Genomic DNA, 72089 nt, shown 5'->3' with positions numbered 1-72089 from the left:
TTTATAACAATATTAAATAAATTTGATATCCTATACTTGGATCTTGATTGTAAATCTGTTCCTATCTTCTCTTCCCAACCCATCTTTCTTCATAAATAGATTGTGTGCCTGAGCTGGAAAGTAATGTTGAGCTTTAAATATATACCCGCAGGTACTGAATGGAAACAAATGCAATAAACTTTGGGTTATTTCTTATCTATCTTTGTGTTCCCAATTTGTCCAGGACAACTGAGATATTGCTATTATATTCTTACTCTTTTGAGAAATGTGCCCTTTCTAACAAGTAGATGGGTCTATTCACATAATCGGTGACTTTCCCCTTTGTTCTGCGGTGAGGTTGCTGCGTCTGGATGAAAATTCAGTCCTGAGAAGTTGGCCTCTGGAACGTTATTACTTTGTGCTTGAGGATGGACATGAGCTTAATCTCTAACTAGGAGGAAGGATATTGGTTGCAGTTTGAGAAACATGTCCCCATTTTATCCCGAGGGAGATCTGGGGCTGAACAGCCTACTTCAAGATCAGATCAGGGGCACCCAAGCTCTAGCTGCAGTGACCTCAGATTTACCCTCTTTATCAGAAGAAAATGTGAGGATTGGAATCCACTGTGCCTTGCTATTTTGATCAGTTCACTCTTAGGAGGAAAAGAACGTATAGGAGATTGTAATGTAAACATTCTAAGAAAAAGCTGGAAAGCTTTCTTGTAGCACCTGCAGAACTGGTAAATGCACTTTGTCTTTCTACCTGCATCCTTGCCCACCCCCCAAGTGAGGACTTGATAACCTGGGGAATTTCTCTTGAGAGCATACCAGACATAGTATCTCTCCACCCTCCCAGCTTTGCTCTTTAATGGGATGCTAACAAATGTGGCTATAAAGGGGGGTGGGGCACTTGCTTTAACCCTAAACTTATATGGCCTAAATCTTAAAATGGGAGTTGGTTACGTAAGAAAATTTAATGCAAAATACAAAACCTGCTCAAAAATACTGAGGCTTTTTTTTCCTTTGTTGCTTTTGTTTTCTTTTCGTCTTGTTTGTTCATTTATCTGTCTTTGGGAAGGTAAGAGTGGTACAGAAATGGAAGGACAAAGGCAGAATAAATGCAGCAGTGGTACTCACTAGAAACTATGTAAAAAATGAACTATACAGCGTGTGGGTGCGGAAGGGAGGGAAAAGCTGGGAGAGAGCAAAGAAAGGGGTGACAGCATCCAAAGAGAAATGGACTCCCTTATGAAACTGTAACCCTCTGTACATTCACCTTTATAATAACTATATATACATTTTATTTTTTTAAGTGACAAGGTTTAGTGGGGGCTGGGCTTAGTTCTGTAGCCCTTGCCTATTGTGCCTACATTCCTAAGTTCAGTTCATAGTATCCCTTCACTTTCACTATTAACTGATGACAAATGAAAATAAACGCTTCTTTCTTTCAGAAATGGAAATGCTTGCTGCTTCTATTCAAATTCATTTTTTTCTTTGTTGAGTAAGAAATCTACTAAATATATTTTTGTATATGTAAAAGATATGATTTTGCTCAGATTATATAAACTATTAACTCCTGCACTACAGAAAAAAAAATACAAAGGGAGAGCTAGAGCTAGGTGTTGGTCATGGCTCATGCCAATGATTCTAGCTGCTGTGGAAAATGAGATTGAGAATCAAGGTTCAGAGCCCGCCTGGGTAACAGATCCAAGAGACTCCTAACCAGCAAAATGCTGCAAGTGGAAGCATGATTTCACTTTCTGTGAATGCCAGACATCCAAGGAAAAAGTCATGTGAGAGAAAGAAGCCCTCAATTCAAGCCCCAATACCAACAACAACAAAAAAGGAGAGCTGTTACCTTATGTTACTATCATGCCCTCGGGCATGATGGAAGACACTGGCTGTGATGTTGCCCAGATCTAGAAACTGAGGATCTGGAGGCTGTCTTCTCTCCCTTCTAGACGCCAGTCTCTGATTCTCTCGCGCTCTCAGAGACCACAGCTGCAGGCATACCTTCCTATAATTCCTGATTAAGAGGAACTCCAGTTCTTTCCTGCCAGTTGGAAAAACAAAAATCCTAGGAAAGAATTGTGATTGGCTCTGTCGTTTCCCTTTCTCTGTTACCAATAGCTGTGGTTAAAAGAGTGGGTACTATGATTGGCTGAAGATAAGTCACATGTTCAACCCCGTGGACAGGAGGTGAGAGAGGGGAGCTAGGTAAGCAATTACCCAATTGACATTAGTTTTCAGTTGACAGAGCGTGTTGTCTTGAACCTTGAGTATAATCGCTAATGTCTCTACCAGTCATACAGCAGGGACAGAGAATCTGCAAATGACACGGCTTCTGTGTGTGGATGTCAGAGTCTGTGTGTGCCCATGCCAGGTCTGTAAATGAATGAACCATGGGAAAATATCATGGGATTCAATGATTTATCTCTCAGCAACAAGAAATTGCTTCGAAACCCACAACTTCTTTCAATATACTGTCTTGTGTGTTGCATGATTTCCTGCAGTAACACCCAAAATACAGCAGTGGAAAGAGGTCAATATTTTCATGTTACTTGAAGTAATGTTTGTATATCTTTGGGCCACCCCAGTTTGTTTCTTGGATACTTGTTTTTGTTTTTCTGAGACTGGCTTCTAAAATTAGTGCTGACCTTTGGAATTAGAAGGTAGAGTACAAAGAAACAACTTAGATTAAACTGGATAAAACTCATCCAAAGAACAAACAAGATGTGATTTTTTTTAAGGTGCCTAATTGAACTCTGGGATTTAGCTTTTCTTTTTTCTCGAAGTTTATAGTTATCTTTTTTTAAAGTTTATCATTTCTAAATAGCAAATGTTCTTTCCCTCCTCCAGAGTATAATGATTAAGAGTGTTGAAGATTTGATAGCCAAAATACTTTGGTTTTGATCTAGATTCACCTGGGAACCATAACCACATCTCTGAAGTTCTTCAAGGCCCAGGTTCTTTTTCTGAAAGTTAGGCATGAAGCTGCTCAACCTGTGAGTGCTGTGAGGAGGAAATGGAGAGTATCTCCTAGGTGCTGTGCACAATGGTAAGAGTACAGGTGACTTACTAGACACAAGGCCTGATGCTGGGTGCTATTTGTTATAAAAGTACAAGTGAGTGGTCTCTCCCTGAACCCAGATTCTACTGTGTCTTTAACCTGGTGAGTGGATGACTTGCACAATATCCACCATGATTTGGCATGCCACTCCGTGGGAGATGTTTCCTGGTGACCAACTGATTACCTGTCCTGCGTGTAGGCTCAGGCTGTCTGCTTATTGTCTAACTAGCAGAGGATGGCTGGTTAATGAAAGACCCTCCTTCAGACTCTACCCTTGGCAGTTGTTATGGAAAACTAACTTTCTAAGAATTCTACCAGTCTGGGGCCTTATTTCCCCTTGAGTTAATAGTGAAGATTGAACAAATGTGCAGTAGGAAAAAGAATCCTATTGGATGTATTATTTAGGTCCTTGCAGGAATAGTTTCTAGAATATTCTCTCTTTTTTTTTCTGTTTTGCAGACTAAGGGGAAATAGTCATTCTGCTGTGTCAGATGATGTTGAGTTATCCCCCCCACCAAAATTACATGTGCTAACTACCTAAAACACGCAATTATGTAACTATGACTGAATCTCCTTATTATGCAAAAGAGTTCTGAGGATATTGGATTCACTTTAACAAGTATTTCCAAATAATAGAGAATGTATTTGCTGCTGCAGTTGATATTATTGTTGGAGGATTTTATAGGTAGATATCCATTTGAGACTTTATCCAACTTTCAGAGTTGGGTAATTATTGTTTTGACAACGGGATGGGAGATGTCAGGAAGATACTGTATGATGACTTCTTATAAAAAATTTTCTTTTAAAGACGTGACTTCTCTCTTTGAAATTAATTTACCAAAAGATTCATCTCATCTGTCAACTCTGTATTCATTTCTTAATAACAGGTAGCTAAAATAGCAATTTGGAGGATTGGACAAAGATGCTAAAGTATTCATAATAAGCCTATTTTGTGCCACAGCATTGCAAATTATGAATCTCCCAGTACTGAACATATTAATGTGAATTAATTCAGCATAGTTGAAGTAGGAAAACACAGCCGTTCCCACTAGCCTAAAACTTCTTTCAAGATGATAAATACATTTTTGAGCGTATGGTAGCAGTATCCTCCTCGTATTCTAGTCATAGATGTGTCTTATCTGTCTGGTGAGGCGCCTTCAGGTCTCTCTTTCTTTCTTCTGGGCTGCTTCCACAGAACCTGACACAGAGGAGCAAAGATGCTGCAGAGAGTCATTCATGCGAGGCTTATTTGAATGACCTTGTGGAATCCTATCAAATGTCGGGCAGTAAAGTTGTGTAAAGTTAATAGTGAGAAATCTGAGACTCAGTCATGTAGAGATGGCTGATGGTAAATGTAGAATTTAGATCTGTATATTCCCCATAGTGGAGAGTTTTCCATGTTGGAACACCTGTTTTCAATGACTAAAGCTGAACAGTGTGGCTGAGCATAAAGCAAGGGCCCACAGATGACAAGTTAGGAACCGAGTCAAATGAACTTCCATTTAAACCTCAGCTCTACAGCTCCATTACTGCATGGCCTAAGCCAAATATCTCCTTCTGGGTGCTCCATTTCCATAGCAGGAGAATTCAGGTGGTGTTTTCTTTGTAGAGCTTGGTCCTAGTCTCTGTTTCACAGGCAAGAAAATGGAAAATATCATGAACTTTAGGATATGGAAACAAGAGTTTATCTTTGTGATTGTTGTTCTCAATGTACTATGTGAAGTAATTTTTTTCTCTTTTTTTCTTTTATGATTAATCTCATGTGGTTATTGTATATGATTTTGTTACCTGGTATATTGTATGTACATTTATTTGTTTATTTGAAATAAGGAAGGGAAGGGGGAAAAGGTGATGATTGGGAGGATATGAGGGAAAGAGGGACAAAATCATGAGAGGGGGGGCCGAGAGTTTGGCCTAGTGGTAGAGTGCTTACCTAGCATGCATGAAGACCCAGGTTCAACTCCTCGGTACCACATACATAGAAAAAAGCTGGAAGTGGTGCTGAGGCTCAAGTGGTAGAGCTCTAGCCTTGAGAAAGTCCAAGGACAGTGCTCAGGCCCTGAGCTCAAGCCCAGGACTGGCAAAAAAAAAAAAATATCAAGGTTCGAGAAGTAATGTACCCACTACCTGATGAATGTAACTGTAACCCCTCTATACATTATCCTGACAATAAAATATAATTTTTTAAAAGGGGGCTGGGAGTTTGGCCTAGTAGTAGAGTGCTTGCCTAGCATGCACAAAGACCTAGGTTCGATTCCTCAGTACCACACACATAGAAAAAAAAAAGCCAGAAGTGGTGCTTTGCCTCAAGTGGTAGAGTTCTAGCCTTGAGAAAACCCACGGACAGTGCTCAAACCCTGAGTACAAACCCTGGAAAAACAATGGAAAATAGAAAGACTTAAGTCACTTGACATTGTCAACACTCTGGCAAGCTGGCATCTTTGCTCTTGACTTAAGAGGCTGTTTTTGAATACGCTGGAAGGGCACAGAAGGGGCCATCTTTGAGGGTCTTCCCCCCTTTAGGTGGAAAGAATTGAAAAGACTGCTTAAGAGTGACACATGCATGCCTCAGGGGATGGCAGCCACAGAGCTCTGTGTCTGTGGTGGATGGAAAAGCAGCAGTGAATTATCTTAGAATTGTTTTCTTTGTGTTATCATTGTGCATCATGGTAATGCAGATTCCTCCACTAGAGCTGACGGGTGCTGCTACCCACATCCAGCCGCTACATCTTCCTCTGGGGAGCAGTCAGCTGTCAGAATGCATGGCGCAAAAGAGGTGTTTGGCGGCTCACACAGACAGTGGTCCCTGAGGACTAGATTGTAGGGGTGCTGCATGGAAGTCCTTTCCCTCACACTGTAATACTCAAGCGGACCAGGTGCCAGTAGCTCATGCCTAGAATCCTAGCTACTTAGGAAGCTGCAATCCTGAGGATCGCAGTTCGAAGCTAGCATAAACAGCAACAGTTGTGAAACTTTTGTCAGTCATGTGGCTGGAACTAAGGGCCTGTGCACTGTCCCTGAAGTCTTTTGCTTGAGGGTAATGCCTTGACCACTTGGAGCCACAGCACTGATTTTGAGTGGTTGACTGGAGATAAGTCTCACAGGGACTTTTCCGTCTGGGCTGGCTTCAAATGGCAATCCTTAAGTCCTAGTCTTCTGAGTAGTTAGGATTACTGGTGTGAGCCACCTGCACCTCACTAAGACTCTTATCTCCAATTAACCCCCAAAAGGCAAAAGTAGAACTAGCAGTTCAAGCAACAGAGTACCAGCCTTGAGCACAAAGGGTCTGCAATAGTACCCAGGTATCGAGTTCAAGCTCTAAGACTGATACACACACACACACACACACACACACACACACACACACACACACACACACACACTCCAGGAGAGCTGTGCGTGACCAGGATTTGAGTGGTCGGGGTGTGCCAGTGATCTGGTCTGGAGGGAAGGCTTGATTGATGGGCACTGTTCTCTACATGGTCCAGAATGGTTCTCAGCTGAGGCATGTTGGAGGCTCTAGGACTTGAAGGATGAATGCTGCCAAGTGATGAGATTTGATTTCCCTCCTGTGACATGAGGTCAGCCATGGCAGGCTTTGGGCAGCTGTCTAGGAGAGTCGAGGGTGGAGAAATGAGGGAAATCTGACAGTATATGTAAGCTAAGTCTATGCACCAAATGAAGCATGGCATGCAGCTGATACATGAAAAATCTAGATCATTTTCATGGATAATATGCTCTTCTGTTTTCTGTTTAATTTTTCTTGACTCTCCACAAAATCATTGTGCCCTAAACGTCACAGAATTGGTATTTGTTGATTTGTATTGGCTAAGAACTATTTGTTTGGCTCTTTATGGTTGAACATAAGCAGATAACGCCTTCACTGAGAAGAAATTAGTTCCCTTAAGATTAAGAAAATTAGGTTTTTTTTTATATCACCTTGGAAATGTTACTTTCACAGAAGTGTGCCTGATTCCATGGTACAGGAAAATATATAAAATGGCATAAATTTCTTCCCTGGCCAGCCAATGCTTATCTGAGTATTGCCTGAATATGTCATCAAAAGGCATTAAAAGGTAGAAATTTCTTTACCGAATAGTGATTGGATATCAAGTGAAAAATATCCTCCACATTATTCATTGAAAACAGGGATTTATTTTCCACTTGGGTCTTTATAGAACCTTTCTTATTTAAAAGATCCCACTAAGTTCAGTCACCAGAGTTTACACACAGGGCTAGCTAGATGAAACTTAAAAATGACTGAGAATAGACAGAAAAGGCATGTCAGCCAGAAACCCGAGCATTAATCAATATATTATACTTGTTTGGGTTGCATGATAAAAATAAATAAATGGTGGCTATGTGTTAAATTTTAGGAAAGAGGCAAAGATATTGCCCATATATTTCAGAGTTATTCCTGAGGTGATAAGCACACAATTGCCAAGTACTCTCTATCCTGTTAATTAGGATAATGCTAAAACTATTACCAGGATTATATATAAAACCCCTGTGTATATTATCTTTATAAAAGAAATTTAAAAATAAATAAAATAAATCTAAATCAATCCTGTGACTTAGACACGAAAGCAGGATGTTTGCCATACACAGAAAGCCCAAATGATCACTTGCCTGTGTGAAAAGCTCAACGTCCTAACAGTTTGTGCCTCTAATTTGTTAACAGGTACTTACCAAGGTCATAGTCCTGTCTGTCCCCAGCTAGTAGCATCAGCATGGCTACAGGTCTCATGCGTGAGGTTTTGATGATAGCAAATATCGCTTCTTTTCCTGTTTTCCTAACTGTAGTTCAGCGTTTAAGCTCTCTCCCATCTGTAACAGAGTCTGGGGAATGGAGTCCAGCTCTAGGACTGAAGTGATGAAGAAATAATTGGCTCTGCAACTTCCTATTCCTCTGAAGATAAAGACTATTAAAGGTCACTTTTTTGTTTGTTCTATACTGCATTTATTCATTCAGTTAATAAGTTAGCAATTAACAGAATTTGGACTCACTACAGGTATTATTTCATTGATTAACTTACAAATGAGAATATTGAGGTTGAAAAGGGACAGTTGATAAATAACTCACTATCAATGATTAGGAACTTTAAATCAAATTTCCATACTTAGATTTTTTTAATATAAATTACTTACAAAGGGGTTCCACTTTGACTTAGTCATATATGCATAGAATGTGCCTTGAGCAGATTTCCCCGTCCATAATTCTCCCTCATTCCTTCTCTATCTTTCCCAAGCCAATCTCAACAGGCTTTATCATCCATGCTCACAGGTGCATATGAAGTATTTCGACCATATCCATCCTCCTCCATTACCCTGCCCCACCACTGGTGATTGAAACATTTGTATTCGTGTATAAAAACATCATGAAAGCAGAAAACAGGTTGTTGAATGTAAATTTAGTGGAAGTAAAAAAACATTAGGATTAACTTATTTTAGCTGAAGCAGTAAAGGTCACTTTCTAAAAGTGACCTGTAGGAATCATGAGTAGAGATTTACTTCCGTTGTCAGGAGGGACCATCAAGAGCTTCCTATGGCTCTGGATAGATTTCCCATGCCAGTGTCACACATGGCTTTGCACAACAGTAAGGAGACACTGTTTCTGGAAATCGCATAGAAACTCTGGCCAGTGATGGAAGGCACTAGAAGAGATACTGGGTGGGGGGGGAGGGTGGGGGGTGGCGGCAGCGGGCAGAAATCCAAACTAAATTGTTTCCTGGAAGTTGAGCATGAGTAGAATGCTATTCTAGTTCACCCTATATGTGATTTCACATCTTAGTCATAAAGTTTGTTTAGTCTGGTTGACCCAAACTTGCTGTGGGAGGTGAAGATTTCCATTCTGGGAAGAGAGGAAGGTTAAATTAAGGTTATCGGAGAAATGAGTGCTGTCTTACCGGCTGTGATATATGAGCACACCTCTCTGTATGAGATGACAGCCCATGTGGCTGTGCACATAGTGGGAGCTCTACTAATTACCATTGATGCTACGTACCATCCCATTGTTAGTGAATATCATCTTTGTATTAAGAAAAGAGAGTTGTTTCCCTACAAACTACAACTTCATGACAAAAGAGAAGCTCAGTCCCCACCCCACCTCTCAAGAGTGCAAGTTGCAAGATGTTACAGTACAGATTAGATGAAAGGGAGAAAGTGAAACCTTGATTTTTTTTTCCAGTCCTGGGCTTGAGCTCAGGGCTTGAGCACTGTCCTTGGACTTTCTCAAGTCTAGCACTCTACCACTTGAGCCTCAGCACCACTTCTGGCTTTTTGTTACGTATGTGGGGTACCAAGGACTCGAACCCAGGTCTTCATGCATGCTAGGCAAGCACTCTACCACTAGGCCAAACTCCCAGCCCAAAAACCTTGATTTTTTAATTCTGCCAATCCTGTTCTCCTGCCTTTGCTTTCAGTGTGGCCAGGAGAAGCAACTACATGGCACCATGTCAAAGCAAGTTGGTGGCCCAGTGCACAGAACTAAAGCAGGAGTGGGCAAGGTGCAGATACGTGGGCCACAGAAGACACAAAGTCATTTGGTGCATTTGATTATTTGGTACATGACAGAAGCCATATGCTTCTTTCTTACTGGCTCCACCTGGCCTGGCTGCCTCTGTTGATAATTTTGTATAACTTAAAAATACCCCAATGAATATTTGAAATTTGATAGGGAAGGGGGAAAACTAAGACGGGAGGGGGATGTGGGGGGGGAGGGAAATGGGTACCAAGACATGTGAAAGGGTATCAATGTATGCGAATTAATGCACCTTCTATCTGGCAAATATCATGTATCCCTTTTACTAATTACAATAAAAAAATTAAAAAAAATAAAGGGAAAAGAAATTTAAAGAAAGCAAATATCTTTACATTAAAGAAAATTGGAATTAAAAAAAAATATCCCAATGACCTTTGTCAGATAAGGTTTTTCTTACCTGTAAGCTACAGAGAATTTTCTAGTCAACTGATAGGAGAGGCTTAGCATAACAGTAACATGTACCTAAGTCCCTTTGCTCCCCAACATTGAAAATATCTTGTGTACTGACTACAGGTAATATTAAACAGTACTCTCCGGGAGACGAGTGAATGAAATGGCTAGGTTTTCATTCATGTTGTCATTTCTACTTCTACTTCTTGTTTTTTAGAACAAAAATGGAAGATTCGAGGTTTATGTCTAAGAAACAAAGCAATCATTGCTAGTGATTTTATTTGTTCACACAATAACTATGTCCTTAATATCCATTGTGCTCCTTTCATTCTTTGCCCATCCTTTGCCACCAGTGGTCACCACAGCGGGTCCTCCCCTGTACTGCCTGTACTGGCTGCCTTCTCTGCACTCGTCTTCTCCTGATGGCTTGCTGCTGGCAAGACTCTAATAATCCTTGTTACTGCATGGAAAGCCAATAGCCACCTCCACATTTGTGTGCAACTCTTACTAGTGCATGTTGTTCCTGTCTTCCTTCTTGGTGTTTGAAGGCCTTCTATTTCTGTCAGGCTGTCAGCTCTTACAGTCCTCCTCTTACAGTCCTTCCCTTTAGGTTTGTAATTTCTACCATCATGATTTTCTCTTGGCCTGGAATCTCAATGGCTGTTTGGTTAACTCAGAAAGCACATGAGCTACTTGCACAACCTTCAGAGTTCAGTCAGAAACGGAACTTGATCATAAATCTTGTAACCAAGATCATTGGGTTCTGAGCTCTCTTATTTAAAAAGGTAGCACTTGGACAGCTCTGTCTTTATCCACACAGGCACTGCTGTCAACCAACCCCTTTTGGGGGGGATGGAAGGTGGAACAGGCAGCCAATATTGGGACTTAAACTCAGTATCTCTTAATCTTACTCAACTTTTTCACTCCACACAGCCACACATTCACCATCCACTTCCAGCTTTTTGCTGGTTAATTGGAGATAAGTGTCTCATGAACTTTTCTGCCCAGACTGAACCACAATCCTCAGACTTCTTTCTCCTAAGTAGCTAAGATTGATGGTAAGTGTGACCACTAGCACTCAGCATCCATCATCCTTTTTTGTTGTTGTTATTTGTTTTAGGTCTGAGATCTGAACTTGAACTCAATATTAGTCGCTTACACTTATTACCTAGTGCACTACCAACTGAACAATGCTTCCATCCCCAAAGCATTGGATATTTCTTTTTTTCCATCACCCTTTTTGATTGACAACCTTAACCAAAAGAGACAATGTGAAAGTTAAATCTGAGTTATAAATATATTTGTAAACATAAGCAGAGTCATATGCAAACATTACATCTACAAACATTAACTAAAATATGGTGTATGCAGAGGAGAATTCCCGGGGTGTAACTTCTTTGAACAACTTTCAGTCCAACAAAAGGAACACCAGGAAGCTGGTATTTGAGATGCTGGGGCTATGAATTCAAGAGGAGGGAGTAGATGAATGAAGAGAAGAAAAGTAAGACAATGCAGTCATATATTTAATAAGCATACAGTGTGAAAATGAAGCTAGGAAATTGAAGGGATAGGTGGGGTTGGGAGATATGGGGGAAATAATATACTCATAAACTGACATGTTGAATTCCTTTTGTACAACTACTTAAAGATAAATTTAAAACAATGAATTAAGAAAGAATATGACATTGGATACCGATGGCTCATATCTGTCATCCTAGCTACTCAGGAGGCTGAGATCTAAAAATCATAATTTGAATTGAGCCCAGGCATAAATCCATGAAACTCTTATCTCTAGCCCAGTAACCTACCAAAAACATCCAAAAGTAGAGATAAAACACTAACCTTGAGGAAAAGAAGCTCAGGCACAGCACCTCCACCCTTGAATTCAAGCCCCAAGACTGAGACACTAAAGAGAAAGGAAGAGAGCTCTGCTTTCATTCCCTAGTGAAGAACCACGTTGAATGTAGTACCTTCCTCCTGATTAGCCATCCTTGCTGCCATTTTCTCTGGGCCTCAGAAATTTGAATCAGTCAAGTCTAGGAGTCTTTGCTTTCTTTAAAAAAAAGAAAAGCATCCCCATTAAACCATTGTTTTAAAAGTCACTTGAAACATTAAAAACCTCATGTCACCAATTCAGAATGTTAAAATTTAGGAATGGTTGGGGCTTCAGGCGAGCGATATTGAATTAAATGTTTTAGAGCACTTTAAGACAGCATTTGATTGTACCTTTAAAATAGGGAATGCAAATTGAAATTCCTCTTGGGTGCTTTAAATCATGCATTATATGTGCGGTATTTTCAATTAGCCGCAGAGGGGAAAAAAAATGCCTTCAGCGTGGCTGTATTTTTACAGCTGGGAATTGCTCAAAGAACACTACTGACTATTTCATATGTGTGAGATTTATTTAAATGACTCATGGGCCATTTGCAGTGTAACCAATAGTTGAAAATATTGTTGCAGTATGGCAGGTGAAAGTAGGAAGTGATACTGTATTCCTGAAGAGGTGATATAAGCACAACGAGTACTACTTAGAGAGGAGTTGGACAGGAAGTTAGGTCACTAGAGACAGCCCTTCACATTCCAGCCTGGCTTTTGTACCACCACAAAAAGGAGGAAAATGAGTAGTTTCTTCAACAAGAACCCAGACTAAGGTGTTACCTACTTTCTGGTCTTCGTGCCACACTCAGGTGAAAGGTCGGATTGAATATAGAGAGCCTGGACCGTCCCCCAACTGTTCTCTGTCTCCCTGTCTCCATCCCCCATTACTTAGTCCCTTTCTTCCTTCCAACCTCACCCAGAATCCTGTTGCAGAAAGCAAGATCGGGCTCTTGGCATGGATCAACCTGTCCCTTTACAGAGGTTCATGAGTTCTGACTAGGGATTTGGAATGAAATAATGTAAATGGTAGTTGGGTAACACTCTTGTGATTCCGATGAAACATGAGTTAATGAGAGATTGAGTAGGCAGAATAGAAATGCAAATCATCAGTTTTTAACCTTTATAATTGTGGTTCCTAGCCTAAGGGGATATTTCCACTCTTTACCAGGGGACATAGGTCTATGTTGCAAGATACTTGATTATAATAAGTGGGAAGAGGATGTTACAAGCTTCTGAAGAATAAAAGCCAGAAATACTGCCAAAGACTGTATAACAGATGTATTATGTATGTAGTATAACGTACAGCTTCCTCCTTGAGATGCAAAAAGTAACCTGCTTTAGGTGTTCTTTTTTTAAGGACTTCCCCAAATACTTTAGCCCCTAATCTCCTTATAAGACAGCAACTACTGTAATTGACTACTACTGTAATGTGAAGTAAGTTGATCTTTAAGGGCTTGACTTTTTTCACCATGTAGCAAGTCATGTAGCAAGTGACCATGTGATAAGGCTGGATTCTGGGGTACGGTGGTGAACAGGATAGATGAGTTTCCCACCAGATTCATAGACACAAAGAGAAGGCAAGATAACAGTGTTCCATTTAGAGGAATTTACACATGGAAGTCTGAAGCTAAAAGGCATCTGTGGGATTCAGCCCATCTAGAGAAGAAAGCTAAATCCAAGCCAGGCAGGGATGTGCACTTCTGAGAGGGGAGCTGTACTTCCTGACAAGAGCCTGGGGAAACCATTGGAGGCGTGGGATCTGGTCTTGTATGGAAGGCTTTCTCTCAGCACACTCATGGAGCACTGTAGGCAGTTATTTGGGTATAGGAGACTCATACTCTCTTTTAGAGAGAGTGGTAGCTTGGATAGAAAACAAAGATCAAGAGAGTTACTATCCAAGACATAGCCAACGAGAGAGAATGAAAGAGCTAGTTGTGGTTTCAGTGCAGTGAGAATCGTTCCCACATTCTGGCTCAGAAACTGGGAAGATGGTTAGTGATGCCACTTCTTGAGACATTTAGGGGATTCAGCTCCAGTCTAGAATTTCCATGAAAACTGCTAAGGAAATTTAATATAGCTTTGAACCCCACTTTAAAAAAAAGGAAAAGAAAAGAAAGAAAGAAATCTTGGTTTTAGAATCTGCTTGCAAAATTTTAGGCCTATTCCTCGAGGTCACCTCTTTTCCAGTGGCCAACGACAAGGACAGGGCTCAGCAATGTTTCTCAGTGGTCTATTTGGGCAGTCACGTAGTACTTCCTGCTTTAAGTGACTTCACCCATCTAAGCAGGCATAACCAGTGCTAAGAGCCATCTTAACATCCACCCTTCACCCAGGGCATCTCTCAGCCACTGAAACAGTCAGGGGTGCATCTGGCGACACCACACTAAAACTATTTATGTAAAGATTGCTTTAGACTCATCTCCTCTTGTCCTTTTAGTTTCAGGCTGGTAGGAAAAGACAAAACAACAACAACAACAAAAAAACATTTCTTATTCATGAGAGTCTTGGCAGCCTTGGATAAAAACACACACAAAAAAAATTGCCAGTCTGATGCCCATTTCCCAAACTAACCAGGGGCCATCAGTCATTTCCTGACTGTGTCACCGAGGCTGTTGGTGGGAGGCAGGGCTGAGTTGGAATGCATCCCTGGGGAGGACCAGGCCCCTTGAGTCTCCAGAGGTGTGTGTGTGTGTGTGTGTGTGTGTGTGTGTGTGTGTGTGTGTGTGTGTGTGTGTGTGTGTGTGTGCACGCACACACGTGTGTTCCTGCTAGTACCTGGGCTTGAATTCAGGACCTAGACATTGTCCTTTAGCTTTTCCTTGCACAAGTCTGAAGCTTTACCACTTGAACCACAGCTCCATTGGTGGTGCATTGGAGATAAGAATCTCAGGTATTTATCTACGCAGGCTGGCTTGGAAATGTGATCCTCAGATCTGAGCTTCCTGAGTAACAAGAATTACAGGACAGAGCCACTAGCACCTGGCTAGGTGAAGTAAATATTGAGATGGGCTAAAGCATAGATCTTTGGAGGCTCAAAGCATCTCAGTCCGTTATAGGGATGATAATGGCCAAAGTAATGTCCAGTAATGTCTGAAGCCAATATTATACCCTGTTGATGGTTAGAGGAACGGAGGCATAGTGAAGACTGCTTACCTAGCATGCACAAAACCCTGGGTTTGATTCCCCAGAATCACATAGAGAAAAAAAAAACAGAATTGTTGGATTGGTTCCAGTGGCAGAGTGCTATCCTTGAGCAAAAAGTGTTCAAAGGACAGTGCCCAGGCCCTGAGTTCAAGCCCCAGGACTGGCAAACAAACAACAACAAAAAAAGCACCACAGTTGCTTGAGGCAATTTGAACTTGGACGGTTTGTCTCAGGGACCTTCTGAAGCCAAGGGCAGTGTCCTAGATTCTTTTCATCCTTCTTAAAGATTAAGCTCTGATACATTTACAAACCAAATAATTATGGAGCTTTGGTGACTTTTAAGGATAGCTAATGTTTTACTCTGCTTATAGGATTGGACAAGAACATAAATAATGAAAACATTCATTTCAAAGTATAATGGCATGTGTTTGCTTACATTTTAATGTGGATTTTTTATTTTCAGATAATTATAGTGTCACATGTATGCATTTGTTTAAAAAAATGCAAGATAAATTCATATGCCTCTTACCAATGTCGCATGCATTCATTTGTATGTATGTGTTTACAGTCTTATCACTTATGTGAATTTCTATGACCACAGTTAAGAGACAGGGAACAATTCATCAGAGGACACGTGTACTTCGCTGTGTTAGAGTCAGACCTTTGAGTCTGTCCTGTTACCTCCATCCCTAGCAACTTCAGATATTTCTCTATCTTTGTAACTTTGCATCTCAAGGATGTTATGTAAAGACAATCAGCTTTTTCACTGAGCATAATTCCCTCTCAAGACCCACTGGAATTGTGCAATCTACCCAGGATTCATTCCTTTTTGTTGCCGGAGTAGTAGCTTGTAATATAGATATACCATAGGTGGTTTAAATACTCACTTAATGAAGAATTTCTGGGTTGTTTCCCATTTGGGGCTTTTGATAAATAAGGATATTATAAATGCTGATTTTGTGTGAATTTGAGTTTTTATTTCTGCACAGTAAATGTTCAAGCTAGCTAGTGTATATGGTTTAAGTACACTCATTGTTTTGTGAGAAATTGATAAAATGTTGTCCAGAATAGTTGTGCTATTTTACATTCTCACCAACAACAGTTTCTTTGGCAAATTGGTGGCTTTCATTGTATTTGTTCTGGCTTACTGTAGTTTTAATTTAGATTTCTCTAGTGGCTAGTACTGAACAGTGTTTCCTGATCTTTCTTGTTTTGTTGCCATCTGTGTGACCACTTGAATACCATCTCTTTCCCTTTATTTTTTACCGCATCTTGAATTATATTGCTTATTTTTACAATGGACTTAAGAGCCCCCTCATGGAGTGGTGGCTGAAGCAAGAGAAAGAAGGCTACGGACAGGTAGACTTTGAAGTCTGAGAACTTCCTCTGGCTTCTCTCTAGTTTGTACTCTCCTGTGAGTTGCAAGGAGCTAGCTGTTAGGGTTCTGGCTCCCCAAGATCCACTGAGTCTTGCAAAGGCTGTAAGATGATGATGGTATGAAAAGAAAAATATTCCTAGATCCTGTCTCACAGCAGGCATTTTCCTGAAGACCCTTTGCCTAGCACACTTTTTCTGCCCTCTTTGTTCAGTGACATATAACTAAGCCCCCTCCTCTGTTCCCCCACTCCCTGAGCCCATCAGAACACTTTGCCTCACCACTACCTGTCCCTCCCTCTGAGGAGTGAGGGTCAAGTTCCCTGGCTGGACCACTCTACTTGTTATCAGAGCAAGGAAAATGTGAATGCAGATATTGGTTTAGCAATGAGTCTGTCTCCCCCTCTAGACTCCACTTTCTTGACTTCAGCATTGTTTATACTTTGGACCACACAGTTCTGGGTAGGAAGGGACTGTCAAAGCTAGGTAGGATTTTGAGCAATGTCTCTAAACTTCTCTCCCCATACTATCTATTGAAGTTGTGAAAACTAACCAGTTGTGTAAAAGAAGACTGTTTTCAAACATGGCTGTGGGCATCTGAGTGGTAGAACCACCCAGGTTGAGAAGCAGGAATCCAGACAAAGGGTCAGGAGTAGGGAAATACGGGTTACGTGGCTCTGATCTGTAGCACCTGTACTACATTATGTGCTGATGATGTGTTTACAGCTACACCCTGATACCAGGTCCCCTGTTCTTGTTCTAGCACATGGGTGCTGCATTGGTATTTGGGGAATTAGATGAGCAGACATCTGTCCTGAATATCAAATTCCCCTTTCCTGGGCAACCTTGAAAATAACCACCCTGACTTCGAAGGACCCAAGTGGTTTTCTCTGGGAATAAAAGGCCCAGAAGTCTGAGCCTCTCTTCTCACTTTTGAATATGGGTTTCCTTTCCCTGAACTCCAGCTGACTAAAAGAGGAACATGGACTACTGAGTTCCCCCTTGATTAAAGCCCACATCCTCAGGAAAAGGTGCCAAACCCCATCCAGCACAGCCTAGCACCCAGAGCTTCCCTTCTTATTGGCGCTCTCTCCAGAAAGAGGGCATCCCAGCAGATGGTAGGCTTTCCCTCAGGCAGCCTGGGGTCATTTGCCATAGGGAGACCCCAATTCTTAATTCCTAATAATTCCTAATTCAGCTCTTCCTCCATTCCTCCTTTCATCTTCTGCTGACCATACAGGTTCCCCTGCATGAGAAATGTCTGGAAAGTTGGGGCTCAGGCTCTGTTTTGCTTAGCAAAGCAGGAACTAGATATAACTGGTTCACAAAGTTCCCAGAGCATAAATACAGTGGTTGGGAGAATAATTTAGAGTGCATGTGAAGGTTTTAGGGTTTTTTTCCCCACTCTGTAGCTGGCAGTTCTGCTTCCCAAACCTGAATGATACAGCTGCTTGGGTTTAGCACAATTGTGCAACCTATGGGGCGAGAGCAAGCAGTGGGTGAGCAGGAGGGCAGGCTGCTGACAGGTGGTGGTGATGGTGCGGTAGGATTTCAGGTATGGGGGGTGGGCAGCTGTGCAATGATTTAGTTCTGTGCTAACACCTTTCAGATGCTTCTTGCTGGCAAAGGAAGCTCCACATAATGCAGTGCCCAGCTCCCCACCTCTAGCTGCAGAACTTCTCCCACGACCTGTAGGCACATTTGGGACAATTTGTTATGGTATACCACCAGGCCTAAGCTTTCATTTCTGGTCGCAAACTCTCCCTTCTAGAATTGGCAGAAGTAATGGTCTGGACTTCTTCCTCTCCCACACAGAGAATCACGATGGAAACTGGCGTTGATAACAATTGCTTTATCCAGAAGTAGTCTAGGATTTCATATTGAGCAGCACTGTCACCCCATGACTCAGGGAGTTGGGGGAGTCTGTGTGTTAGGAACTCATGTTCCGGTGTGGACTACTTGTAAAACATGTATGCCCACATGTAACAGCATTCCTGGCTGCCAAACACCAGAATCCGCTGGCATTTCCCACTGCATTGTGCCAACAAAGATATCTCTAGCCATTTACCACAGGCCCCTGTGTAGAGGTGACTCCGTCCCCGAATGAAAACCTGTTCACCTAGACAAACACATCCCTTCCGAAGCCATGGTCACTTATTTACGCCAAGAGTTTGGGGATTTCAGCCCAGGTAGAAGAAGGCACCGTTTGTTCACTGTTTTCTTTAAACTCCCATCACGAGAAGCCATGCAACACATCACCCAAGAACATAGCTCTCCACTTTCATTATCCTCATCAGGCCTAGGCCAGCAGAGTAAATTTCTTTTGGTTCTACGTTTCCATCATCTGTAAGATAGAAACACTAGTGTCTGCTTCTTAAGTTAAAAGTTAAATTACACATGATAAATTACACAGGTCTCTAGGTTTTCACACAAGGTGAGACTAAAGGAGGATATTCTTAAGAGAGGAAACATAGGGACAGTAGTTACGTCATCATCGAACCATATAAAATAATAGTTATTAAAATTAACTCCAGGAAGTGGAAATAAGGGGTTTTCCCCCCTTTGTTGCTGTTTTTGTTTTCCCTTTCTTTTGTCTTGTTTGTTCATGTATGTGTCTTTGGGAAGGTAATGGTGGGGGCGGGGACAGGAATGGTAAACCAATGCAGCTATGGCAGTCACTAGATACTATGTTGAAATGAGCTAAACAACTTGTGGGGAGGAATGGAAAGGAAAAACTGGGAGAGAGCGAGGGAAGAGGAGACACCGTCTGAAAAGAAATATACTCTTCATCTGACTTATGTAACCATAAATCTTCTGTGTATTGCCTTTACAATAACAATAAATTAACATAAACATTAAGCTATATCATTTTTTTTTTGCCAGTCTTGGGCTTGAGCTCAGGGCCTGAGCACTGTCCTTGGACTTTCTCAAGGCTAGAGCTCTACCACTTGAGCCTCAGCACCACTTCCGGCTTTTTTTTTTTCTATGTATGTGGTACCGAGGAATCGAACCAGGGTCTTCGTGCATGCTAGACAAGCACTTTAACCACTAGGCCAAACTCCCGGCCCAATTTTCAGCTATATCTTATGCATAAAGCGCTAGTACGGTATCGTTCAGTCCACTGGGCTTCTGTAACAAAATACCAGGTAGATTATAAACAACTGAAATTCCTCATAGTTCCCAAATGTAAGAAGTCAGCAGTTGCCATGGCTGGTGAGGGCTTGTTTTCTGGTGTGTAGATGGTAACTCTGGCTGTTTGCTGACATGGCAGAAGGACAGACTTGCCTTCTGAAATCTCTAAGGGAATTAACCTCCTGTATGAGGATCTTCCCTTGTGATTCAGTCAACCCCAAAAGACCCAACTTCTAATAACTTCATTGGAGTTAGGTTTGGCTAAGGACTTGGGGGAAGACAGAGATATGCAGGCCAGCCTAATAGGTATATAGTAAAGGATGGCTATTAATCATGAGTATTGAAGGGTCTATTTTCTAAGTTTTATGCAAGTCAGAATTGGGAAAGAAAAAGCTTTTGTAAGCGTCATTGATGCTGCTTAAAACAATAATGGGATAGTTAGTTTTCATTGAATTATAATTTTAAAGAAATATAAAAACCATAATTCTTGTGATTAAGTATCTACCACATAGATTGAAAGACTGGCTGCTAGGGTCAAGTTAGTCAAATCAGAGCCACCATTTGCCCAACATGCCAAACATAAAATGGTCTGTGGGTTGGAATGGATTATAACACCCAACCAAGTGTGCCTTGCATTATTTATCAACTCTGTCCTATTTCAGGAAATAACATTTGTGTTGGTATTCCATGATCCTCTAACTTATCCTCTGTTTCATCTACTCTCTACTATATCACTTACACCTCAGTTGATGCAGAACTGAGGTCCTGCTATTTGTCTTTTTATAAACAGAAAGGGATGCTATTTTAAGTGATGTGTTCCATATGAAATTTCATAAAGTGCAGAACCTTATACAGAAAAATAAATTATCACCGTCAGAAACAGGTATATAACTAATATCTTGATATCTGTTCTTTTAGTCTTTTTTTCTGCCGTATGTACAATTTTTACATACTCAACTATATCATAAACAGCTTTCTTTATACAATTAAGGTATGTCCAGAACTAGGGATACTAAGGCAAGAGGATAGAGAGTTTAAGGCCAGCCTGGGCTACACAGCAAGACCTTGTGTCAAAAAAAATCTAGAACATATTACTACATCTGTAAGTGTGTTTCAGTGGTAGTTATAAGAGCTTAGTGACACTATGTTAAATGGATCTCATTAACTATTTCTTATTGTTGGATAACATGAACCATGTTCTCCCAGAAGCAGCAAGATTAAATCCTGCAAATGAATCACTAGGAAGCACATAAGGGAACCTGCAAAGGAGTGGGAGACCCCCCAAATAGTCATTTATATCAAGAGTTGGTATCAATGACCCTTGGTCCCCTGGGAAGGAATGGTGTGTGTAAACACCAGCTGAGTGCTGCTTAGAATCCATTAAACAAAGTAGGTGTCATTTCCCACTGACAGTTATCCAAAAGTGACAGGTGCAAACCATTAGCAACAAAACGTGCAAGAGCTAGAGGTTAAGTACAAGAGCTGGCAAGAGGCTACCCACAGTGTCCCCTCTGTTGGAGATTGAGATTGCAACTAAAATTGCCACTACAATTACTTGCTGCAAAGAATATCGTGGTGATTTTACTCCCAAAGTCTTTTTTTTTTTCAATCCAGATTTTTTAATCATACCTTGATGGATAAAAGGGGTATTGCTGTTTGATAAGTAGGTGTTGTTTAAAATTGTGTATACTAAAGATTGTAAGTCAGAGAAGTCATTTGTTTTGATCAGTTTGCATTTCCAACACTTGCTATTCATTTTTTACCACCAGCTATGCAGAGGGCATAGTTTTCTCATGCATGAATCAAGGGTCCATAGAAAAACATCAGTATTTGGGACCTGTAAAGACCATCAAAGTCATGTTCTGTTTTGATGATAGACTGAATTAGATATCTCTTCAAAATATGATTTTAAAACAATGAATCTAAGTTCTAATATAGTGAAAAATAATTTTCAGCCATGTGCTGGTGGCTCACACTTGTAATCCTAACTACTCAGGAATCTGAACTCTGAGGATCACTGTTTGAACCTGGGCAGGAAAGTCTATGAGACTCACATTTCCAATTAACCACCAGAAAACAGGAAGTGACAGAGCACTAATCTTGAACAAAAGAGCTCAAGGATAGTGCCAAGGTCCTAAATTCAAGCCCCATGAACAACAAAAATAAAAATTAAAAAAGGAATTCTCATTTCATTGCACTGTTTATGAATCACCATTATATTTTTCAAAAACACTGAAACTAAAATTTGTCATACAATATTGAGATTATTCTGTATGTAAAATATATTTTTTAAGATTGAAAACCACTGGCCAATATCTAATTTTTGAGGCATCTCTTGGTTGTAGAATTAGGAAATCATCCATTTAAAGCTCTAAAGATTTAGTTATGTATATCAGTTGATTGAAAAATGTATCTTCAAGCTGACAATCATTTTGGGTGGGGGACCATACACCTCCACTCTACCATTATCATTCTCTCCTAGAGCCAGAAATATACCAACATCATCTTATTTTTGATCTGTGTCTTAAGTTGTCTAAGGAAATTAAAAAGGTACATATACACAGGGCTTTATCAAGGTAGAAATAGGTTTGACCCATTTTCTTAGCCTGGTCTTTGAGACTTTCTTAATATTCTATTGAAATAAAAATCAGACCATTTCAGGCCTTGAGCATTAAGGATGATAAGGAAAAGGAACCAACATATATTGAGCAATCTGTTGTGATTCAGACACTACAGTAGTTACAATCTGTCTTGTTTGTGCTTAATTAATTCCCATGGCCACACTGAAGCTACAGCTTCAAAAAATGGTAAAGGAGAAGGAGCTGAGGGCATAATTAATGGTATAGTGCTTGCCTAGTATACACAAGGCCCAAGGTTCAAGCCCCAACAGAGTAGGAAAAAAAATGATAGAAAAATGATAGAGAAGAAAGCAAGATAGATAAATGTCAGGAAATGCATCAGATCCCTTGGTCAGTGGATGATAGAACTGAGATTTGAACCTTGGGCAAGTTTTCTCTGAAACACTGAGGGGCATAAATGTTCCATAATCTTCCATTTTAAGAGGTAGACAGATGACTAAAAATCCCCAATTATGTCATCTCCTGACCGATGGAACAATATTGGAACTCACTTGGATATCAGTTCAAATGTATTTTCTGATGAGATATGCTCCATTTTAGACATTGTTGCCATACACTTTAATAGATGAAAATTTTTTCCCTAAGCAGTTTTAGGCTCACTTTTGGAAGAATTAATTAGTGCTATAGATTGAACATGCATATTCACTTTAAAATCAGATAAAACTTTTATAAGGAAATGGCGCTATGGCTCAAGTAGTAGAGCACAAGCCTTGAGCTGAAGAGCTCAGGAACAGCACCCAGACTTCGAGTTCAAGCCTCACAACCAACAAAAAAAATTTTTTTATAAGTTTTGAGGACTCTAAACGTGTCCCTAATCACCTGAAATACCATGTTTAGAAGCTACCAAAATGTCGTGCCTTTGGCATTTCCCTGTTGGTCCTCTCCTAAGTTGCAAAGACATTGACAAAACTGTTTACTTCCTACTGCAAGTGCTATCCAGGCACACTTAGTTTGCTTGTTCAACCCACTTGGTTATCTTAAGAAAATGTGGCAGTATTTAGAAATGAAGACAGGACATATTTCAGTAGCGTTCATATGGATTCCAGTGCAAAGTAGAGATCACAATTCTCTCTTTGTCTTCATAGGACCATACATGAGACAAGTCCAATGACCCATGCATTTACAACGTCTGTCTCTTCATTAACAGTCTTGCATCTTCATGGCTCAACTCTTGAAGGGTCTCTAGAATTTAGCTTTTGACCTAGTATACCCTTCAGAATTGGACCTCTGTCTGTTGGCAAAATCTTGGTGAGAAATACTTGACCTGATTCTTGGGTATTGTGATCCTATTTCAGACCATTTAGAAGTCTCCATCTGACAACTTAAAACCTTTCTGTATCATTGGGAGGCCCTATCAAGAGAGATCATCAATCTAACACAGCCTGATAGACAGGATATTTTTCTACCTATTGCGGCTGCTCTAGAAGAAATAGTAGTTAACAGGCATATTAATAAGGGACCTTTGATTCCAATTACAAGGATTATATAAACAACAAGATATCAGCACTTGCCAGTGCCCAAGAAAATGTCCGTTTTCATTGAGGGGAGGGCAGAGGAACTTTGGGACTCGCCTCGTTATGCTTTGTCTGTTGTTCATCCCAGGTGCCTGCACTTTTGTGATTCCACAACAGTGAGCACCAAGAGTGGGCATGATCAGCCAGGCACAGTGGCTCACGCCTATAATCCTAGCTACTCAGGAGGCTGAGATCTAAGGATCAAGGTTCAAAGCCAGCCCAGGCACTCAAGGACCTGAGACCTCTAGAAAATGGGAAATAGAGCGTGGCTCAAAGGTAGGGTGGTAGCCTTGAGCTGAAAAGCTCAGAGACAATGCCCAGGCCCAGAGGTAGGGCAGTAACCTTGAGCTGAAGAGCTCAGGGATGGCACTTAGGTGGATTTCAAGCCCCATGACCCACCAAAAAAAAAAAAGAGTGGGCCTGTTCAGGAGGATGGCTCATTTCACATGGCAGTGATACTCTGTGATGATCCTAGAACATCTATTAAAGCCAGATGATTTCCCCACACCCAGCTCCCTCACCACACACACATACATCTTGACATCACCTAGTAGGCCTTTATGGTCCATACAATCATGAGAGGCAAGCCAATTTATGAGTATTCCCTCTGTCTTTCAAAAATCTGAATGTAAGGAAGTATATGGGTATGGTATGTAGCCAATGAAATTTGTTTGTTTGTGGGAATTGTTTTAGGGGGGGGAAGTTATGCCTACTTGATGTCCACAGTTTACTTTAGGCTTCATTAGGTGAAGGTGCACAGATTGTGGCCTCTAACTATGGCTTTCCACTTAAGGGAGCCAGAGCTCCCTAGACAAGAGAACACTCTATCCAGGACGGGAAATGGCGGGAAATATATTGGAACATCTTGTCAAACCAGAAAACAAGAAAGCTTAAAAGACTGTAGGCCATCTGAAAAGATTCAAGAATCAACCTGAGGGGCTGGGAGTTTGGCCTAGTGGTAGAGTGCTTGCCTAGCACGCATGAAGACCCGGGTTCGATTCCTTGGTACCACATACATAGAAAAAGTCAGAAGTGGTGCTGAGGCTCAAGTGGTAGAGCACTAGCTTTGAGAAAAATCCAAGGACAGTGCTCAGGCCCTGAGCTTAAGCCCAGGACTGGCAAAAAAAAAAAAACAAAACAAAACAAAAAAAACACCTGAGATTGACTTTGAGCTTTAATTCTTTTTTTCCTTTTGCTGGTCCTGAGGCTTGAACTTAGGGCCTAAAAGCTGTCCCTGAACTTTTGTGCCCAAGGCTAGTGCTCTGCCACTTGAACCACAGCTTCATGTCCTATTTTGAGCTTTAATGAAGATAATTTTTTTACAGTGGATCAAGTTCATTAAAAATATATTGAAAACCCTGAGTTCATAAGGTCACAAGAGCAAAACTGTCTGGTGAAGTGAAAATTGGGGCAATCAACCCATTAGGAATGAAAAACCATGTGACATGAAATGAATCAGGCATTTATCCTGCCTTTGCTTACATGAACAAAACCTGGGGGTAGCCAGAAAATTGGTCAAGGAAATTTTCTTTCTTTAGAAAAAATAAAATGGATGAAGAAAGAGAATTAGAATTACAACAGTACCTAAATTGTTAAGTAATGTACCTTCTATCTGGCGAATATAATGTAACCCCTCTATTAATTACAATAAAAGTATTTTAAAAAAAACCTGTGGTTAGGCATGGAACAATCAAGCAAGAGAGAGAGAGAGAGAGAGAGAGAGAGAGAGAGAGAGAGAGAGAGAGAGAGAACCAATACAGTCTGCTTATTCCAACACAGTATACATATGGTATACCTCCATAAACTGTTTTTGCCAGCAAAGAAAGCTGACTTGAATCTTATCAGTCAATGGAGTGTGGGTCAGCAAACTTTTCCTGTAAAAGACCATATGGTAAATGATTTTGCTTTTGTCTTCATTACAGAGAGGTACCCTGTCAACTCCTGGCTAGGGTACTAATGACGAAATGGGCAAAACAAAAAAGTGTGATCGGATCCAGCTCTCAGGCCATGGTTTACATGTTGAGACTCTACTTCATAGCACATACAGGAGACAGAGAGTAAATGGTTCACCAGAGTGCAATTAGTAAACTCCAGTGGTGAAGCCATTATAGGACCAATCACATAGTTCTTCAAGAAAAAGTTTCCCAGGAAAAAAAGTTAAAAATAAAGCAAGTAGGGCACTATTTAAATTATTTCTTTTAAAGGACATCGGTATGCTCAGTTGTAATGCATGTAGTTTCTTTAGATCCTGATGCAAAGAAGATAGAAATTGGCTGGAGCTGAGTATATAGCCCATGATAGAATGCTTGCCTCACACACACAAGGCCCTGGGTTTGAACCCATCACTGCAAAAACAGAAAAAAAATCCAGAAAATTTGAACACAGACTAGATAGCTACTAATTTTGCAGTGGGATAATGATTTTGCAAATGTATATTTTAAATCCTTAGGTTTTAGGTTATATGTTTATATTTAAAAACAACCCTAAGTCTCACTATATTAAGTCTAGCATCTTCTTGAAAAACAATCTTTTGATTTCACAAGAAATAAGAGAAGCCATGAGTTGATTATTGTTTCATCTAGGTTTTGAACATTTTAGGTTTATCCTATATTTGTATGGGTTTAAAGTCTTCTGTCTATAAAGGTATAAAGTCTAAATGTATCTATCCAAGCATTTTTTAGAGTGATGTCTTGCGTTAGCCACACCTGCCTCATCCCCCACCCCCTAGTGCAGATGAGAATTACCTGGCTGAATATTGGAGTCAGAGAGTTTTGTAGTAGTTTTTTTTTTCCACCAGACTCGCTCCTTACCTACAACTTAAACAGAGCATATAGACACTGTATTACTTACTTCCTGCGTTATAGGTGAGGTATATGTTATACAAAGAATTTATTACATCGCAAGTAAGCTCCATCTGTGTGAGGCGCTTCTGGTCCCCCTTGTCTGCTGGGTTGTCAGTGGTTCAGGTCTGATCATAAGGACTTATGCACCCAGGCTGGTGGTGGATGTCAGGTGCTGAGACGAGGCAGCAGGGGCAGAGTCACAGCAGTCATTGGAAAGCCTGTGTGTAGCCCCTAGAATGGTGACTATACAAAGCAGGTTTATGAGAGACAGAGAGAGAGAGAGAGAGAGAGAGAGAGAGAGAGAGAGAGAGAGCGCGCGCACCCAGTGGTACCACAACTTCTTTTACATTTATTTTCCTGGAATAATTATAAATACAGAGGGACATCTCTTGACTTTTGGTTGCCTAAAATATGTTTAAAACACTCAATATTCCAAAGCAAATCCTACACAGAGGGTTAATCCCAGAGGTTTTGCCTCTGACTTAGCATTAACCAGTGGTAAATTAGACCCTCTGGGCACCAGTACTCTAAAACCCCATGGTGCTACTTTCTATGAGCTCCTTGTCTACTTGGGAGGAAAGGAAATACATTTAGAGAATAACTCAAATGAGAGGTGCAGAGAGATGCTTGCAGAATTCAAAGAAGGGGGTGAGCAACGCATCTGGCCCAATCAAGAAAAATGGAACCCTAGCTGCAGGAAGCATTGCCATTTACAGGAGGAGGATGAGAGAGAGATGCAAAGAAAACATCCAAGGCCCATCAATACAAAACAGACCCCTTTAGGAGGGATGTTAGCAAATTTGCAGAGTACTGGCCCTCTGTAATACTCTCGGGCCATGGGGGTGTTCTGAACAAGCAACTGAAGCTAGACAGCCAGCTCTTAACAGTGTAGCAGTGAAGTGCATTAGAGGACGTGAACATCACGTGTGAACAAGTAATGCTTGACATGGTTGGGTCCGGAGAGTGTGTTCTTGAGCTGTCTGTCGTCAGTGAGTGGTGCTTCTGTAAGTACAGACAGACATAAGTTCTGAATCTGGCATTTGCAAAACCACCCACTACTCTAGGATATGGAAACAAGATGTGATTGTTGTTCTTAATGTATTATGTGCAATTATATCTTTTCTCCTCTTTTCCCCTTATGGTTAATCTCATGGAGTTACTCTATCTGACTTTGTTACTTGGTGTATTGTATATACTTTATATTTGTTTATTTGAAATAGGGAAGGGAAGGGGAGAACAAGATGATTGGAAGGGGATGGGGGAAGGAAAGGGGACAAAAACATGAGAAATGGTATCAATGATTGAGAAATAATGTACCCACTACCTGACAAATCTAACTGTAATCCCTCTATACATTACCCTAACAATAAAATACAAGAAAAAAGTCCACATCATACAATAAAATGTAAAAAAAAAACAAAACACCCACCTGTTATTTTGTCCACTGGAATGCTTAACACTCAACAACAGTACCCACTTCTGAAAGAGTTTTCAGGCTGGATAGGGAAAAGCCTTGGAGTAAGAGAAACTGGAATTATGTGGGGAAAGAGAATTCTAATAATTGAAAGATTAGCTTTATTAGGAGACTGTGATATGATTTTCTTTAGTGATGTCCTAAACTACATATGTGTGTGTGTGTGTGTGTGTGTGTGTGTGTGTGTGTGTGTGTGTGTGTATGCATGTGTGTGTTCTGGTACTGGGGCTGGAACTCAAAGCCTCTAGCTCTTACTTATTCACTGAAGGAGGGTACTCTGCTATTAGAACCACACCTATCCTTCCAGTTTTTTTGCTGTTACTTGGAGATGTAAGTCTCATGGATTTTTTTAACTTGGACTAGCTTTGAAGCACAATCCTTAAATCTCAGCTTCCTGAATAGCTAGGGTTACAGGTGCAAACCATTACTGCCCCGCTTATACACATTGTTTATACTATTATGAAAACATTATATAAGAAGATGATTTGTGATTGACCATATTAATGCTGCCAAACACATTTGGGCAATACTTATTCTTTTATATAAAAGCTTGTCATTTCTCTTAAAAATGAAAAGAAACAGGAGGTTACTCTGGTCTTCCTACTGTGGGAATTTGCCTGTTCAAAGATGGAGTGTTTGGGGACCAGAAAAACCGCTATTGTTTCTTGTGAAGGATAGTCTTTTTGGACATAAGAAAGTTTCACTATTAGAATGCACATAAGCTGAAAGTGATTTCTGGATCCACATCTCTCCTGGGCGACACGCTGTAAAGAGAAATAAAAAGCTCATTCTTAGACATGTGTACAAGCCAGGTGAATTAAGAGCAGTGAGCATTTGGCCAAGCACAAATTATGCCCAGGACATCAGTCAAAACAAGCTCTAGCTCCAGGTTCTGCACAGCCCTGACTCAGCCCCAGTGCACTGTTGGGAAACTGCATAGACATCTCTCAAAACTTCCTGAGTCCAAGAAACCAAGAAAAACAAGTGGCAACTGGCCCCACCATCATAATGAAACTGTTCTTGTAGCAGATTCCTAACCAAACAAAATTCTGCTAAATAAGATAGCTATTTATTTTGAAAAGTGTTCTTGCTAACTAAAAGACATTGGAGCCATTAGATTACTCACTGTAACTGGTCTTTTATCCTGTTTTATGGTCATATATAATATGTGTGGTGTTAGGATATATACAGTATATGATATTTTGCAAGTCAGCATCCTGTTACTAATTGCAAAGCCAATTTTGATGTTCTTTATACCTTATGCATATGCAATTCAACTACTTATTTAAATGTCCACTAACTCGGGATATTTCTTTGGAGAGCCTTAGCCAGCTAAAGGGGGATGCCAGAATAAACTTGAAATACAAAAGTCAATCGTGGCAATCGAGCAAGTTGGCACTAGTCACCGGCCATTTGTCATGAAGAGTGCACCGATTTGTGATCACTTTGTAGTATATTAAATTCTAAAGAGGAAATGTATTGCCTGAAGGCAAGAGAGAGAGGAAGAAAGAATCCAGCTCTTAGATTAGATGAACTGAGTAAAACTGCCATAGTCAGGATTTGGGAGCTTGCCAGGGTCACTGGGACTCTGAGAAACTCAGGGAATCATCATGGTATGCCAGTTGAAGGTACCAAAGTCAAAAAAAAAAAAGGACCACACTGGCTATAGTAAAGTCCCATGTGGGAGTGTATGTGGGTCACTTACACATCATGAATTTAGAGTTTACACAATTGTTTTACAGCTAAGCGCTGGATGTTGTGAGGGGTTTTCGTTTGGTTTTGCTTCTTTTGCAATATATATATAAGAAAATGGCAAGATCTTCTTGCGCCTTCTTGGCTCACTGCACTCGGAGGTGCCAGACAGTGACCTGTATGTGTGTCAACGTCCTCACCCAACCGAGTGCTGGCAGTTTCCTTGGAGAATGTTTGGAGCTGACAGTGAGGCTCACCACTAAACACAAGTGGTTTTGTTTTCTTTTTTAGTCACAATCAATGAACAGAATTTTGATGCGATAACAAAATGATTACAATAAAAATCAGTGTTTATAAGCTATGGGATTTACAAAGAGTTTGTTTTGTTTATGCCAGTCCTGGGACTTGAACTCAAAATCTGGGCACAATCTCTTAGATTGTCACTCCTGCCACTGAGCTACATCCCCCCCACTTATGGCTTTTTTCTGATTAATTGGAGAGAAGTGTCCCTTGGTCTTCCTTGCGTGATGGCATGAGCCACCAGCACCCACCTTAACTATAGGGTTTAATCCCACAAGTGTTTATTAAACATCTGCTATGACCTAGCATGGGAAGCTCAGGAAGTGATCAAAGGAAAGCAGGGAGACCGTTTTCCCAACACTGGCCTACAGTGTTTTTCTCTTACCAGATTACCTGTCTCTTAAAACACTTCCCTCTGTTTTTTCTCACTGGAAATCCTCCTGCCTTCCCACACATACAGACACTGTCATACTGTCATGGGGAACAAATTGGCTCTATGGGAGACGGGTGCTTAGCAAGAGCTCAGGCCTCTAAGGCAAGGACCAAATTAGCAGCATCACAACTCTGCCTTTGTTTATGCCAGCTGCTACTGTTAAATCCTTACTTAATGGAAGTATTTGTTTTTCCATAAATACATGTAAATTGCCTACCTCTTATTTGTCAGAGCCAAAGAGAGCCTTGTAAGTGGTAATCAAGAAATGGAGTTTATTTAAAGAAAATCACTGTAATTGAAAATTCTCTGAGTACATGCAGTACTGTCCTCATGATTTATGAATTTGCCAATTGTTCTGTCCCCATTGTAGATTTTAAAGTTGCTGCTGAAATTTATTTTAATTAACTGTTCTGCAATTTCAAAGGTAATATACTTAGGGTAAAAGAATCAAGCCCATGTGTCTATATGATAATCAAAATAAACTCAAAGGGTTTGCTCCCTTTGTACTACTCTCCAGTGGTGCCTGTTGCTGCTGGCTCACTCCTGTAACCCTAGCAACTCAGGAGGCTGGGATCTGAGTATCAAGATTCAAAGCCAACTGGGGCAGGAAAGTCTGTGAGACTCTTATGTGCAATTAACCACTGCCAAATAACAAACAAACAGCAACAATAAAAGTGTCAGAGAGTAAAGGTGTGGCTCAAGAGGTAGAGTACAAAGCCTTACATGAAAAACTAATAGACAGCACCCAATCTCTGAGTTCAAGCTCCAATACTGGCACAAAAGTAAATAAATAGCCAAGAATGGTTTCTGGTGATTCTTGAAATGAAGTTCCTTTCCATCCATGCACACTGACCACTACTGCAACTCACTCTTCCTCCCCAGGCCTTCCTCCATGCTGTCCCTCCACCTGGCATACCCTTCCTTACCCTTTCGCACCATCCAGGTCTTGTCACCTATATTTTTGTTACAGAAATGGCTCCCAAACCATTCTCTCAAGTTTCACTCTCCTTTTTCCTTCTGTTCACTCACATCAGTCACAGCTTTTATAGCTTTTATTGCTTGCTGGTTGATTTTCTGTCTTTCCCTCTAGAATAGGAACGCCACAAGGACAGAGGTCTTGCCCATCTCATTTACACTTGGTTGATCCTCGGCCTTCAGTAAGCTGAGGATTGTGGGTCACAGCTTTAATCCCAACACTTGGGAGAGTAAAGCAGGAGGATCACAACTTCAAGGCCAATCTAGTTTATATACATTAGCAAACTGTTGGAAGAAAGAAAGAAAGAAAGAAAGAGAGAGAGAGAGAGAGAGAGAGAGAGAGAGAGAGAGAGAGAGAGAGAGAGAGAGAGAGAGAGAGAGAGAGAGAGAACTAGTGAAGGACTTGGCATGGGAGAAAACCTTGGTAAATGTTGGTTGAAATGAATGAATGAAGGGGGTTATGTGTGTAGTGCTGACATAGCAAAGACCAACAAACCTGTAATCCTAGCTACTCAAATGATCTAAGGATTGCGATTCAAAGCCAGCCTGGGCAGAAATCCTTATTAACCACCAAAAAGCCTGGAAGTGCAACTGTGGCTAAAGAGGTAGAGTGTTAGCTTTGAGCACAAAAGCTCAGGGACAGTGCATAGGCTCTGAGTTCACATTCCAGAACCAACACCAAAAACAAAAATAAAAAATTTTTAAAAATGACCCAATAAATGAACGTATGTTTCTTTCCTAAGCTCCGTGTACTGAATGTTGATTCAATCTCCTCTTGACTGTGTTCATTAGCATAGAGCTCAATTAAATGAGTACAGTAAATCATACTTCATTATCCTGTTTTGTGCTCATTGAAGAAGAATATAAGCCAGGCACTGGTGGTAATCCTAGCTACTCAGGAGGCTTGAGATATAAGTATCCCAGGCTTCCCAGACAAAATCCATGAGACTTTACTCTCTAACTATCCAGAAAAAAAAACATGGAAATAGAGCTGTGGCTCAAGTGGTATAGTGCCAGGCTTGGTTAGAAAGCCAACTGCAAATGGAAGACCCAGCACAAATATATGTGTGTATGTGTAAATATATATTTATCTATTCTACAAGTAATATAAAATGTTTTTTCTGTTTTTTTTTTTTTTAAGCAATCCTTGCTGGAAGGAACCATGAATTGGCACTTGGCCTTTCTCCTCTTGACCACAGTGACTTTGCCTTCCGTGTGCTCCCAGTTCAACCCTCTGTCCCTGGAGGAACTTGGCTCTGACACAGGCATCCAGGTTTTCAATCAGATCATCAAGTCTCGACCTCATGACAATGTCGTTGTCTCCCCCCACGGGATTGCATCCATCCTGGGGATGCTGCAGCTGGGGGCAGATGGCAGAACAAAGAAGCAGCTCACCACAGCCATGAGATACAGCGTGAATGGTGTGTATGTTCCTGGCACCCATTGCTAGGGGGCTCGCTGCACTGGGAGGGGCATTGCAGTCTTGTCTTTAATGTCTCTGGGGGCAGAGCATCCAGAAGGGCCTATGTAGTGGACCTTAGGGTCAACCTGGACAGAACTCAAGAAACCAGAACCAGACCCTGGGCTTAGTTCTTGATTATTGTACTTCATGTCAGCCCTCGGTTCTCTCGGTGCTGCTAATTTCTCCCTCCAAAGAGAAAAGTACTTGTGTCACCTGCCTCCAGGGTGGAAATGACAGAATTGCAAAGTATTGGGAGGAAATCTATCACCTGGGAAGGCTGAGGCATGGCCAGGAAGGGCTGTGCCCAGAGCCTTGTGAGAGCGCTGTGCTGTGGCATTTGTGGCAGGTTTCACATACAACTTTACATGAGTGATAGATTTGCACAGATCTACAAGTGTGCACATGTAAACACCAGCAGGGCACTCAGAAGGAATTCTGAGGACTGTGCTGATGGTAATTTCCTGGAACAGTGATTACAACAGGAGAAAATAAAAAAACAACTCTGGGAAGGGCACAGGGGACATTTTTCGCATCCTTTTTTCTTGTGTTATTATAAAGGTAATGTACAGAGGTTCCGTTACATAAGTCATGAAAAGAGTACATTACTTTATGGACAATGTCATCCCTTCTTTCACTAACAGGAGTCATTTCTTTTCTTTTCTTTTTTTTTGTATGAGCCATGGGGCTTGAACTTGGCCTGGGTGCTATCCCTAAACTCTTTGGCTCAAGACTGCTGCCCTATCCCTGGGCCTGGGGTTGTCCCTGAGCTCTTCAGCTCAAGTTACCACTCCTTGAGCCAAGCCCAACTTCCCATTTCCTAGAGGATAACTGGAGATAAGAGTCTCTGGTCCTTTTGTTCCTGGGCTGGCTTTGAACCTTGCTCCTCAGATCTCAGGCTCCTGAGTAGCTAGGACTACAGGCATGAGCCACCGTGCCTGGCTGACAGGAGTCATTTCTGTCTGTTGCTTTGAAACATCCTATAAATAAAAAATCAAGCATTAAAGACTTCCAGCTTTTGGATGCGATAGTATACTCCTGTAAGCCCAGTAATCAAAAGGCTAGGAGAGAAAGATCACAAGTTTAGGAGCTGGGCTGCATACCAGGTCCCTTTCTCAATGAATGAATGAATGAATGAGTTGGTCCATGGTGTAATGGTTACAACTCTGGGCTTTATTCTGAGTTCAAGTCTTAGTGGCACATGTCAAGTTTGGGAAAGGTTTAAGAGAATGGCAAAAAGGGTGGCATTGATTAAGACACATTATACTCATAAATGATATATTACATTGAAATCCCTTTGTAAAACTACTTAAATACAATAACTGGAATCAGTCCATATGTTCTTCAGTGAACAAATGGATTGAGAAAATGTGGTGTATATATACAATGGAATTTCACACATTTATTACAAACAATGGTAAATTACCATTCTTAAGGAAATGGAAAGACTTGGAAAGAAATCTCTTAAGTGAAGTAAGCCAGTCTCAGGAGAGCAAAGATTGTGTGGTTTCTCTCATCGGTAATAGATAGAGCATGCCTACAAATCTGCAAGTAAACACATGGGGTAATATGAAAGCAGCTCCGAATGAATCAACTGTATTATAATAGACACTTTGGAGAGCTTAAATAGTAGTTTTTCTTTTTTAGAAAGACTAAGTGAAAGTCCAACAAAATAAGCACCAAGCACAAGTGGTGGGGGAGTAAGACTAAAGGGAAGAGATTAAACCATGAGTGGGGGGAGTAGAAGGAGACTGCAATCGAGAACTCATTGTATGTACCACAAAACTGAGAAATGTAGGGGAAAGGGTGTGGGTTAAAGGGGGCTGAGAATGTTGAAGGGGTGAAATGGGTCAAGACGCATTGTAGTCATATACTACTGCTTTGTTAAATAACTCCTCCCCTGTACAACTACTTAAATATAACAATTTTAAAATTAAAAAGCAAAAACAATTTAGTGAAGGATAACAGGAGAATTTCAGTTTTAGTTAAAGAAAACCCTGTTCATTTTTCCCTATTTACAGTAAGTACTCGTATATCTGGGTATCCTTTATCTTGCCTGAGGTGATCTTACGTGTGTGTGTATGTGTGTGTGTGTGTGTGTGTGTGTGTATAGCTTCTAAGACATCCTTTCCACCAACATTCAAACAAACATGCCCTGGCTCACATCTCCAGTGGGAAGGGATGAGAGAGTCGTCCTGTCCTTGGTCTTCCAATCTTTCTAGCCACAAAATTCTGGGACTCTTGACTGCCCTGGCCCTGGCGCCCGGCGCTGGAAGTATAACATTGGAGAGGAAGGACATAATGATATTCAGAGCCTCCCTCCCTTCGCTGTCCCAGCTCAGCCTTCTCCAGGGCCTCAAGGCAGCACATGCCAAACTGCATCATGGCGGCATATTTTGTATGAATGGCACTTGTCCACCTGTGGGAAACAAGAAAGGCTTAATTTCCTGGAACATTCTGTTCTGCCCCCTCCACCCCCACCATTTGGGAGAAGCGCTTTGTGATTTATAACTTCTCAATGAAGTGCTGCCAAATGTGTGGCCTTTCCTAGTGCAGTCGGGCCTGTCAGACAAGGACCAGGCCAAACACCAACTAGGTTTTCACTCTGTTCAGCAGTTTGTTTCCAGCCACCCTGATTGTTCAGTCAGTCTTTCTGTAGTTCTCAGGTTATTGTGTGTTGGCCCACCAAACCTACCCCTAGCCTTCTGTTTTTCCTCAGTAATTTCTAGCATCATCTATAAAAGGGACTCACAATAGTAGTCGTTATCAGGGCTCCGCCTCTGAGTTCCCACAAGACTGATGCTAAGTGTAGAGGGAAAAGGGCTTGTTGGGGTGGTGAAGAAAGATCTTTCCTGATCTTCTCTCCGTAGGAGGTACCAGGGCTTGGAGAAGAAGCAGAGAGTAGGTTTAAAGGGCCCACTGTCTACAGTAGGACTCAGAAATATCTTTCAGCAGCCGGGCATGGTGGCTTACACCTGTAATCTTAGCTACTCAGGAGGCTGAGATCTGAGAATGGAGGTTCAAAGCCAGTCTAGGCACAAAGGACTGTGAGACTCTTATCACCAGTTAATCACCAGAAAACCAGAAGTGGCACTGTGACTCAAGGGATAGGGTGGTAGCCTTGAGATGAAGAGCTCAGGGAGAACACCCAGGCTCAGAGTTCAAGTCCCATGACTGACAAAAAAAAAATTATATATATATATATCTATATATATATCTTTCAGCCCATAAAGACTGCCATCACTCACCCCACAGGACAGCCTGAGGGATCATGAGAGGTCTCAGAAATGCCCTTTGGTGTTGGGAGGCCCACCTGGCCTTGACCTTCCTTAAAGGAGCTATGCGCCAATGACAAGTCCGGTGTTCAGCACCGCTCTAAGGTGACCCTGGAGGATGTTTTTCAGGACCGTGGAATTGGGGAAAGATCTCAAGTGATTGGAAAGGATGTGTAATTCACTTCTTTGTAGAAGCATATTTCATCCTTCCCACATAATTTTGTCTTTCCTGCTATCAAATGAAATGGAGCATGTGTGAATGGTTCATGTAAAATAAAGCTTATTTGCCAAAAATTAATTTCTTTATTCTTGGAGCTCACTATCAAGTTAAAAAAAAAATCACACTGCTCTGCTTAGTGGCCGATGGCAATTTTTAATAGTCCTTCTAATGCTTGTTTTATTCATTTTTTTTCTCCCAAATAGAAACATAAAAAAAAGAAATCATGTTGTTAAGTCATTGACAGGAAAGGAAATACTGCTGGGGATCATTAGGAGAGAGACTTAAGGAAGAAGTTTGATTTATTCCCTGTACCCCCAATGGGGGAGCATGTGGTATCCATAGTGACCCAAGGCCCGGATAGCTTCCCAGGAGAGGAAGATCTATAACCACATGAGTGTTGAAAACACCCTCACTGGGCCTGTTTTGCTACAGAAGCACAAGTCATTGGGCAGGGGTGGGATTTGAACTCAAAGCCTTGTTCTTTCTAGGTGTATACCTCTGGAGCCACACAGCTAGCCCTTTTTGCTTCTCATTTGTCTCACAGTGGCTTGAGACTGTAATCCTGCTGCATCAACCTCCCTCAGAGCTAAGATTAATGATCTGGGCCACCAGCACAATTGATTTTTAAGAGATTTCTAATATGTCGGAAATGAACTTCAGAACTTGGGGGCAGGGCTTGGGGAAAGGTGAAAGTGGGAGAAAATGAGGGAGGAGGTAACAGTTTTCAACAAGAAATGTACTCGGGCCAGGAATTTGGCCTAGTGGTAGAGTGCTTGCCTAGCATGCATGAAGGCCCAGGTTCTATTCCTCAGTACCATATACATAGAAAAAAAAAAGCTGGAAGTGGTGCTGAGGCTCAAGTGGTACGCTCTATCCTTGAGAAAGTCCAAAGACAGTGCTCAGGCCCTGAGCTCAAGCCCAGGACTGGCAAAAAAAAAAAAAGGAAATGTACTCATCATCTTACACATGTAACTGTAGCCCTTCTTGTACATTGTCTTGACAATAAAATTATTTTTTCTAAACAGAAAAAAAAGATTTCATTGTTTTATTCCCACCTCTCCTTAAGAAAGCAGAAGACATGGTCTCTTAGTACGCAGATTTATCCCACGTATGCTATTCTTATTTTCTAAAAGAAAGAATCTGGGGGAGTGGTGTTTATTTGCTTGCTTTGGACTGGCATTGGGTTGTACCCAGTGCTATACCTGGTTTGGGGAGTTTGGGGGGTTAATTGGAGAATAATTTATTAATTGGGATCTCAGAGACCTTCCTGCCTGAGCTGACTTTGAACCCTGATCCACAGATTTCAGCCTCCTGAGTAGCTGGGATTGTAGGCATAAGCCTAGCAGCACATGGCAAAGGAAAGTATTTTTTAATCCAATTTACTTGAATTCTTCTGTAAATATTGCTATTTCTTGACTTCTCCATTAGGAGTAGGTAAAGTGTTAAAGAAAATCAACAAGGCCATCATCTCCAAGAAGAACAAAGACATAGTGACTGTGGCTAACGCTGTGTTTGTCAAGAATGGCTTCAAAATGGAAGCACCGTTTGTGACAAGGAACAAAGATGTGTTTCAGTGTGAAGTCCGGAATGTGAACTTTGGGGACCCAATCTCTGCCTGTGACTCCATCAACCTGTGGGTTAAAAATGAAACCAGAGGTAAGTGGCCACAGTATCTTAGTTTGTGAAAGAAGGAAGGTGGCTCCAAGATTGCTGTGGGTATCTTCAAGACCAGTGGTCCCTCCACTGAGAATCACATGGGCCCAGGTGAACTCTGGCCTGTCTTTGTCCAGAGAGTCCAAGACTTACTCTCCATCTGGATTCTTTTTTTCCTCCGTCCCTCCCTCCCTCCGTTTCCTCCCTCCCTCCCTCCCTCTATTCCATCCCTCCCTCCCTCCCTCCCTCAATCCTGCCTTCCTTCCTTCCTTCCTTCTTTCCTTCCTTCCTTCCTTCCTTCCTTCCCTCCTTCCTTCCCCTTTCTCGCCCTCTTTCTCTTTTCCTTTTCCTTTTTCTTTGTGTGTTGTGTGTATGTCCATGTGTTTGCTGGAACTGGGGATTGAACTTAGGGTCTTGCTCTCACTTGATCTACAGTTCCACTTCTGGCTTTTTGCTGATTAATTGGAAACAAGGGTCTCACAGACTTTTTGCCCACTGGTTTCCAACAGAGATCTCAGCCTCCTGAGTAGCTAGGATTACAGGCATGAGCCACCAGAGCCCAGCTTGCCTTTTCTTTTCAAACTGCTACCGTTTGAGCAGAATGCAGCCCCTGCACCGATCTTTGCCTGCCCTGGGTGTTCATGGCCCTTCCCACAGGGCATTGTCTGGAAGGTTTTCTAGCTCATTTCTACCTGCATTAGCATCCTCTGCCCTCTGGGTCTGAATCACGGTGCCCACCTTTTGCGATGTTTTCTCTCTACAGACATCTCCAGTCCCCTGGAGCTGCCCTTTGCTGGTGAGGTTTGGCGCCTTGCATAATGACTGCTTGTTTCCATGTCTCCTCTCCTCCCAGAGTCAGAGTTTTAGGCTTGCTGATTTGTAAACTTGGAGGTGTCTGTGGGAGCTAGTGGTCAGGAGGAGGTCTGGGCCTAGGAGACAGAGGAATGCTAAGGCTTAGCCAGGCGCTTGGGAGATCCTTTTAATCGCAGAATTTCAACAGGGAGAAGAAAGCAGAGAGAAACCCCAGGCTTGCAAGGCACATTTCTTAGCATGTAATCCCTGGCGCTCTTGTCCCAAGATTCCCTGGCACATGTTCAAACTCTCAGGGAGGGGATGGCAGCCTGCTGTGGATCTCTACTGTTCGTCCAAATAATGGAGTAGTTTTGTGCCCTTCTAGTGATAACCTGGAGCCTCTCTGTAGCTTTTGCTGCTTCTCTGTGGACCCTGGACTCTTCTCAGTTCCCTCACTCGTCACCTTGACTCCTGATACATATAGCCACACATGCATCCAGCAACCTGGAATGTTCCCTTCCTACTTCTCATTGTGGGGATAATGTACAGAGGGGTTACATTACATTCATTGGGTAGTATGTGCATTACTTCTCACACATTGATACCCCTTCTTACGTTTTTGTCCCCATTTCCCTCCCCCACCCTCTCCCAATCATCTTGTTTTTCCCTTCCCTTTCCTATTTCAAATAAACAAATAAATGTATATACAATATACCAGATAACAAAGTCAGATGTAGTAACAATATAACAATATGAGATTAACCATAAGGAGAAAAAAGAAGATAAATAACATAGTACTGTGAGCACATTCTTATGCCTAAACCATCATGAGAATGTCACAGAGTTTGCAGCTCTGTTTTACCACTTACTGATGTGCTGTGAAGCCCTAATAAAGTTAGTTGACCTCTCTGTGCCTCACACAGCTCCTCATGTATAAAATGGCAGCATAATAGTTTAATAAATAGGTAGACTTTTGAGAATATGAATATGAAACATTGAGCAGAGAGAGAGAGCCTGGCACTTGAGAAAATGTTCATGAAATGAGTTATTTTTGTAGCTCTTAACTCAAGTAGTGCTTCCTCAAGGACTCCATCCATCCACCCCAGACCTCAGTAAGAAGATTAGATCACTCTTACATTTTCTCCACAGGCTCGAGGACTTTCATTTCAAAGTATTTGTTAATTATAGCTATATATTTTGCCAAGTCATTTATGGCAGTCTCCACCTTTTTCTAACCCACGGTTATTAGAGGGTAGGGCTCATTTCTGTGTTTTTGTAGAAGAGTATATCTAATGTATGGTAAGTTTGTAGATATCAAAGGATGGTTGGATAGATATATGGATACATGTATGCATGTGCATAAATGGGTTAGCGGGTGGATGGGTGGATGGATGAGTGGATGAATGGATAGATGGGTAGATGGATGAATAGGTGGTAGTTGGGTGGATGGATGAGTGGATGGATGAATGGATATCTGGGTAGGTGGGTGGATGGATGGATGGGTGGGTGGGTAGATGTGATGGATGAAAGGTGGATGGGTGAGTGGGTGAATGAACCAGATGAATGAATGGTTGGATAGAAGGGTAGGTGGGCAGAAAGATGGATGGATGGGTGAGTAGGTGGATGGATGGATGCATGGATGGATGAGTGAATGGGCAGATGGATGGATAGGTGAATAGATAGACAGACAGACAGACAGACAGACAGACAGACAGACAGACAGAGAGACAGACACATGGATATGGAGAAAATGTACATCTGTGGCTGTGACTGATGATAGGTCCTCTACACGCCCCGCTACTTTACCTTTAAACTATGCATTTCTTACCTTTTCCTTCTTTGCTCTTTCTTTCTTCCTGTCCTCTTACTATATATCTCAGAAAAAGAAGAGCATTTGTCCTGAAACTCATAGTAAGCACTGACTGCATGTTGGACATGGCACTAGGATTAAGGAAAAATAAATATTCAAACAGAGACACATTAACGTTGCCAAGAGTGGAGGTTTGCAGTATCATAGTGGTGTGCTAAGCCTTGAACTCCTAGAAGATCAGAAAGAGAGTTGGAGGAGATGTATAGGTAGAAGGAGCCACAGATTGTGTCCAAGGAACATAGAACGTGGACTGGCCAGCATTACCAACAAAGACAGAACACAGCATTTACCATTGGGAAGCAACTTTCTGCTGTTAGAGGAGCATAGACCCAGGATGGGCTGCAGAGGCCAGCCTTGTACTCATTTCAATTATGGGTAGCTGTGTATGCTTATAGTTTCTTCCTGGGTCCTCACCTAGGTGGCATTTGTGCCCTCTAGTGGAAATAAGGAGTGATGGCACTGAGCAAGGGTCAGGGAAGCAGCAACTTCTAGTGTCATTCATTGTCACATAAAAGGATTTAACCTTCTCCCCTGCATTTGACACTGGCTTTTTCAGAAGCTATTAATATTCCTCTGGATATCTGAAGCTTCATAACTCACATTTATGTTATGTATCTTTACATATATAAACACATATATATACACATATATATATATATAGCATGTCTATACACAGCCAGATTTTCTTCAAAAACAATGCAAAAGCAACCTACTTTTAAAAAGCCAAAAGCTCATAAACTTTAACCATTTTTCTTGAGAAGTATCTTAGGAGCATCCTGAAACAAGCAGAGTTGTATTTGTTCCTGTTGTAAATCAATAGGTCCTTAACATTCTATGAAGAAAGCATTTTCCTCCAGAATTCATTCTTCTAGACTGACTGTATCTTCTTATCTCTGCAAGTTTGGGAGCTCACTCAGTGCCTGCACCATAAATAGAGACACGAGTGTTTAGTTTCAGCTTGTCTTTAAGTAGTCTTGAGGTTTGTGATAACCAGGGATTCCAAGCTAATCACAACATTTCTGCCATCTTAGAAGAAATGAAACACTTACCCCTTGTAACATAGCCCAGGCCACAGTACTGATTTTTGACGGGGATTAACTTAACCCAGTGGAAAAGCACAAAGCAAAGAAAGCCTGCTTATCTTTTGGAGAAAGAACAAACCAGTGCTCACGTATGCCAGTGGTCAGCAAAACCATATAAAATAAGTATTCATTGGGTATAGCTTATTTGATTAAGTAAAGATTTTCTAAAACACAGGGCTTTATAAAACCAGTTGTAATTTCTTAACCTGAAGTTTGGGAACCACTAGAGAGGTTGCCTCTATAGTCTTTTCTAAGTCTCTAATTTTAACCCAGTTTCAAGTTGACTTGAAAAATTGAAATATGATTGAGAAAAATTAGACATTAGGGTGCTTTCGAAGTGGTCTTTTTTTGTTGTTTTTGTTTAGTTTTGTTGTGTAATCACTGGAGCTTGAAATCATACTTTTGCTGAACTTTCTCGCACAAGGCTAATCATACCTCCAGCTTTTCTTTTGCTGGTTAATTGGAGATGAGAATCTTTGATTTGTCTGCTCAGACTGGCTTTGAACCTCAGTTTTTCCAATCTCAGCTTCTTGAGTACCCAGGACTCCAGGTATAAGCCGCACCGGGGCCCAGCCTGAAAGGGTTTAGTTTTGGTAAATCCTATAAAACTCCAGCGTATTTTATTTTGCTTGGTCAATAGCTGCCATCTGCGCTTGTCAGTGCTGCAGTCCTGACATAATGTGCTTGTGCTCTTGTGCTTCGCAGGCATGATCGACAACCTGCTGTCTCCGGAGCTTCTCGATGGCATGCTCACCAGACTGGTCCTCGTCAATGCTGTATATTTTAAGGGTCTGTGGAAATCCAGATTTCAACCTGAGAATACAAAGAAGCGGACGTTCGTGGCTGCTGATGGGAAGTCCTATCAAGTACCAATGCTAGCCCAGCTCTCTGTGTTCCGGAGTGGTAAGTATACACTGAGTGGGGCTGTTCCTAGAATGTATTAGTAGCGGAAATGCTCATGAATACTTTGACTTGACTTAAAAGCACTCTTTCAACCAGACGTGGTGGCTCAGGGCTATTATCTAACTACTCAGGAGGCAAAGGTAGCAGGATTACTAGTTGCAGGCCAGCCCAGCCAAACTGATCTCAAAAACAAAACAAAACAAAATGAGGAGCTGGTGACCCACATCTGTACTCTTAGCTACTCAAGAAGCTGAAATCAGAAAATCAAGATTCAAAGCCAGCCTGAGCAGACCAGGGCAATCGGAGGATTGCAGTTTAAAGCCAGCCCATATAGGAAAGTCCGTGAGAGTCTTACTAACTAACCATCAAAAGATGCAAAATTAGAGCTATGGTTCAAGTGGTAGAGTACTAGCCTTGAACAATGACAATAACAAAAACCTCAGAGATAGTGCCCAGGCACTGAGTTCAAGGCCCAAGACTGGTACAAAACGATAGGAGAGGATGATGTTATAGTGCTTGCCTGGCAAATACAAGGCTATAGATTCAGTTCTCAGTACTACAAAAAAAGAAATGAAAGGAGGAAGAAGGAAGGAGGGAGGGAGGGGAAGGGGAAGGAAGAGGAGAGGAAAGGAAATAAAATGAATTTCATTTTCACTTACCACATTAACAACAATTAGAATGACTGATGAAAGCCAGTTGGGGCCTGGCATGAGTGAGCGGTGGCTAGTTGTGGGGAGACTTGATTGGAAGGACTTCCTCAGTGCCCTGGCCCACCAGTTCACGCCAGGGGATTTATTCACGAAAGCTAATCATTCACTAGCAAATAAATAGAAGCCAAGTACCAGAAGCTCTTAGTCCTATGGCTTCTGTGTTTTCAAGTTTAGTCAACCTCAGGTGAAAAAGACAAAAAAGAACTCTATGCATATTTGATATGTATAGATTTTTCTCTTGCCGTTTGCCCTGCACAATGTAAGATAATGATTATTTGCGTGTCATTTTATTTTTTGCATGCCATTTTGTGGTATGAAATACTAAAAATGACAGGTTGCTTGAAATGTATAGAGAGCATTGTATAGTGCAAACACTATATTTTCTATAAAGCCATTGAGGATGAATGTGAGCTGATTCTTTCTGTTCCCAGAGCTAGACCCAGTAGATCCTGAAAGATGAACAGATCAGGTATGGTCATCAAAAGTAGATTTACCGGGGTACAAAGATGATACAGTGTACAGTTGATATCAGAAATCAACTTACGAGATAGCGGATGATGAGCAATCTTATGTGCATGAAATGCTTTCTATGTGTACTTCTATAGGGATGTACACAGAGAGTTCAGTAAAATGTCCACAGTGGTAGGATTGCCAACAGTGAACTGTTTTTCCTTATTTGGGATTGAAATCTCAGATAATGAAGATGCATCACTTTTATAGTCACCAGTCCCTGCCATCATTCCACAACCAACACAAGTCTGGTGGTGGATGTTTAAATCTCATTTCATTGAAGCACTCTTGATCCACTTTAATTTCTTTGTCTCCGCTGTAACATGGGCTTCACGTCTCCAGTCTATACCTGGATGTGTGGGCTCCACGTCCTCCCTCTGTACATTCAGCACACTTCAGCTCCCAATAGCTGCCTGCCTGCTAAAATTAAGTCACTGTTCCAGAGGAAGCTAATCAAGTCACTTTGCATAGCAATCAGCAGCCAGGCTTCTAGAGGAAAGAAAAAAAAAAAAAAGGCCTGAATTTTCAGTTGATAAATGTTCCTTCAAAGATTATCTTACACTTTGAAGCCTCATGGGAAGTTTATACTGAGTAGTTGAGCATAGTAAGTGTCTCCTTCATTTTCTAGAAAGTCATTTCTACTTTCCAGTCACCACTCTTTCTCCTACTGAGACTTAGGGAAATCTCTGGGCACTAACCCTTTCCCACAGCACATATCAGAGCAGAGTGGTTTTATTTTAAGTCAACGTTTTGTGTATAATCCACATTCTACTAAAAATTTTTAAAAAGGGAAGGAACATTGTTGGTTATATGTTTGTCTCTTTGGTTGAAAAACAATGACAAGGCTGGGAGTTTTGCCTAGTGGTCAGAGTGCTTGCCTAGCATGCACAAAGACCCAGGCTCGAATCCTTGGTACCACATATATAGAAAAAGCCAGAAGTAGTGGTGCTGTGGCTCAAGTGGTAGAGCTCTAGCCTTGAGAAAGCCCAAGGACAGTAACTCAGGCCCTGAGTTAAAGACCCAAGACTGGCCAAAAAAAAAAAAAAAAAGAAAGAAAAACAATGAAAAACAAGTAGTTGAGGACTTTTTTTAAAAAATGCAAGGAACTTTAGACATTCCTATGGAAGATTCAAATGTTTGCTTTTATAAGAACGTGATGTGCTTTGCTTGAGTATATAGACTGTTCCCAGAGAAATATTACTTCAAGCACATAGCTTTTCTATTCAGAAATAATTTGTCTAACAACCTGTGTGCATGCATGAGTGTGTGTGTGTATTGTCTAAATGCATTCTTTTTTTTTTTTTTTTGCCAGTCCTGGGCTTAAGCTCAGGGCCTGAGCACTGTCCTTGGATTTTTCTCAAGGCTAGAGCTCTACCACTTGAGCCTCAGCACCACTTCCAGCTTTTTCTAAGTATGTGGTACCAAGGAATCGAACCTGGGTCTTCGTGCATGCTAGGCAAGCACTCTACCACTAGGCCAAACTCCTAACCCCCTAAATGCATTCTTGTAGCCAATGAATACACAGACTGGACAGAGCCTGAGTGTGTACTGGATCTTTCCTATGCCTTCCCTGATTCTTGCCTGACAATAGAAATGTAAACATGGCTCCCAAGGAATGTAATAAAGTCAATTTGCATCTCAGTCATCAGTCAAGCTTCCAGAGGAAAAACAAAAGCCAAAATTTTCATCCCCCTCCACCCTACCTGGATCTCTACTTCTATCCTGTCTGACCCGCTCCAAGGCTGCCTTGGTAGTTCCATTGCCCTCTGTTGTCCAGTGGAGTTGGCTATTAGGGAGCCAGCAGGTGACAGGGATGAGAAAGGAGGGGACCCTACCTTCCTCCACCAGTGATTATGGGCCTGGAAGCTGGGCCATGACCAGGAACCTTTTCTCTCTGGATCATCCCCTACAGGTATCTGCTGTTTCTGACCCGGAACCATTTTTCTGGTGCTTTAGAACTAATGCCTTTGATACATTCTGCTCAGCTGAACCCTTTTGATGGTGTGTCTGTTTCTTGGATACCTTGACTGGTGTATATACTGGATTCAAAGTACAACGTGGTATGAGTGGCTCCCCTGGCTCCCCTCGGAGTCCCTCACAAGGGACCCAAGACATCAGCTTGCTGTCATCTTTCTTGCCCTCCTTCCTATGCCTATCGTGTTTTTACTGAATGCCACAGAACTGGAATCCAGCTGGGCCCTGTGACAGGGTATGGGTGTCATGTGTTTCCTGGAGACAAGATGGTTTGCCACTGAAACAGCTTTAAGACATGACTGGTGCTGGGGCCATGTGCAGGAACCAGAAGGCACCTGGTTTCCTAACTGTAGATCATGGGGCCTGTCAGCAATTTCTGTCCAACCCCTCATACCTCACCAACCCCACCAGGCAGGGCTCAAGAGGCAGCTGTGCCCAGACTCACAGTGGCCTCCAGCACCTGTGTGTCCTCTGGCCAAGTACTTGCCCTCAGCCAAGTACTGCTCTACTGAAACATCGCTTTTTCACCTTGTCTCCTGTACTTCTCCCAAGATGTCATCATGACATGACAAGATTCACTTGGAAAGGAAAATGGAAGGAGAAAATCCCTCTCAATCACACCCCATACTATTAGTACCTCAAAGACAAAAACCTTTCTTTAAAAACATAGCCAGATGCCAGTGGCTCACACCAGTAATCCTAACTTCTCAGGAGGCTGAGATCGGAGGATCCTGGTTTGAAGCCAGCCTTGGCAAAATAGCAGTGCTCCCGCCCCTTCGTCTCTTATCACCAATTAACCACTCAAAGAACAGAAGTAACACTGTAACTCAAAGTGGTACAGAGCTAGTCTTGAGCAAAAGAGTTCAGAGACAGCACCAAGGTCCTCAGTTCAAGCCTCACAACGTAAACGAAAAATACCTACATGAATAAGAAGCAGCTGGGCACACATGTAATTCTACATGCACAGGAGGACTGCAAGTTAAAGTCAGAGAGACAAGTTTGTGAAATGCTTATTTCCATTTAACCAGCAGAAAGCCAGAAATGAATAGAGGTATGGCTTAAGTGGTGGAGTATCACTCTTGAGTGGAAAGCCAAATGAAAATATGAGGTCATGAGTTCAAGCTCCAGTTCTGGCAAAGAAAAGAAAAAGTAGAAAAATATGCTCACAGCAAAATCAAATATAATAGTATACAAAAGAGGGGAAAAAGTTCCCTTGTAGTTGTACTGTCTAGGACAAAAACCCCTATTAAGGTTAAATCATCTGATGGAAACAAGAGCTTTATATCGTGTGATTGCTGTTCTTAATGTACTATGCTATTTCTCTTCTCTTTTGTTTCCCTTTGGTTAATCTTATATTGTTACAGTATCTGACTGTTACCTAGTATATTGTGTATATGTTTATTTGTTTATTTGAAATAGGAAAGGAAAGGGGAAAACAAGATGATTGGGAGAGGGTAGGGGGGGAAATGGGGACAAAAACATGAGAAGGGGTATCAATGTGTGAGAAGTAATGCACCTACTATCTGGTGAATATAACTGTAACCCTTCTATACATTACAAATTTTAAAAATGTGTTTTAAAAAAGAGTTAAATCATCTGAGAACTAGCTATAGATATGCAAATATGTTTGGAGCTCTTTTGCATGTATTAGACTACACTGTAATTTCTATTCCGTAATTTTCTTTATTCATTATATACTACCATAGAAATCTTTTTCTTACTTCATTAGGCTTTACTAGATCCCTGTTTTCAGCTGTGTGGTATACATAATATATTCCTCCCATACTATCCTATGAATGACCTTTCACTTAATCCTATAATAAACACCATGACAATGAGAATTCTTTTATATACCCTTACAAAAACCTGTATTAGTATACTCTAAAAGGTAATTTGTTTGAATAGGAACTTCTGAGTCAACTTTCTGGTGTATTCTTAGGGTTATGAATTTAGATATTGAGGCCTTTTTTCCTTAAAATAACCAGCCTTTCTTTCTAGTTTCCTTCTCCTCTTTTTTTTTTTTTTTGCCACTCCTGGGCTTGAGCTCAGGGCCTGAGCACTGTCCTTGGACTTTCTCAAGGATAGAGCTCTACCACTTGAGCCTCAGTACCACTTCCGGCTTTTTTCTATGTATGTGGTACCGAGGAATCGAACCTGGGTCTTCATGCATGCTAGGCAAGCACTCTAACCACTAGGCCAAACTCCCGGCCCTCCTTCTCCTCTTGACCTACCAAATCATACTGATATCTACCCAAATTACTTCTCTACTTGCTTATCTGCTAGTTCTGGTTCCCCAGCCTAAACATACTTCTCCTTCCCTATCCCTTTTATAGGCCCCGCCATAGACTCATACTTCCTAAGCAAGTGTTCTCCCACCCAGAATAACTCCTCCCTCATCATCATTCAGCAGTTGATGGCTTTGATGCCCCAGCCAGTTGCTTCCCCATCCACTTTCCCCACATTTGCTTTGGACCCTAGTCTGAAGAGAACTATGTTTGGAGAACCTATATGTTGTTTTATTTTTAAATACATATTTCAATTTCTACTTGTAGAAGAGGTAGCGTAGAGACATACATCTATAAAGATTTCCTGAAGATATATAGTAAAAAATTCTCTTCAACTTCACAGTCTAAGATGATATCTTAGCATATCAGTGCATTTAAAGGGCTGAAGATGTAACTCCATGTTGGAGCATGCAAGGTCCTGGGTTCAAGCCCCAACACTGCCTGTAAGTTTACTTACATTCTCCCTCAAAGAACTTTTGAAATAGGAATGATAGTCTTAGAAAAGGCATCCCAGGAAAGCTTGATCATTCTAAAAAGTACCTCTTCCAGAAAGTTCTCACATTGCCTCCACATTTTTAGTACTTCACTCTTTACCTATTAACAGTTGGGGTGATCACCATTCATATCAGGAAAGAGATCTTCTGTTTCTTTCCAGAGCAAATGAACCTGCTTGTTGAACTTGTCCTCATGATGAAGCAGAGTCCACATCCCAGCCTGGGACAAGACATTTGAAAGGAAAGAACTCAAGGACAACACATGGTCCTAGGCCCTGACCCAGTCTCTTAAATAGCCTTTCCTAAATAGCCTTTTTTTAACAGGAAGTATATAGCCCCAGGGCAGCAAGGGTGATTTCCTTTGGGGAGTTGATTCTGTAGTTAGACTGTGAGAAGTGACCTGACATTCATAACGGGAGAAAGCCAGGTATGGTGCATACATCTATAATCTCAGTGTTCGAGACACTCCTGTTTGAGGTCAACCTTGGTTATACAGCAAGACCCTGTCTCAAAAAAACAGCAGCAGAAAAGAATCGAGGGATTTTACAAAGCCCTGCTTACATTTGAAGGTGGAAGATTTTTCTGTGTGTCTGACACTGAAAGACTTAGAAAAAAATAAAGCAAGGTGTTGATGGTTCACCCCTAGAATCCTAGCTACTCAGGAAGCTGAGATCTGAGGACTGTGGTTCAAAGCCAGCCTGGGCTGGAAACTCGGTGGAAACCACCAGAAAACTGGAAGTGATGCTGTGGCTCTAAGTGGTAAAGTGCTAATTTTGAGCAGAACTGCTCAGGGACAGTGTCCAAGCCCTGAATTCAAGCCTTGTGATTGACAAAATAAATAAATAAATATTTTTTAAAAGAAAAACCCGAGGACTTAAGTTAATGACATTGCCAAAGTCATGTTGAAACATGGTTTGAATCCAGTTCCTGGAACTGCAGAGCAGTTGTCCCTAACCTCCATCCTTATCCTCTGTGGAAGGATGCTACAAGAGTCATGGTGTGGTACCCAAGTAGAAAGAGAGGTGCAGATTCATATCCCAGTTCTTTGAGCCACCAGTCACAGCTAAGCATGGGTGTGAATGGGTGCAGCATGGTTGACAGTGACCATCAGCTGCTGTGGTCAGATGCTGACACAGAGTCAGGTGGGATCTGTCACCAAGCAGGTCTGAGTGACAAGTGTAAATTGGTTCATGGCAGTTTACTGTTCACCAGTGGCATCTCCAGCCAAGAATGGGTTAACCAAGTGAATATTTGTGTTACCTCCCTACCTCTAACAGAGACAGTCAGTGCATGCTGGTCTTATTTACAGCCTCAGCTTGCCTTTACAGAGCTTCGTACATTTCTCCAGGCTCTTATAGTATGCCTTAGAGTAGTAATTTATTAACTACTTCCTAAATTTTGCAGTTTCTAAAAATTAGTTCTGCCAGAGTAGGGACCTAATGTTTTCTTCAAGGATTAAAGGGCTCATTTGGAAGGGATCCCCCCCCCCCCGCTTTCTATCTCATTGATTTTTCAGTTTCTACTGAGACTGTTTTATTACGCCAGCTGAAAATGTGAAGGTGAAGGATTCTAACTTTCGGTTTCTTCAGTGGTCCCAGGACAGAAGCTGGGCTGGTGTGAGTTCACATGCACATCCCAAGCTAAGGTGGCCTTGCTGGGATCCTGAACTGCACTACTAGCTGTGGCAGAGGAAACACCAATTGCCAACCCTCTTCTTGAGAAAAAAACAAAGAACTGGTGCCATACTGCAGTAATAGCTATTCTTCATAGAATTCAGCCTGGTACTTACCAGGCAAGCACTCTGTTACTTGAACTATAACCCCAGATCTTTTTGCTTTCCTTTTGATTTCAGTTAGTCTCTTGCTTTTGTCGAGGCCATCTTAGATTGTGAACTTCCTACCTCAACTTTCCACATATCTAAGATTACAAGCCACCACACCTAGCTACTATCAGGTATTCTAAGAGCTTCACTATTTTACGATAGGGTGTGGGTAAAGGTATATATTACTTAACAAAGTTTAATCTCTCTCCTGTGCTGTCCTCTCCCTCTGTCCTTCAGTTCCTCGCTACTCTTCAGATATCAGCCTCCTGAATAACTATGATTACACACATGAGCCGCTGGTGCCAGCTCAATTTATTTCTAAAAACCAATAGTAAATTTTCTTAAGTCTTTTACTTGAATAAAGGTCAACTTCTTGCGTCATTGTATGCTGAGTACCTAATGATCTGGTTAAATTGTACCCGACCATATTAAAGTAAGCTTAGTGAGGCCCAGAGGTATTCTGTCTTGATGAGAAAGACTTATGCACCAAGGAGGAGAGGAAGCATCATCCTTGTCTTTGTCCTCCTGAGGACTTGCTTTCTCCCCGGAAAGCTTTCCTAGGAATCATCAGGTGCCTGCACCCCTTCTAGAACTCACCAGGCTTGCCCTGAATGTACCTCTGATTTCCCTAGGGTCCACACGCACCCCCAGTGACTTATGGTACACCTTCATTGAGCTGCCCTACCACGGGGAGAGCATCAGCATGCTGATCGCACTGCCCACTGACAGCTCCACCCCCCTGTCGGCCATCATCCCTCACATCAGCACCAAGACCATCGACAGCTGGATGAGCACCATGGTCCCCAAGAGGGTGCAGGTGATCCTGCCCAAGTAAGTGCCTCTCCATGAGATAAGACCACTGAGAGCGAGGGGATGGGTTCTGGAAAGGTGAGTAGAGAATATGGCCCTCCTGGGGCCTCTTGTATAGTGTAGAAAGGGCATGATGGGAATACCAGGCTATGTTTTCTGACAGCTTTCTCTCAATCCCTAGACTTCAAGAATGGTGGGCTTGGGCCGGGAGTTTGGCCTAGTGGCAGAGTGCTTGCCTAGCATGCACAAAGACCCGGGTTCGATTCTTCGGTACCACATACATAGAAAAGGCCAGAACTGGTTCTGTGGCTCAAGTAGTGGAGCACTAACCTTGAGGAAAGCCCACAGACAATGCTCAGACCCTGAGTTCAGTCCCCAGGACTGGCAAAAAAAAAAAAAAGAATGGTGGGCTAATGATAAAAAAAAAAAAAGAAAGCCTTGGTTTCTGAATCTCCATGCAAGTTCTTCATGACCCTGTGAAAACTCTGAACACAGCCTTGTTCTGATCAAAAATACTGGAAAACACATGTGCCATCCTGTAGATTGGGCCATAATACAACCAAGTTTTATAGAGATTTATATCTTTTCATCAGGAGTTTCATTTTAGTTGTTTTAAGTTTTTGCTATAAGCTACTAAAGACCAAGGCCCCAAAAGGTAAGAGGTTAATACTTTATAGTATTCTACCCAAGTTGAATTCTCATTTATTTTTTTTAACAGTATACCAAGATTTGAATTAGGGCCTCAGCTTTTCTTCTGGTGCTCTACCATTTGAACCATACTTCCACTCTGCTTTTTGCTGGATAGTTTGGACAGGTGGATACCTCATGGATTTTTCTGCCAAAGCTGTCCTAAATCACAATTCTCTGGCTCTCAGCCTCCTGAATATCTAGGATTAAAAGTTTGAGCCACCAGTGTTCAGCTCAAAGTTCTTACATGAATATGTATGGAAGTTTAAACTATTAGTTGGATTTGAGCTGTTACGAATTGAGGCCAGGGGAAAAGGAAACCCAAACCCTGTGTGAATTCTAATTTCCATCAGGTCAGAGAATACTTCAGCCAGCCCCATAGAGGAGACAATGAATGTTGTTCACTGACTGTGAGCATGACCTTCTTCTACTGTCCAAAGCATTTAGCTATGCCTGCTTAGATGGTAGTTGAGAATTCCAGTAGCCTTTGACCATCCTCTCAATCAGTTAAGTAATCAGAGGAGTACACTTACAGCAAGTATTTAACTAAGGTCTTTGGAAAATAAATCTTCAAGTAGGCAGTGCTGCCTCTAAGTGAATCAGATGGTGACATAAGAGCTTGGTGGGCAAAGAATGAGCTAACTCTCATTGTGGCCTGCCTGGCAGAGAGTCTGCTCACCTTCCTTGATGCTCTTCCATAGGGTCAGATCAAATCAAATGAAGCATCTTCTCTGGTAGATTTAACAGCCGATATGTCGAGGTGGATGGCTTCAAGGGCAGGTTGGCTGCAGATATTCAAGGGACACATACCTGCATGCAATACTATGTCATCTGTCACTAAAGCTCACTCCTGTTCTAACAGTGAAACTAACATGAACTATTGGGACCGTATCTCCTCTGTTGTGACTGATATGAAGGTGGTCTACATCATCCAAGATAGTGGCTTTTTAGGTGGATATTCTAAATACTTGCTAATCCTATGAACTTTCACATTGCTGTGTGAGAAAGAGCTTGATTGGATCTCCAAAAGTGTTCACATAGTGAATCTCTTGCTTGTGAAGGTGAAAACACCCATACTTAAAGTAAGTAGAGGAGTTGTTCTCTGCTTACCTGGTATTTAAGTCTTAAGATTTCAAGTCAGGACACAATTCAGATTGGTGTTCAGATCTTACTTTGAAAAGAACCTGTTTGAAAAGATGCCCTGATGATATCATTTTTTGTCTCGTGTCTAGCCTGTGATTTTTTTTCCCCTCCGTTTTCTGCTTTCATGTAGGTTTACAGCTGAGGCACAAACAGATCTGAAGGAACCACTGAAAGTTCTTGGCATTACTGAGATGTTTGAGTCATCAAAGGCAAATTTTTCAAAAATAACAAGTACGTCCAATTTAAAACTTACTCATCAGCTTGAAGAAAATGTTCAAGTTTCTAATTTGTTCAAAGAGAAAGAAGATCAGAATTAGCAATGTGTTACTGCAAAATTGCCCACGCTTTAATTTAATCTATCACCAAACTATGCTGTTGACCTTCTTCCTTGCATACTAGTTTTTCTTCCCAATGCAAGTTTTTATGTTGGATTTGGAAGAAAAAGGTCAAGATTTTTTTGGTGCCAGTATTTCAGCTTAAACTCAGAGTATCATGCTCTCACTTAGATTTTTGATCAAGGCTGGCACGCTAACATTTGAGTCATGCCTACACTTCCAGCTTTTTCTAGTTAATTGGAAATATGAGTCTCTTGAGTTTGCCCAGCTGTCCAGACTGGCTTTGAACCGGGATCCACATATCACAGCCTCTTGAGTGGCTAGGATTATTATAGGTGTGAGACACTGCTGCATGGCTGTAATTACTAAGCTGTCAAATACTTGCATACTTCCATCAAACAACTCTAAGCAAGCATTATATCCAAAACATATATTGTAGTATTTTATACCCATTTATCTGAAATAATGTGAATTCATGTGGGTCAGAACAGAATTCCCCTTCGCCAATGTGCCTGAGACATCTCTGAGGTCCTATCCCTTGGCCCTTCATTTGTCCGCCTCTGCTTGAATTGCTTGAATAGTTTGTTCTTTTACTTTGAAATTTAAAACAAAGTAACCTTCTTCTAAAGAGAAGTCGTGGCTTAAATATAATAGATACCCCAGTTTGCATTATTTCCATTCTCGGCTGGTAGGAAATTGGTTCATTAGCAGCTCCCATGGCATTTGGTGAACACCTGAGAAACTCCTCAGAGATGAACCCAACCCTACGGATGGAATCACAGCCCTTTTCTGATACCTGCCTGTCACTCAGAGTCTGGTCCTCTGATATCCCCAACCCAGCAGTAGTATCTTTGACCTACACAATCTTAAGTCCAAACCAGATGTGCTGGGTCAGAACCTGCATTTTCACACAGTCCAATCAAGTGTGAGAGACAATGACTTCAGCTGCCCCTTCCCCTTCTGGATCATCCACTGTAGTCTTAACTGATAAGTGCAGTGTTCACAGGAATGCCCCATGTTCTCCTGAGCTGTGCTCTTTAGCCTTCCAAGTAACTTAGACCCAGGAAATGTGTATCTCAGTGACAACTTGTCCTTGTCAAGCTGGGCATTGGTGCAGACAGTTCACAACCACATGACGCAAAGCACAATCTCCTCTGCTTCCTGACCAGTGTCTAATACTGACTGGCGTTGGATCCTCCTGGAATTTCCCACCCCATGGCACAGCTGCCTGCTCAGGCATGGGGGAGAAGACCAGTGAGTCCCCTCAAAGTTTCTGAATACACAGCCACACTCAGATGAATAACACTCTGCACTCAGTGCCTTTCTGTTGCTGACCTGCCCAGGCGTTGGTGAGAATCTGGTGTTGAGAAAAGGCGTCTACTCTACAAATAAAGGTCATTTGAAAGAACAATGTATAAAAATCACTTATTTAATAATAATAACAACATAAATTTAAAAGTTTCACTTATAGTATCTTATTGTCTAACTAAAAATTTAGTTTCATTCTTTGAACTTCCAGTTGATAGAGTATGTGATACTTCATGCATACATTATGTCTGGCATCCTGTGATTTTTTGAAAATAAATGGTAGTGTTGTTTCCCAAAAAAAAAAAAGAAAGAAAGAAAGAAAAGACATCTACTTTGCCACTAAGTATCTGTGTGATTTGGGAGCAAATTTCTTAACACCCTTGGCCTCATTTTCCCCATCAGAAAATGCTATCTTAAATCTTTTTTTTGTCCTAATAGTCAGTAGGTGAAAAATGGCATTTTGGCCAGCTGTCAGTTTCTCATGCCTGTAATCCTAGCTACTCAGGAGGCTAAGATCTGAGGATCATGGTTCAATGTCAGTCCCAGCAAGAAAGTCCATAAGACTCTTATCTCCAGTTGCTCACCAGAAGACCGGAAGTGGGGCCGAGGCTCAAAATGGTAGAATGCTAGCCTTCTAAAATCTCCTTGGCAGCTCCTAGGCCTCCAATTCAAGCCCTGTGACTGACAATAACAATAACAATAATAATGATAATAAATATTTTATCTTCCACCTTCTGGGAATGTGAACATATATTTCAAAGCTCTGCTCTTTTCATTTCTAAAGTAGAATTCATAGAGATCAGAGTTGAATGGATAAGAGGCTCTACACATTGGAAGCTAGGACCTGCCTGATGAAAGTAAGCATTCCAGTTCACTTAGCAGAGATTGAAAGTCACCACAAATGACAGCCACCCACAGCTCTCAGTCTTTAGAAATGTTAGAGGTTACTTCTCTGATACTTTTGAAGAACTGAAATTTTCTATGACTTAAGATTGCTTCCCCACCAGATGGATGGTGTGCATAGGAAACAAATGCTGATTTTGTTTGCTTTTTTTTTTCTGGGAATAGGGTCAGAAAACCTTCATGTTTCTCACATCTTGCAAAAAGCAAAAATTGAAGTCAGTGAAGATGGGACGAAAGCTTCAGCAGCAACAAGTAAGTGCTGGGCCCCCCACCACCAGATGCTTCAGGTCAGGAAGTGGATGAATTCCGGTTCCTGCTCCAGTTCATCTGTCAACTTCACAAACTTCTGCAGAGCTCTGACTCCAGCTGGGTGCTGAGAGATTGGCTGTCTCCCAAGGGAGGTAGCAGTATGGACAGATCAAGTGTTCCATTGAACAAAGTTCATTCCTAGAAGAAGTGCTGACAAGATACAGCAAAGCTCTATAAAAGCCAGAGAGGCTGCGTTTCAGCTTTGGAAGCCATATTGTCTTCATCACAAGTCTGCCGTTATGGCTGAAGGCTGTCACAGGCAATACAAGTGAATGGGCGCAGCTGTGTTCGAGTAAAATGTTATTTATAAAAACACGATTTGCCTTATATACTTGGCCTAAAGACAATAGTTTGCTGTCCCCTTCCCCTCAAGAAGATAACTCATATTCTGGCTGCTTCTTGTTAGGATAAAAAAGACCATCCTCAGATCAGAAGTTTAAATAATAGCATATAGCACATCCTTACTACAAAAAAAAAAAAGAAAAGAAAAAAAGGTAAATAGCCACATAGGCCTCTGCAGAACCAAGTGGAGAATTAATGAGCATCTGTTGAATTGCAGCAAGAATGCAGAGCAGCCTTCCTTGATAATTACAACATCCACATCTGCTTTCTCCCCAATGACTTAAACAATGCATGAGAAAACAGAATAACCCTCATTCATTCTCCCCTCAGTTAGCCATATGAGATGAGACTAAAAATCTGTGAGCTCATAAAAAGAATCAACTAGCTAGGTTTGCAGCTGGGTTGAATATTCCTGTTTATTAAAAGGTATCATTTGGACTCATAGTAAACACTTTCTTTCCTCTTGAGTATGTACTAGATTTTATTCCTTTAACACAGTATTTAAGGTGGGCATAGTGGTGTGTACCTGTAATCCCAACACTCAGGAGTCTGCTACTTAGGCAGACTAAGAATAAATGAGATAGTAACTGAAGGGCTTGGCTGGGGGTAGATATTCAGTAAATGATGACCAGTGAGGCCATTGAACCCAGCTAGCCTGTGGACAGAGATTTGTCCTCAGAAACCAGCACAGTGGGGCTGGGATATAACTTAGTGGCAAAGTGCTTGCCTAGCAAGTATAGCATCCTGGATCCAATCCCCATTACCAAAAAAAAGGCAAAGATAAAACCAGAGAACAAACAAAAAAGAAACCAACATGTATCCATCAAACTAATTCCCTTGCTGGCCTAGTGCTAGATGAGTAACCACCTTCCTTTTCTTCCCATAGCTGCCATTCTAATTGCACGGTCATCACCTCCCTGGTTTATTGTAGACCGACCTTTCCTGTTTTTCATCCGACATAATCCTACAGGTAAGTGGTTCTCTTCCACTGTCCACTGGTTGTTAGAATTCAAAAGGTCAATTCTATTCTGGGTCTGGCCAGCAGAACGGTCCTTAACCTGACACCTGACACCTGTCCCTACCCCCCCCATCCCTCCCACCCCCGCGCACACACGTACCCAGCCAACAATGACAAGCACTTTCAATATGCCCAGAACAATGTTAATTTGGGGGATTGTGGCTCTATAAGTCTTGGACCCAAGACTTAGCTCTGACCTTACTCTGCTATCTTTATACCAATAGTTCCTACCTCCAAGCCCTCCAAGCATAGGTGGCTCACGCCTATAATCCTAGCTTCTCAAGAAAGTGAGCTCTGATGATTACAGGCCTAAGCCAGCCCTGGAAGGAAAGTTTGTGAGACTCTTATCTCCAATTAATCACCAAAAAGCCAGAGAAGAGCTGCGGTAGGGCAAAAAAAAAAAACACACACACACACAAGTCCTGAGTTCAAGCCCAGTACTGGCAAAAGAAAAACAAAAGAATCAAAGATTCTCTTTGTGGGGCAATTGATTTAATGTACAGCTTTCTCTATTATTTTGAATAGAAGGTATTTCCTTTTCTTTGTACTGCATTACATTTTTAAGCTCTAGCAAGCACACTGCAGACTGGAATAGTACAACACGGGGCCTTCAACACATATGGCTATGTGACCTTAGCTTGAAATTAGTCAAAGTGAGTTCACTTAAAATTCAGCTTCTTAAGCACTGGTGACTCACACCTATAATCGCAGCTACTCACAAGGCTGAGATCTAAGGATCAGGGTTTGAAGTCTGATCAGTCAGGAAGTCCATGAGATTTATCTCCAACAAACACCAATAAAGAAGGAAGTGGAGCTGTGATTCAAGTGATAGAGCACTAACTAGCCTTGAGTAGAAAAGCTCAGCAACAGGCTCTGAGTTCAAACCCAAGTATTGTCATACACACACATACACAAAAGTTCAACTTTCCATCCCACTAGCCACATGTCCAGCAGCTTGCTATGTGAGATTAACAGGAAGATATGTTGCATAACCTAGTAAGCCATGAGAGAAGCATGGTGCCTTTCCCTTCCCTACATGAAATACCCTTCATCTTACTTAAAAGCTTGTGCATTTCCTGTCATGCTTTGTTTCTTTCCCCTCTACAGGTGCTATCTTATTCATGGGGCAGATAAACAAACCCTGAAGAATCTATGAAAGAACCCATGCAAAGCAGACTTTGCGATGAAGAAAAAAACTTCTCTTCCTACATCTTTCATAGTTCTGTTAAAATATTTTTGTACATTGCTTTCTTTTTTTCTCTCCAAAGCTACTCCTTAGCAACAGACTGGATAATACAAGTCGTTTTTGTTCTGGAAGGTTCTGGAGAGAAGATAGGGCAGGATGGCTGGAACTCTGTACTGAAGAATGAGTAGGAGGGCTTCAAAGATGTCTAAAAGATTCTTTAAAACTACTGAAAGGTCACCTAGGTAAACAACCCTCAAGTATCTGCTGTCTGTCCAGTTCAAGACTTCCTGTTTTGTTTTGTTGTTTGTTTTATATGTCTGGCTTTTCAGGAGCAATTTAATCAGTAGGACCGAAGAACCCATTTTGGATGGTAGTTTTCTTATGGTTTTATGGAACAATATTGTTTGCCTCCTTAATTCTTTTTCTCGCTTCCATCCCAAGTCTTGATAGCAAGCATTGTGAGTTTGAGGGTGGAAATAATAGCAAAAACTCTAGTCTCCGTGTGTTTTTGTTGTTGTTGCTGTTCTTGTTTTATATAATGCATGTATTCACAAGAAGAATCTGAAAATTAATGTCTTGCTAGACAAGGTTTGCTCTTGTGCAGTGTGGCTGTCACTACTGGTCTGTATTCTTTGGATTGGCATTTTTGTATTTTGTACAAAGTAAAAAGAAAGTGTTATAAGTAGCAAAGTAAATAAATAAATAAATAAAACTTAAAAAAACCCAAAATCTATTTTTCTATTTGAAAATACAACGAAAGCAGTAGTCTTTTACATGTACTCCAGCCCCGCGCCTAGCATTGGTGGCTCATGCCTGTAATCTTAGATACTCAGAAGGCTGAGATCTGAGGATCATGGTATAATCCACCCCATGCATAAACAGTCCATCAGACTTTCATGAATACTTATCTACCACAAAAAGCCGCAAGTGGATCTGTGTCTCTAAGGGTACAGCAGTAGCCTTGAGTGAAAAAGCCAAGTTAGACTGAGTGGTCCAGAGTTGAAGCCCTAGTACCAGTATCAACAAACAAGCAAATAAATAATAACATCCTCTTCTAGAAAGTCTTTCCATTGCAACAGACAAACAGCAAATTCATAGCCCCTGGACTTTTTCTGTCTTTTCCTACAAACCTAACAGCCAAGCACTATTCTTTGCTTCAACGCTGTCAGTGTATAGATCCAAAGAAAGACTCCGGAATCCAGGGTCTAAGCTCTGCTGCAGGGCTATCGACTGTAGTGGAGTAGCCTCAGCAAAGACAGGGATTTTGTATAAGTGCAGGAAGAACTTACTGAGCCTTCATGTGATTGGGAAATCTGAGGCAGCAGTGACTCATTTTTAGTGACAAGCTGGAGTATGTGAATTTTAAAGTAACAACTTTTGTTTCATGTTGAGAGGGTAAGGGTTATTTTCTGAGTTGAAGTCAAACATCACAAGTTTTGTTTTGCTTTGACTTACTGCTGGGTCTTGGACTCTGAGCCTCCAAATTTCTCATGGCTCATGGCTGGTATTCTACTACTCGAACCACACCTCTACTTCAGTCCTTTTGCTCATCGATTGGAAATAAATATCTTTCAAATTTGTCAGCCTGGAATGGATTTGAAACATGGCTCTCAGAGCTCAGCTTCTTGAAGAGCTAGGATAACAGCAGCGATCCACCAGTGTCCATCAACTTAAAATTAGCACAAATTAATTGTACAAAGGAAGTGCATTATGATAGTTACAGCATGCGTGATTGCACTCTGATCAAATTCATCCCATCTACATTACTCTTCTGATTCCTATGCCCTCAAACATCATATATATATACACATACACACACATATATATTACCATTTTCCTGAGATTTTGGAAGACTCTTGTGGCACTGACACTGAACTCAAGGCTGGACACTGAACTCAAGTCCTCACAAATACTAAGTAAGGACTCTACCACTCAAACTACTTTACTGGCCCTTGTCGTGTTGGTTGTTTTGGTGATAGGGTATCACTTCATGACAGAGCTAGCCTGTACTGCAGTGCTCCTATTTGTTCTTCCCTTTCTTTCACTGGGATGGCAGGCATGCATCCCAGCCATTGTGCTGGGATGACCAATGTGCGACACTGCATCCAGGCACTAATTGAGATGGAGCCTGGAGGACTTGGTGTCCAGGCTGGCCTCATTGTAATCCCCAGATGTCTGCCTCCTGAGTAGGTAAGACTACAAGCTTGGACCACACCACCTGGCTTCCTGGATTTTTACATTTATTAAAGGACTATGTTGGTTTGGGTTTTCTTAGTGCATGAGTTCTACTTGATACCCTTTAACTCTAGCTGGGGAGGGGGGACACATCCTATGCTCTCGTGCATTTGCCTTTCTTGTAACCATAATTTTTTTTGGTACATCTTGGGGCTTGGAGTCTGGGCCTGGGTGTTGTCCCTGAGCTCTTTGGCTCAAGGCTACTGCCCTACCCCTTGAGTCATAGCACCACTTCCATTTTTTTCTAATGGTTAATTGCAGATAAGAGTCTCACAGTCTTTAGTGTCCAGGCTGGCTTTGAGCAGTGATCCTCAGATCTCAGCTTCCTGAGTAGTTTACAGGCATGAGCCACTGCACCCAGCTGTAACCATAATTCTTACGTGTAAAGTGGGCTTAGCTTTACACTGCACATCCTTCAGCAAAGCCCAAAGGGGAAGAAGAAAGAGAAGAGCAGTTTTCTTTATTTAGGAATAATATCAAAAATAAAAGTCAAATTCTAGCAACCATGTGTGTCAGTTATTAATGCTTACTTGATTTTTCCAGTCTTCTCTAGTTCAGTAAGACTATTTTGCATTGCTCAAATAGTAATCATGTGGGCAATAAATTGAGAATGATATACTTTTATTTGTCCATTCCTTTATTATTTAAGTATTATATTGTTCAAAGTTCTTTAAAGAAATAGAACAATTGCATAGGTATAGTCAAGGAACCTGCCTCCTGATTCTGATGGCTGAGGGGTCTTCACTATGATGGCAACAAAACTGGAGAAGCTGATGACAGATGGTCCGGGCCACATCCTCAGGTCTAAGAACCCCAGGCTCTGTGTGACTCCTAGTCAGATCCTGGAGGTTCAAGAACCTGGATTGATGATGTCCTGTTTCGGGACACAGGTGTCCCAGCTCCAGAAGAAGACAGAATTTGATTTTCCTCCAGCTTTATGTCTTCTCCCTACACTGTGTGGACTGCTCACTCACAATGAGTAAAGGCAGGCCGTCCTTAGTCCACTGACTCAAACACCATTGCATTCTGGGAACACTTTCACAAGCCTACTCCCAAATCATGATTTACCAGCCAAAGAGACAGCCATCCCTTATTTCTGCCAGGTTGACAACTAAAACAAATCATCATAAGTATATGCCATCTCAGGAACCGGGAGCAGTCAACACAAAGGATTTCGTTACTGCACAGTAGATGAGAAGCTAAGAAGGTATGAAAGTGCAGGTGAATGGACAAAAAATGTACAACATCCAATTGTTTTTATTTTATTGCAATGTATAGAGAGGTTACAGTTATATTCGCCAGGTAGTAGGTGCATTACTTCTCACACAATGATACGCCTTCTCATGTTTTTATCCCCATGTCGCTCCCCCCACCTCCTCCCAATCATCTTGTTTTCCCCCCTTCCCTTTCCTATTCCAAATAAACAAATAAACATATGTACAATATGCAAGGTTGTTGGGGCTGGCCCTGGGTGTTCCTCTCATACTAGTGTTGCTGGAGAGCAACACAAGGTAAACAAATCAGATACTGTAATAATATGAGATTAACTAAAGGGCAAAAAAAAGAGATGAGAAATAACATTAAAAACAACAATCACTCTTGTTTCCATATCCTGGAGATCCTTTCATTTAGCCTCATCCTATATGGCCATATGAATCTACATTTTGCAGTATTGTAACCCTCTTCGAGGAGAGTCCTAGATGTGTACTAATTACGACAAATGAGGGAAACATTGAGCCTATGTCCTTTAAGTCTTACTTCACTTAATATGATTTTTTCCAAATCTTTCCATTTCCTTTCAAATGGAGCGATGTCATTCTTTCTGGTGGTAGTCTAGAATTCCATTGTGTATAAATACTGCATCTTCTTGATCCAATCATCAACTGAGGGGCATCTGGGTTGGTGCCATATCTTTGCTATGGTAAATAGTGTTGCAATGAACATCATTATGCTAGTGGCTTTAGTATGTCCTTGCTTCTGGAAGATTGGGTAAATGCCAAGTAGTGGAATTGCTGGGTCATAGGGGAGCTCTATGTTTAGTCTTTTGAGGAACTGCCATACTGCTTTCCACAGTGGTTGAACAAGTTTGCACTCCCACCAACAATGTAGTAGTGATCCCTCCTGGCCACCTACCAGCCAGAATCTGTTGTTACTAGATTTCTTTTTTTTTAATTTTTTTATTGTAATTAGTAAAAGGGTTACATGATATTTGCCAGATAGGAGGTGCATTAATTCACATACATTGATACCCTTTCACATGTCTTGGTACCCATTTCCCTCCCCCCCCCCGTTACTAGATTTCTTGATAATGGCCATTCTAATTGGAGTGAGGTGGAATCTCAGAGTTGTTTTGATTGCATTTCTTTTATGACCAGAGATGTTGAGCATTTCTTCATGTGTCTATAGGCCATTCTTATTTCGTCTTCAGAAAAGACTCTCTTTAAGTCTTTGGCCCATCTTTTAATGGGATGGTTGTTTCTTTGAAGATAAGTTTTGGAGTGATTCAATTTTTTGAGCTGTTGATTTATTTTAGATATTAGGCCTTTGTCTGTTGTATGGTTAGTGAAGATCTTCTCCCACTTTGTGGGCTTTCTATTTGACTTGCTATTGTCTTTTGCCTTACAGAAACTCTGCAGTTTCCCATTTGTACAAACTTTAATTGTTGTGTTTCTGGGTCTTTATTAAGGAAGTTTTGACCTGTGCCAAGGAGACCTAGTGTATCTCCTATTCCTTCTTGTAAAGTTTTCAGTGTATCTGCTTTTACCTTAAGGTCTTTGATCCATTTGGAATTAATCCTTCAGGGTGACATAAAAGGATCCAACTTTAATTTTCTGCAGGGCTTAACCAGTGCTGCCAGCACCACTTGTTGAAGAAGCTGTCTTTCTTCCAATCTATTTTATTGGCTCTCCTATAAAGATTAGGTGGCCTTAGGTCTGTGGGTTTATTTCTGGGTCTTCAGTTCTATTGCATTGGTCTTCAGGCCTGTTCTTGTGCCAGTACCAAGCTGTTTTGCTACTATAGCCCTGTAATAGAGTCTAAAATTCTGTATTGAAATTTCTCCTGTGCTGTTCTTTCTGCTAAGAATTGTTTTTGCTATACAGGGTCTTTTATTATTCCATATGAAATTTGAGATTGCTTCTATTTCCTTAAGGAGTGACATTGGGATATTGATGGGTATTGCATTGAATTTGTAGATAGCCCTTGGAAAGATTGCCATTTTCACAATGTTAATTTTTCCAATCCAGGAGCATGGGAGGTTTTTCCATTTCCTCAGTTCTTCTTTGATTTCCTTTTTCATCATAAAGGTCCTTTACGTTCTTAGTTAAGTTAACCTAGGTACTTTATTTTCTTTGAGGCTATTTGCAAAAGGAGTTGCTTTCTTGATTGCTGCCTCGATCCTCTCCTTGTTGGCATAAAGGAAGGAGGTTGATTTTTGAGGGTTAATTTTATACCCTGCTACCTTTCCAAAGTTTCAAATCAGCTCAAGCAACTTGGGAGTGGGGTCTATAGGGTTCTTTAAATACAGAATCATGTCATCTGCAAAGAAGGAAAGTTTCACTTCTTCTTTCCCTGTTTGGATCCCCTTTATGTTTGCTTCTTGCCTTATTGCTCTGGCTAGGAATTCTAATACTATGTTAAAGAGGAGTGGAGAGAGTGGGCATCCTTGTCTCATTCCTGGTTTTAGAGGAAATGGCTTTAGTTTTCCCAATTAAGTATAATGCTAGCTGTGGGTTTGTTATATACAGCCTTTATTATACTGAGGGATGTTCCATGGATTCCTAGTTTCTCCAAAGCTTTTAGCATAAAGGGGTGTTGGATCTTGTCAAATGCCTTTTCTTCATCTATTGACACAATCATGTGATTCTTGTCCTTGCTCCTGTTGATATGATCAATTATATTAATTGACTTGTGCATGTTGAAAAAACTTTGCATCCCTGTGATCATAGTGTATACTTTTTTGATAAGTTGCTGAAGACAGTTGGCCAGTATTTTGTTGAGAAGTTTTGCATCAATATTCATCAAAGAAATGGTCTATAGTTCTCTCTTTGATGAGTTCTTGTCTGGTTTTTGGATGAGAGTTATGGTAGCTTGGTAGAATAAGTTTGGCAAAGAGCCTTTGCTTTCAATTTCATTGACGAGCTTCAGGAGTATAGGTGTGAGCTCTGCTTTGAAGACCTTATAGAATTCAGCTGTGAACCCATCTGGCCCTTGGCTCTTCTTGGATGGGAGGTCTCTTATTTTCATTTCTATTTCAGTACTTGAAATAGGTCTGTTTAGTTGGATTAGGTCTTCTTGGTTCAGTTTGGGTATGTAAATATTGGCTAGAAACTCATTAATCTCTTCTAGATTCTCAAATTTGATCATTCAATTGTTTATATACGATGGAATTTTACTCATTCATCAGGAAGGATTTATGCCATGTGTACGGAAATGGTTGGACATGGGAAACAATCAAGTGACATCATTCAGTCTCAGAAAGTCAAAAGGATGCATGTTTTTTTTCCTCATGGAAAAGTTAGATCTAAATTATAAAACCTATCTGATCATTTGCAAATATACATGAACATACTAACTCATACAGGGGGAGGTTCTAAGGATATAACACTATTGAACAACTAATTTACAGTGTAGCAAATGGAATGCTAGGAAGCTGGAACATGTGCTATTGGGTGAGATGAGGTAGGAGAAGAAGGGCTAATGAATGAAAAGAGGATGGGCAGGTAAATGCCATCCTAATATTGAATGTACCTATGTAAAAATAGAACCTGGTAATTTGAGGAAATGGGCGAGGTTGGGAGAGATGCAGGAGAATGATGAAAGAAATGGCATTGATCAAGATGCATTGTACTCACAAACTGACATATAGAATTGAAACTCCTTTGTACAGCTAAAGATTTTTAAACACTGTTGGTGGGAGTGCAAACTCGTTCAACCACTATGGAAAGCAGTGTGGCAGTGCCTCAAAAGGCTAAACATAGAACTCCCCTATGACCCAGCAATTCCACTACTTGACATTTACCCAACCACCCAGAAATAAGGACATACTAAACCCACTAGCACAACAATGTTCATTGCAGCACTATTCACCATAGCAAAGATATGGAACCAACCTAGATGTCCCTCAGTTGATGAGTGGATCAACAAGTTGTGGTATTTGTACACAATGGAATTCTATGCTGCTGTCAGAAAGAATGACATCGCCCCATTTGTTAGGAAATGGAAAGACTTAGAAAAAATCATATTAAGTGAAGTAAGCCAGACTCAAAGGAACTTAGGCTCAATGGTTTCCCTCATTCGTCATAATCAGTAGAAACCTTGGGCTCTACTAGCAGAGATTTGCAATAGAGCAAAATCTTGATACATAAGGACATATAATGTGAAGCTAATTGAAAGGACCTCCAGGATAGTGAAACAAAAGCCATATAATGAATGATTGTTGTCCTTAATGTACTATGTTGTCTCTCATCTCCTTTGCTGTCCCTTGGTTATCTCATATTGGTATAGTGTCTCACTTTGTTATCTGATATATTGAATTTATTTGTATTTGGTTATTTGAAATTTGATAGGGAAGGGGGGAAAACCAAGACAGGTGGGGGGTGTGGGGGGGGAGGGAAATGGGTACCAAGACATGTGAAAGGGTATCAATGTATGTGAATTAATGCACCTTCTATCTGGCAAATATCATGTAACCCTTTTACTAATTACAATAAAAAAAAGAAAAAAAAAAGAATGCCAGACACTGGTGGCTTATGTTTGTAATTCTAGCTATTCAGGGGACTGAGATCAGAGGATCACAATTTGAAGCCAGGTCTGGAAGGAAGTCTGTGAGACTCCATTTAATCACCAGAAAGCCAGAAGGAAAGCCTATGGCTCAAGTGATAGAATGATATAGCCTTGAGCAAAAAGCTCTAGGTCAGTGTCTATACCCTGAGTTCAAGCCCCAGGACTGTTACATACACACCAAGAAAGTGTGTACGTGACTGCTTCAGTGCTGCAGTTCCCTACTTCCCTGACTCCTGACTCCAGAAAGAACCAGAAAGTTCCTGATGTTCCTAGTCAGAGCTGCCTCGGTGTGTTCTTCTGACCTTAGCAATCGGGGGTTATTTCTCCCCAGGTCGCATTTGGCTGAACTTATTAAATTCTGATTCCATTTCTTGAGTGGTTCTGTAATGATGTGTAACATTTAAAGCTTCAATGTTGTGAAGAACTTAGAAAATCATATCAAGTGTCTCAGACTATATAATCTCTTTGCATTTAATTCTCACAGTGATTATTCATCTTTACCCTTCTACTCTGCTCCCAGCTGACTTTTGGAATGAGTTTATAACCTTTGGAATAAAGGTGAAAGTTCTCCAGTAAAAACTTATATTTATATAACCATATATAGATTTATTTATACATATGCACATATATAGAACTCAAGTTTTATATTGGGGGTATTTAAGTCAATGAATTTTCAGCCTTATTCCCAAAGCTATATGAATTCTAACAAGTTTCTGCAAGGAAGCCTGCAATGAACATGATAGGCTTGAGACAGACTGCTCTGCAGACATGTTTGAGCAAACATTTGACCATAAGTTAGATGCCACATTGCATCTGAGCAAAAGAGAGGCTGCAGTTTCCTTATAGTACCAGGATGGTAGACCTATGAAACATGGAGCCAGGAACCAAGCAGAGAACTCATTGTTTTCACACTGATGTGATGGATGCTTTTAATTCTACTCAGGACTTGATGAGAAAAAGCCAGCACCAACTCGAGTATAGTTAAATTACATTGTGTGTCATCCTCCTTTTGAATCTTTGTGGTAAAAGGGAGATTAAAACAAGTGACCTGGGGGCAGAGGGGGGAAATGAAATCCTAGGAGAACTTTAGAGAAAGATCCAGGGCATGTCCTTTAGTAGTGGTTACTCTGGTTTTACTATGAAAAGTGATACCTGATGTTCACATGCAGGGTTGTGAAGTAAGAACAGCAATCACTGAGATCATGCAGCATCCAGTGCCCCTTCATAGCACTGATGCGTTGTGATAACTTGAAAGGGCAATTGGGAGTAAGCTGGAGGAGACAGCTCTGTCCTTAGCCTTCTACAAATATTGAACATAAGGGCCTTGTTCACCAGAAGCCCCTAGAAAGAACAGAGTGGAAACCTCCTATCTATCTATCTATCTATCTATCTATCTATCTATCTATCTATCTATTGTCAGTGTTGGGGCTTGGACTTGGGGACTGGGCACTGCTCCTGAGTTTTTCCACTCAGGACTGGCACTCTACCACTTGAGTCACAGCTCCACTCCTGGCTTTTTTACTGGTCAATTGGAGATAGAAGTCTCACAGGCCTTTTTTTTGCCCAGGCTGATTTTGAACCTGGATCCTCAGATCTTAGCCTCTTGAGTAGCTAAGATTACAGATATGAGCTAACAGTGCCCGATGGTAAGATGTTTTCATTGTAATTTACTTTTATTTTTTCTTAATGCTAGTGCTCTACCACTTACACCAAAGCTTCACTTCTGGCTTTTCCTGAGTAGTTAATTGAATAGATGAGTCTCATGGATTTCTCTACCCAGGCTGGCTTTAAATCATGATCCTCAAATCTCAGCCTCCTAAAGTAGCTAGATTTCTGAACTGTACCTTTTACCACTTCTTTCAAATAACAGAGAAAAAGAAATATAGATGCAGTTGGCAAGGTGCCAGTGGTCCAATACTCATACCTATACTCAAGAGACTGAGAACTGAAGACTGTGGTTCAAAGTCAGCCCAGGAAGAAAAGTCCATGAAACTCATATCTGCAGTTAACCAGCAAAAAACCACAAGTAGAAGTGGGATCAAGTAGTAGAAAACTAGCCTTGAGTGAAAAGGCACCCGGGCCCTGAGTTCAAGCCCCAGTACCAGCACACACAAAATCACTGTTTATCATATCAAGTACATGGCTGGTTATTATTTGCAAATTAAGTCCTTGAATGTTAAGTCGCAAAATGAAAATGATCTTTCCTAAGTTTCCTAGTGCTTTAAGATCCTCTATCTGAAGTTTTATGGTCTATGCAAACTAAGGTAAAAGAAGTATATCCAGGGTCTGTGCCTGTCCTACAGATCTCAGCCTCCTCAGTAGCTAGAACTTCAGATATGGCACATAGCCCTCTTTCACTATTTCTGTCTCATTAGCTCATTGTTAAATGCTTTCTGGCCCTTACTGACCCACTAGTGGTGTGAAGATGCTGATGCGAGCTTATGTAGAGGGAAGACCAGCAAAGACTGGTGGACTTTTCTCTGACTTGGAAATATACTTCTCCAATTCTCAATAATCTTATGACTCATCTCTTCCTCAGAAAGAGTACCAGAATAGAATAATCTCATTGGTTATCCTGAAATCTTAATGTACAACAGATCTAGAAAAAAGACGTCCTGTGAAGGAATAATCAAGTAATACGATTTTTCCACAATGCAAGGGAGAATAAGAATATATTTAATTTGCTCCATTTTCCCCCAGGGAAAAAACAAAAATTTCTTAAGCCATTAGTATTATGTTGTTAGCAAAAAATGTCGGGTAAATAACAAGTGACTGTAGGCAGGTAGCACAGAAATTGCTAACATGTTTCTTTTTAAGAGAAAGTGTGCTGTGATGATGCATTTTGATTGCATGGATTTTCTCCTGGAAAAAAGAATATCATGGGCTGGGAGTTTGGCCTAGTGGTAAGTGCTTGCCTAGTATGCACTAAGACCAGGGTTCGATTCCTTGGTACCACATACATAGAAAAAAGCCAGAAGTGGTGCTGAAGCTCAAGTGGTAGAGCTCTAGCCTTGAGAAAGTTCAAGGACAGTGCTTAGGCCTTGAGCTCAAGCCCAGGACTGGCAAAAAAAAAAAAAGAAGAAGAATATCATTCCTGGCTTGCAAAATCAGATGAAATCAGGCAATTGCTCTTTGGTAGTCCATGGAGAATATCTTAGATTTCAAATGCTCTGATATCTAAAGTCAGGAGATACAGTTCTGAGTCCTGAAGGACAGCATTTAAAAGATCTAGAGAGATGGCATAGACATCAGCCGAAGGGAAGAAAACCAACATGAGCATGAGAACACAGGCAGTGAGCTGCAGAAGGAAAGGCTGTGAGAGTTTTCTGGTGGGAGAATATCTGTGCATATCTGGTTTTATTGAAGGTTTTATCTTTGATATCCCAGCAGTTTTTCCTTTTCTGTGTGACTATCTTGGCATTAGAGATGAATTGTTCATGTATCAAATTTTTAGTGCTTTTTGAAGATGGGAAGGTGGATGAGTGCCTTCATGTGTACTTGAAAAATAGCAGCACTGCACAGGCCTTGGCATTGTCCTGATTTGTTGTAATCCTGTGCCACATACACAGTCTTGTCTGTGTCCCCCACCATGGTGTGGGCTATCCCAAACTGTGTTGTAGGATTATGACACCATCTTGTGGTCAAATTCAGTGCTGCACTGAAAACAGAATAACAGTTTATTCCGTTCTTATTCAGAATTACGTCTAACTATATAAGACATTTTGAGAGTAATAGTCTCCGTTTTACTTTTTCATATAACAAAATACAGTGTGAATAGAAGAGAACATAGTCTATGTAATTGAGTCTATAGATGTTCAATGTTGTGTTTTTGTCCAAGGGACCTTTTTGAGACATTTAATTTTAGGGCTTAGGAAGGAGGGAGTAAAGTTAAGAAAGGGGCTCAGGACTTCTAATCAGATGATTAATTGTCCTTTTCTGGTACCAAACCAACTTTAGGTACCAGTGCTTTTGTATCTTAACAAGTTCCTGTGGTTTTAGGACTGTTTTCACAGCATGAGTTAGCCATCAGTCAAAAAGACAAAACCACAAATGGCTACATGTCCCATTAAACAACACCCCTATCACTCACATTTGGCTTTCACCTACATACCAGGTTTAAACCATTTATTTTCATCAGAAACAGTAAAGTCATCCAAAAATTGTTGCAAGTTTCCATCTGTTTCAGGGGGGATTGCAAAAATGTATACTGATTTTTCTACATTCCTGCCATCCCATTTTTTTCCATATATTTTTATTGTAATTAATAGAAGGGTTACATTACATTCACCAGATGGAAGGTGCATTAATTCACATACATTGATACCCTTTCTCATGTCTTGGTCCCCATTTCCCTCCCCACCCCCACTCTCATCGTGAGGACTGGGACTCGGGGAGCTGTGGAGCCGCTGGGACATGCCATGGACCCGAGGACTGGGTGACCCAGCGAGGACCCGCCGAGGACCTGCCGACAACCCGCGACTCGGAATTGGACTCGGACTCAGATTTGGACATAAAAGACCCCGTATAGCAAAAACACTAAATAGCAGAAAGAACAGCACAGAAGGAATTTAAATAGCAAACTTTAGACTCTATTACAGAGCTATAATAATCAAAACACCTTGGTACTGGCACAGGAACAGGCCTGAAGACCAATGGAATAGAACTGAGGACCCAGATATTAAACCACAGACCTATGGCCACCTAATCTTTGACAAGGGAGCCAAAAAAATAGAACGGAAAAAGACAACCTCTTCAACAAGTGGTGCTGGCAACACTGGTTAAGCACCTGCAGAAAACTAAAGTTGGATCCTTCGTTGTCACCTTGCACTAGAATTAACTCCGAATGGATCAAAGACCTGGAGGTAAAAGCTGACACACTGAAAACTTTACAGGAAGGAATAGGAGATACACTAGGCCTCCTTGGCACAGGTCAAAACTTTCTTAATAAGGACCAAGAAACACAACAAATCGAGAAAGTCTGGATAAGTAGGACTGCATTAAACTGCAGAGCTTTTGTATGGCAAAGGACATAGCTAGCAAACTAACTAGAAAGCCCACAGACTGGGAGAAGATCTTCAGTAACCATACAAGAGACAAAGGCCTCATATCTAAAATATATCAACTGCCATCCCATTTTATTGAGTGCTTTAAAATATACAACCCAAGATGGAAATGTGAAGACATCACATTCTTTCTTAAGAGCTATGAAATCTCTTTGCTTGCAAAGTAGCTTTTCACACTGCATGTCTTTGTCAACCTAGAAGCATGCAACATTTAGACGCTGAAAGATTTAAGGTGCTAGCAGTGTTTTCCTCCAAGTCAGATAGGTTTGGAGAGACTGAGCATTAATAGAGCAATGAAGGAAAACTTCCTTTTTAAATAGAAGCGGATGACCAACTTGTAATTAGGTTGGTTGGGTGGTTGGTTTGGGCACTACAAATGTTTGAACTTGTTTTGAAGCTTTTTGGCAGGTGCTCTGCAACTTGAGCCACAATCCAAAATTTTCTTGCTTTACTTTGTGTGTGGGGGCAGAGGGGTGCCAGACGTGAGACTTGAACTCTGGGCCTGGGTGTTGTCCCTGAGCTCTTCAGCTCAAGGCTACT

At 41.2% G+C, this 72089-nt stretch overlaps 1 protein-coding gene across 1 annotated transcript; it reads left to right on the top strand.

The window, feature by feature from the left end:
* The first annotated feature begins 32523 nt into the window (after positions 1-32523).
* Positions 32524-59196, top strand: Serpine2 (serpin family E member 2). The gene is made up of 8 exons (XM_090354910.1): positions 32524-32798; positions 37760-37987; positions 42434-42631; positions 51059-51257; positions 53197-53297; positions 55778-55864; positions 57150-57233; positions 58389-59196. Exons 1-8 carry the CDS (start codon positions 32540-32542, stop codon positions 58424-58426), a joined length of 1194 nt encoding a protein of 397 aa, XP_090211036.1. The 5' UTR covers positions 32524-32539; the 3' UTR covers positions 58427-59196.
* The last annotated feature ends 12893 nt before the right edge of the window (positions 59197-72089 follow it).

This window comes from Megascapheus bottae, chromosome 21, assembly GCF_031878675.1.
Source record: "Megascapheus bottae isolate mThoBot1 chromosome 21, mThoBot2.hap1, whole genome shotgun sequence".
NCBI lineage: Eukaryota > Metazoa > Chordata > Mammalia > Rodentia > Geomyidae > Megascapheus > Megascapheus bottae.
The sequence above is the reverse complement of the archived record's forward strand: the minus strand, read 5'-3'. Positions and strand labels throughout refer to the sequence as shown.

Bases quoted from the DNA above. Each gene is read 5' to 3' on its own strand.
- Serpine2 (XM_090354910.1), top strand. From the start codon at position 32,540: ATGAATTGGCACTTGGCCTTTCTCCTCTTGACCACAGTGACTTTGCCT. The intron at 37,988-42,433 runs GTAAGTGGCCAC...TGTGCTTCGCAG, and splicing joins GGTTAAAAATGAAACCAGAG to GCATGATCGACAACCTGCTG. The intron at 42,632-51,058 runs GTAAGTATACAC...TGATTTCCCTAG, and splicing joins GCTCTCTGTGTTCCGGAGTG to GGTCCACACGCACCCCCAGT.